The sequence below is a fragment of the Eptatretus burgeri genome, chromosome 21, assembly GCF_056783735.1.
Source record: "Eptatretus burgeri isolate ZD-2024b chromosome 21, Ebu_testis_v1, whole genome shotgun sequence".
Classification (NCBI taxonomy): Eukaryota; Metazoa; Chordata; class Myxini; order Myxiniformes; family Myxinidae; genus Eptatretus; species Eptatretus burgeri.
The window spans coordinates 1,192,922-1,263,392 of NC_140981.1; the positions used below are offsets into that span (position 1 = coordinate 1,192,922).

Below are 70,471 nucleotides of genomic sequence, written 5' to 3' on the forward strand. Positions count from 1 at the left end.
GTGGTTCACAATAACAACGTACTTTTCATCAGGAGTTCGTCAATGCGATTATTTACATTGCAAAACAATTAATATAGTTCCTTTTTCCGAAAATAAAGAGACGTCACCTTTGCGTTGTCGGCCTCAAGCATCGGGAACATCCGGTCCCATCCGAACACTACCATCGAGCAGCTTTCTTCGAGAATGGTGTGTGTAAAAATGATGGTGTAACTCGACGATAAAATAAAACGACGAAGGTCCCAAGTCTTTCGCACAACTAAACCGGAATTTAACACGTGGGACATTGAAACAGCAATTATTACATTTATACACGTCCTGAGGTATCGGCTTCGTGGTTAGGGGTGGCCGGCTTGAGATCCTCGGGTCCTGAGTTCGAGCCCCGTTGGCTGCTGAATGAACACCGGGTGGGGTTGACTTAGCCTGTTGTCCTCCTGAGGTCGGCGAAATGAGTACCGGTGGACTGGTAGAAGAAGAATAGGAAGAAGAGGAAGAAGAAGAGGAAGAAGAAGAAGAGGAAGAAGAGAAGAAGAAGAAGAGGCAGAAGAAGAAGAGGAAGAAGTAGAAGAGGAAGAAGAGGAAGAGGAAGAAGAAGAAGAGGAAGAAGAAGAAGAGGAAGAAGAAGAAGAGGAAGAAGAGGAAGAAGAAGAAGAGGAAGAAGAAGAAGAGGAAGAAGAAGAAGAGGAAGAAGAAGAAGAGGAAGAAGAAGAAGAGGAAGAAGAGAAGAAGAAGAAGAGGCAGAAGAAGAAGAGGAAGAAGTAGAAGAAGCTGACCGAACAACCAACCCCCTTACTCCAAATTACACTTTAAAGAAGTCAGGAGCACATCCTCTTCTTCTTGCCAAGAGATCGATCCATGGGTAGATCAGTCCACATTGTCCAATCATTCGCATCACACGGAACACGCTGCACCACGTGATCTTTGTGGATTCCTCTGTTTCCCATTGTTTTCTTTTTTTTTTTAAAAAAAACCTGCTTCACTGGAGTTGCAGGAACTCACGTTTTCCTTGACTGCGATCGGTGTCGCTCTGCGGAGGGCAGCGGCACAGGAGGTGCTCCCACGGAGTAGGACGCGGTTGGGCGCTCGACCTGGCTGGCCATCGTCTCACGTGGGTTAGGATGAGGGGCGTTAAGTCGAAACGGGGGAGGTATAGAAAAAGGGAGTCCAAAATCCGTGGGGGGGGGCAATGTCACGCTGACCTCCATCATCCGGTGATAACACCTGACGTCGCGTTCATCCACAAAGTACGTACGCAGCACCTGGCACATATGTTGTAACACAACTCAAATAAAAAAACAACACAAAGAGGAAAAGGAGAGTGATTTGTTTTGTTGTTGTTTTTTTTGGCCCGGCTTTCCCCTTCGAGTATAAAGTTTCCAGGTGAGGAAATCATTTTTAATTATCACACAAGATTCCTTACAAGGAACTTTTTGTACAGGAGGAGGTGTTTAGGCCCATCGAAGCTTGCACGATGATTGCTGACCGATGGTCATTCGTCCATTTTCTATCATTTTTAAATGCCGAGCGTCAGGTAAGGAGGCAGGACGTCCCATTTTCAGAGTGCTTGGTGTAATCTTGTCTCGGGTTTGAGAGCGGAAGCTCGAACCATGACTCCGCTGAATATTTGAGGTTCGATTTCATCGCTTGCAGGTGCTGAGCAGGAGCAAGGGTTTCGCCTTCAAACTGAACCTGCAATCAGCTGAGCTGGGCTGTTCAAGTCGAATGGGCAAACAAGCAGCACGAAACCACGACAAATACCCCGAGCAGCACACAAGGCCATGGGATCCCCCCAAGCAGCGGGGCAACACCCTCCGGTCTTCCAACTCCGACTCTTCAACAATTTTTTTCTGGATCCTCATCAATGTTGTTGAATATTACAACTCACTCTGGGTCCCTCGGTTCGATCTTCAGCCACCACCTTTTCAATTCCAGCTCCCATCTCCATTTTATCACAATTTTGAACACAAGACAAATGGGGTAAACCCAGCTTGGTGACCCACAATGGAGCAGCCACACTTCATCACACGTGACTTGAATCATTCCTACTCAAAGCCGCATCACCTTCGGGTCAAATATACTTGTCACCGTCCACCCACGTCATTCCACTCCAAGCTTACACATCCTCCACCCACGTCATTCCACTCCAAGCTTACACATCCTCCACCCACACCATTCCACTCCAAGCTTACACATCCTCCACCCACGTCATTCCACTCCAAGCTTACACATCCTCCACCGACACCATTCTAATTGAATCTTACACATCCTCCACTCACATAGTTCCGCGTCATGATCCTTCCAGGTGGTGACATAGGTAAACACTCTCAACACTCTCGGGGTCTTTGATGTGGAAATGAACGAAACTCGTCATCAATTTGTGTGAACATCAAACATCGATATATTAAAACCATTTTGTAAATTAATAAAATCTCCGCTTTGTACAAATGTAAACATAAATACACAACATTCCCCACGATCCACCATCACTATACTTCACCACCATCCCGCCCCACCGCCCCCCGGCTCGGAGCACAAGTTAGACAATTCGATCCTTGTCAGTGATAAACGCTGAAACACAAGCACAGTGTGATTTTCAGAGACGACATGACTAGGAGACTGGATATTATTGACTGCAGACCACGACGTGTACCTCGTAGACCCACAAGAGACCGTGAGGTCAACAAGACAACCTTTTCGTGCCTCCAGCTCAGCTCTGACCCGGCGAGCCACGACCCGCTCCTTTAGATCGCTGAAGTCCACGGAAATAGAGACGTTGACCTGGGTCTCCTCGGTCGGGATCTTCATATCATGACCGGTGGTGGCAGGATCCCTGGCGTCTGAAAAAAAACACCGGCTCCTTCACTTTGTTTATATCTTGATGTTGTTTGTTTGTCCGACGTTCTGTCCTTCCAATGCCGCCGTTTCTACTGAAGAAGGGTCAGAAGGGTCTCGTTTACACTTCTGGGAATGGACCTGAAATTTGGTGAATTGATTGTATCCGCATCATGGATTGATGCCATATAACTCAAGAAATGATTTTCTCTGGCGTTATTGCTCAAGAAGCTCCTTTGATAAGGGCCACAAAGGGTCTCAATTACACTTTGGAGAACAAAACTGAATTTCACATAATCAGATCCCCTATTGCCACTGATCAGAAGTGTGTAACTCAAGAAAAGATATTCCCTGGCATTTTTACTGAAGAATGGTCCACTCGAGGTTCAAAAGGGGTCTCAATTTTGGGATTGGACCATAAATTCACACTGGAAAATCCGGTATTGTCACTTATCATAACCAAAGAACAAAATTAATGTAAAACAGCAGCTGATATGAATTTTGAATAATGAAATTTATTACGTAATGAACACTAATTCGATAGGTGACAATCTGAGAAGTGACAATGTCAATCTGAACATACACAAAGTGAGACGAAATCATCAATACGATGCTATTACCTGTTTATCATTCATCTGGAGGATGAACATGTATCGAAAAATATACATGTCTGCGAATTGAAAATGTCCATTTAGACCCTATCTATCAAATTTCTATGTTTGTAAACATCGTTTTCCCATACTGGTCAGGGGTCATCAGCTTTTGAGAACAACGTCACTTTTACAATAAACGCACGAACGGTTTTACACTAGTATAAAGTGAAACCTTAATCTCCCAAACCAATAACAACTGAACTCTGAGATGCAGTGTGAATTATCCACCAGCACTATAAATTGACAGGTGAAATTACAGTTACAGGTAAACCTACATAGTATGAGAAATAAATCACATGCTAAAGCTACGGGAAGTCGGCCGAGATGTGTGATATGAAACAAAAAAAAGAAAACCTTCGCTTTTTGTGAATAAACTCGGCAAGGCTACCACAAAATGCTTTGTCTTGCTGGGCTCTCAGTCACTTTTTTGAAAAAAAAAAAAAAAAAAACGATGTCTCGACTGGCTTTCTCTATGAGCCTATACTTTCTCAGGATGCGCCCCATCACAGCCTTATGTGTGGCCGAGAGCCTTTTGTGTTTGTTTACGCGATTTCGCATTTGGTCGGGGCTCATATGAGAGCTAACACACAACTCACAGCAAGGAGGCATGAGACAAGAGGGGCGGGAGTGGAAGGGACAAAACAGTGGGGAACAGACACATTAGGTGAACTGTGGAAGGGAAAGGGATGGGGATGGGACGGGGAACATGGCGAAGAGAAAATGGACATTACAGGGACTTTCAGGAAGGAAAGCAGGGGAATTGAAGGAGGTGGGTTTGGGTGGATTATCGGGGGTAGAAAAGATCGAGGATTTGGATGGGGGAAGATAAGAGGTGGTGGCAATTTTTAGGCAATGAAGTATTATTCTTTCCTAATCGTCGGCGAAGTTTCCTAACCTCTGCATTCAACCTCATGATAGTGTCCTCCTGCTTCTTTATTTGGCGATACGCTCTCTTACTTTCTTTCCGCAGTTTTTTTTTACGCCCAGCAATATTCTGGTGGGATGGTTGCACATGGTTTGCAGCAGGGGTGGATGGAGGTGTCTGAACATCAACAATAGGCACGGCTTCTGCTACCATTGCATCGCGTTGCTTCGCCTTCCGGTTCCGCCACTTGCGCCGCATGGACCTCTGATCACGCGGTGGTAATCCGTGGATGGTGGTGATTTTTCCCGCCAATTTTCGACGTTGGTAGCGTTCTTTTTCGCGCTTTAGGTAAGCCTGATGCGCTACAGGATCTGCTTTCAACCTGGCTCGGGAAGCCCTCATTGCCTCCTTGTTCGACTTCCGAGGCATTGCTGACGTGTAAACAGCCTGGAAATAAAATACAGAATGTTAAAAACGATGATGTTAAATTGTGTTAAAACTACGTAATATGTTTTGAGGAAGAAAAGTAGGTCTGAAATGTCTCTACCATTAACTTGGTGTGTTTACCGTTGCTACGGTAAAGACGGTGAATTTGTGAGACGTTCTGAAATCATAAACTTACCCGGCACTTTGCCAAACAGTCTGTTTTCTTCAACGTCGTTTTGGCTTCAAAAATGGCTGCCGGAAGACCTCGTGGCCTTGGGGCAACAGCAGAGACTCCTGTTATCTGCACAGGGAATGAGAAAATGACTTCCATCCACAGTGGATAACTGTAAAGACATATGGTTCACCATACCTGGACCATGACTATTCTTACGACTGCAAATCACAGCAAGGCTTAAGGATGAGTTTACCATGAAGAGTCTTTCAGTTCAAGTGGCCCTATGCGGATCTGGATTGGTATTGGCTCTCAGAATACACAGGAACACCACGAAATTTATATTTCAAATTACACTTTGCAGTTTGGAAGGATAACGGAGCGGATATTTAAGACATTTTGAGTAGCTTAAGTATGTCATTATGCAGGAAGGCTTACCCATTCAAGAAAATGTTTGGTTAATTGAATATGTCAATAAACAGCTTGTCGTGGTACTGAAATAGGTAAATTCACCGTGGACATTCTTTACCGTTATTTGTGCCACCTATCATGAAAATGACTCATTTATATGGATTGGAAGTTATTCGACATCAAAAGGCAAGACGAATAAGAACAGGAAGGTTAAAAAGAAGAAGAAGAAGTATTTAAATAGGTAAATTCACCGCGGACATTCTTTACCGTTATTTGTGCCCCCTATCGTGAAAATGACCCATATGTGGATTGGAAGTTATTCGACATCAAAAGGCAAGAAGAAGAAGAAGAAGAAGAATAAGAAGAAGAGTAAGATTAAAAAGAAGAATAAGAAGAAGAAGAAGAGGAAGGTGAAAAAGAAGAAGAGTAAGCTTAAAAAGAAGAAGAAGAAGAGGAAGGTGAAAAAGAATAAGAAGAGTAAGCTTAAAAAGAAGAAGAAGAAGAGGAAGATTAAAAAGAAGAAGAAGAAGAAGAAGAGGAAGGTGAAAAAGAAGAAGAAGAAGAAGAAGAAGAAGAAGAAGAAGAAGAAGAAGAAGAAGAATGATGACAATATTTACGACGGCGGATCGGGAGGCGCGTTATCAAGTTTATCTTAATGGAAAAATAATATAAAAAGCAAAAGACGTTTCAGACGAGCTCGATCAGTTGTGTTTGTGAAAAAGGATAAACAGAATTACTGAAACACGTTTCCTGTGGCGATTTTCACGTCTCAGCAAAATGGCCACGGCAGGGAAGGCGAGGCGGGTGGTTCGTCGTTCACACGTCCTGGGAAGCTCGGACGGGACGCCATCTCCGGCACCCCGAGGTTGTGCTAACGTGCTGTTACGTGTGGACGGTGCGAGGCGAGGCAAGACGAGGATCACTGGCCTCGCCCAGGTTCGGATCTTTTACCTCGATCAACGGCGATGATTCCGGGACACCATCGGACAGGGTTTTACCTCAGACATCATCCTTCGGTATTGTGTGATTTTAATCTCTTGAAAGGATTCCACGAAACGGACGAAAAACCATATTCCTTTATTAAATAATAAATAGGGATCTGAGGGGTGGGCGGGGCTGTTTGACTGTCAATCAAGCTGATGGGGGCGGGGCTGTACGACTGTCAATCAGCCTGATGGGGGCGGGGCTGTACGACTGTCAATCAGCCTGATGGGGGCGGGACTGTACGACTGTCAATCAGCCTGATGGGGGCGGGGCCTCTACGCATTTCCCCCTCAATATCGTGCACGTTATGGACGTCAAATAATATCAGCAGAAATATAATTCCTCTTGAAATCCCTCGTTTTTCAGCGTTATGTTTATGAAAATAAAATCATAGTGAGGAACCAGTATTTCACACGGGACGCACGTGATCACGAGCTCTCCTGACAGTCACAGTGTTTTGGTGAAAAGCGAACCACGTGATCAAGAACCTTCTCGAGTCGCCGTTTCTCGGCGGCAGATTCGCTACATCGGCGAATCTGGCATCGGACGGAACAGCCTGAACGGGGGTGGGGGGATTAACCACTCAAACTGAATATTGAATAAATATTTGAACTGACATTCGGTGTTCCTTTTCGTTTTTGACATACTGCATCGAGTGGAGTGGTCATTGTTCAATTTATCAGAGGCTCGCGATGCAGGGTACATGGCAATGTGATACAGCGGTCACTCTTTTGAGGTCAACATCGGCCAATTTTCTAAAAATCTTCAATTTTCATCCGATTGACGAGCAATTTAAAAGGCGATTTGCATTATTAAGTCACTGAATTCAACAACCAACTATTTTTGAGGTCAACTTAGGCCAAAGGGTCAACAAAGGCTAAATTTCTGAAATCCTCAGTTTTCATCCCATTGACTTGAAATTGGAATCGAATTTTTTTTTATTAAAATGACCATCGTGCGTCACGTGGTCTGGCAACCGTATTGGAAAGAAGGGGAAAAGTCTTTGAAAATCTTCGTCGTAAGAGAAACCGCTTGAACCGATCAATGCGAAATTTAACGAATTGATCCAACTACCCCGTGGGGAATTTGGCTTGATGAAGATGACGTCATTGGTCACGTGGTCTGGCAGTCATATTGCATCAAAAATTCTTTAAAAAAATTAAGAAAAACAAAATAATTGGCTCCCATCAAGTACTTCTCAAGACTGTGTGGGGTATGTAGTCTATGAATACCATGGAGTTCTTTGAGAAATGAGCATCAAGACAGAGCTACAAGATACTGAGTCAGGGTTACTTAACGTAAGACGTCCAGTGTTTGACATTGCTGACGAAGATCTCTTGGCACTTTTGCTCCAACATTGGGTATCCTCTGAGCTTCATACCATTCTGTTATTAAACCTTATTAAAAAAAAATTACAGAAACAAGTGAATTAAAAAACTGATGCAAAATTAAAAAAAAAACCAATGTGGGGATGACAAACGACAGTTTAAAAAAGTTTTTAAACAAGATAGGGATGAGGTTGGTTTAGAGAGAAGCTTACAGTATTGCCATCACCGAACAATCCCTACATGTTTCTCCACCTGTGTCTGATTTCCTTGTATTATATACTTTAATTAGCCCATGAGAGTAGATCGTTCAAAATTGTATCATTTTATGCATGAAATCGCTGCAAGCTCCTAATTTGAAAGCTATAGTACTTACAAAAAGTGATGTACACAGCGATTCGTAGCTATGATGAACAGGCATTTGATAATATGAGTGAGGAAAGTGACAAAAAAAACTTATCGTTAACAAATCGTTGCGGCCTGTTCCAAGTCAAGCCATGGGGGTTCAGCAGGCCAAAAATCATGGCGGCTTCAGACCCCCCCCCCCCAGCAAGGTTACCAAGGAAACGGCTGAAGACCCCAGAAAGCGAGGCGGCTGAGGATCACCTGATGAAGGAGATCATTAAATAAGGCCGTTAATGATCTTCGAAAGGGGTGTTTTAATTAACCCAAACTTCAGTCTTGCACTTCCTTGGAGTTTTCTTGGTCTGCTTGCAAAGTTTCAGGCTGTTCGGTTTCATGGTTTTGGAGTTATGGTGGACGCACACACACACACACACACACACACACACACACACACACACACACACACACACACACACACACACACACACTGACATTTATTAGTATGGATGTAGAAGTCGATATCACACAGATGTTATGGTCTAAGAAAAAGAGATAATTTCTTGATTTGTTTCTACGTACTCATATATATATATATATATATATATATATATATATATATATATATATATATATATATATATATATATATATATATATATAAATATATATATAATCATATACTGCTATTTCCTCCAGTTTCCAGAAGGTGTGTGCTCACTGACGGACAGGAAAAGATGGCACAACATTCCGCAGCTGCTGCACCATTTGCACAAGAACAGCGAACCTTACAACTTCAATTACCGCGCATGCACGAACACCCTCAAAGTAATTAATCCTGTCTGACCGTTGTCATTCTGTGTTTTCATTCAGGGAGGGAATGGGGGTGCGATGAGGGGGAGGCGGTCATTTTGCTGGGAAATATTATTTGATTTGTAGTTCATGAAAATGCTCAACGCTCCTGCGGAATGTGAAATGCTTGCAAAAGAAGGCGTTGAGTGAGGTTTGCAATTCAAGTACAATGTGACGGGTTTATACTTCATTGATGTGTGACCCAACGACACAGATCTCTCCAAGTCAATCACTCGACACTTCAGTCTTCCCCATTCATTCAGTCACGTGACGGTCTCCAGAATTTGCCTCCATCTCACCACCACGGACGGTCAAACAGAAAGAGCAAAATGTAATCTTCTGATTTGGGATGACAGCTCCCCATGAGATTAATGAGCGCTTTTCATTTGTTTTTCTCACTTGACTTTTTCTTGTTTTATTTTGTCTTTTATCTCTCCTTTGTTTTCTCACCTCTTCTCTCTTTCTCTCCTTTTTAACATCTCTTTTTCTTCTCCCCTTTTTGTTTCTTGGTTGTCTCCTTGTTTTCCCACTTTTTTCCAAGTTCCATTGACTTCGACTTGTGACTCCTGTAATCCTCTCTGATGAGAAGTAAAACTGAGTCATTCTCACCCCACAATAATCCTTATCCCTGAAGCAGCTATGGTGCAGCCCCATCAACCTTCTCCCTTATGAGTTATCCCATCTCACCATTTTGCCCAAACAGGGGGTTAACGCCCAAAACATCAGCCGGTTACCATCGTTTGATCAAAGCTTTGTTGATCCCATCTGTTGTATAATTTCAGGGTTGACACTTCAGTTAATCCAGCGTGTTATCTTACCTGAATGATGATTTCAGTTTTAGTTAATTTTTAGTGACGTAGTGCTCAGCAAGGTGTGACCAGGTGGCCACTCACGCCGCTGCGACATTCCACAGGAACTGCACGACTTGCTCGATGCAAAAGGAATGGATGCGGCACCCGCAGATGGTGATCCTTCACAACATACCAAGTTGGTCAACTCTGATATCTTCGACATGTTTGGCGGTGTCGAGGTTGGGATCTCTCTCGGGCTCGATTTATTTGTTCTTTTTATTTATTTATTCGCGATTTAGATGTTGCTGTTTGCTAACTGTGGTTGTGCTTTCCAGCTCGTTGTGGAGATCATAATGAGGCCTTCACTGCTTCCGCACGTGAAACTCCACCAAGACAGTAAAGTAGCATTGCAGCTCATGTTGGGCATGCTGTTAATGATTGGTTGTTGATGACGTCATGTTCATTTACCTTTGAGAGTTCCTTGATTAAAGACAACTCGTTTAATGGAGTTCTTGCACCAAATGTCATATTTCATGGATATGACTGTTTTGGCAAATTATAAAACCCAGAGTGGAATTTTAATTTGATATTAATGAACAGTAAAATTTTGGATTTAAAATAAATAAATAATTAAAATCTTCTGAGTCACTGCAGAGGAATCAAGTGAACAAATAACCATTCCTTTCACACCATGAGGCACAGAGGGCGACCAAGGAAGTTACATTTGGCTGAGGATTACACTCCCAGGCAGGTTGCCACTCCGATGCAGGAAACTTGAACGGCTTATTACACCAGAAAGCTGGTGGCCATTTTGCTGACCTCAGCAGGATTGACAGGACAAGTCAACCCACCTGGTGTTATTTCAATGGGTTTGAACAGGGGCTCAAACTCAAGACGCGAAGACCTTAAGCCAGCCATCTTAACCATTAAGACAACACCAGGCCTCGAGGAATCAAGTGAACTCCCTATAATTATTGCTCGACCTCGCTTTATGTTTTGACTTTGCTCAATTTTATTTTCTAAACGTTTGGAACATTTTCGAAGACTTGCAAAAGAGACGACCTCGAACCTGAACCTCAAAATCCTTGTTCACCATTGAGATACAGTGTGTATGTCCAGGTTGTACCAGTGTGTATGTCCAGGTTTTTATCAATTGAGCTTTTGTCCTCAAATCTTCAACAAACCTTTATTATGAGATTGTGGAGAACATAAAATTAATAAAATGTACAATTTTTTTTTTTTAACTCTCGTTTTCGTCAAGTGTAGTTTGAGTACGAAGCTGGTTGCCGATGTGCTTTGCCTTTTGAGATGCTTTCTAGTTATTGTTGTGTTCATTTTTGCATTGAAATGCTTGCGTGGTCCTCACTTATAGTTATGTGGAGACACCTTCTTTCTCGCCACTGGGGGGATATCGAAATGCTGGAAGATGTGTGGGAAACCGTCCCATCTGGGAGTACTTACCTCGACAGCTCAAGGCCAACTGTGTTTACCCACGTGGTCAAGCCAAACACCCCCCCGAGACCCTCCCCCGGCGCAACAGTGTTTCTTGTTTTTTAAAATTATTATAACACGACTCCACTCGATAAAGAAATGCATTCTCTTCGTCATAAGTTGTCGTATTTGTTAGTTTTTCATTAATTTTGACATTGAAATTATTCAATTGTTTGAATTTTTAAATATCTGACAAGTTTTATTTGTTGATTTATTTGTTTTGTTTTTTCAGTGCAAGATTATTTGACGAAAACTGCCTTGGAGATGCTGCACTGTGCCTGCATCGATGTACGTTGTGTAAGCTCCACCACCGAAGGGCAACGGGGGGTCATGTTTTCACTCCTGTCTGTCGGTTACTTGGCGGAAGTATTTGACTAAGTATGTTGGTCTACATCATCTGTCTGTCCGTTTGTTTGTCTGTTTGTCACACAATTTTTGTCGACACTTTCGAAGCAATCGTTCTGAATTTTTTTGTTTGTTCGTGGGTGACCGGCCAAGGAGAGCAACACACTTTTTTTGGTCAGGATTCGGACGAGGATCCGGATGCTGGAGTTTTTTTTAATTAACCTTTGATGAAATTTTTAAATGATTCTTCACCATTGAGTGATGAGGCTAAAAATTTTTATTTATAACTCGATATCTCAAAAACTTTTGGACGGATTCAGACGAAACATAGTGGACAGGTTGGGTGTGGGACAAGGACAAATTAATTGATTTGATGTTGTTGAACATCCGAATCCGGATCTGGATTCAATAATTTTTTAATTTCCGAAGTGATTCTTCACCATTGAGAGATGGGGTCAACAACGATTTCCACCTACAGCAAGATAGTTCAAAAAAAGTTGTGGATGTTTTTTGTTTATTCTTGTATCCATTTCCAAGCTGGCCTCCAAATCCAGTTTCCGACAGGACATCCTCCGTCCTGCAAAGTCTTTCCTTGGCACACCTGAGCGACTAACCTCAAACAAAGCTTTCATCCACAGCGTCTGCCCCCCCCCATTAACCGTCCCCAAGACCCCATCTCTTTTCAAGTTTTCACTTCTTCCTTCTTGAGAATTTGTGGCCGTGTCCATCTTGTCTGCAAAGTCTTTCCTTGGCACACCTGAGCGACTAACCTCAAACAAAGCTTTCATCCACAGCGTCTGCCCCCCCCCCATTAACCGTCCCCAAGACCCCATCTCTTTTCAAGTTTTCACTTCTTCCTTCTTGAGAATTTGTGGCCGTGTCCATCTTGTCCACCCACAAGCCCTCATTCTTTCCCACATTACTAACTTGTCCAAGTCTCCCTCTATTTTGTCCCTCATTCCACTGTTACTTTGTTTCTGTTACGTCCTTATTTGTTCTATGTTCTAGCTCCTCCACGAGCCTCGACGTTGCTTACAAAAATAAATAAATGCTCAGAACGTTTTGTGACATTAAATAATCCGAAGGTTTCACCCTGGGTCACGTTGGGTTTCTGGGCGAACAGACGTGTTCAATACCTCGTTTAATTTACCTGGAACATGATTCATTTAAAAACACCTCGTTCGCACAATTTCCTGATTCATCTCGACATGCACAAACACGTTTTTTTTTCCATCGGATGAAAGCACGTAACCTTGCTTCGACCAATTGGGAACCCGTGAACTGTTCAAACACTGATTGCACTCTTCGTGTGGCTGCATCACCGGCCAAGCGGACTTTCGAATGGAAGGATTTCACAACACAAAGGATGTTGTTGATGAAACTCGAGTGAGAAAGGATGTAAAAAGACAATGGAATCAAATTTGTAAACAACATGACGACATTGGAGAGAACCGTAACAGCGTGGATTTACACCTGTAGCTTACTATTTTACGTGGATTTACACCTGTAGCTTACTATTTTACGTGGATTTACACCTGTAGCTTACTATTTTACGTGGATTTACACCTGGAGCTTACTATTTTACGTGGATTTACACCTGTAGCTTACTATTTTACGTGGATTTACACCTGTAGCTTACTATTTTACGTGGATTTACACCTGTAGCTTGCTGTTTTACGTGGATTTACACCTGTAGCGTGCTGTTTTACGTGGATTTACACCTGTAGCTTGCTGTTTTACGTGGATTTACACCTGTAGCTTACTATTTTACGTGGATTTACACCTGTAGCTTACTATTTTACGTGGATTTACACCTGTAGCTTGCTGTTTTACGTAGATTTACACCTGTAGCGTGCTGTTTTACGTGGATTTACACCTGTAGCTTGCTGTTTTACGTAGATGTACACCTGTAGCTTACTATTTTACGTGGATTTACACCTGTAGCTTACTATTTTACGGAGATTTACACCTGTAGCTTACTATTTTACGTAGATTTACACCTGCAGCTTGCTGTGTTATGTGGATTTACACCTGTCGCTTGCTGTTTTACATGGATTTACACCTGGAGCTTACTATTTTACGTGGATTTACACCTGGAGCTTACTATTTTACGTGGATTTACACCTGGAGCTTACTATTTTACGTGGATTTACACCTGTAGCTTACTATTTTACGTGGATTTACACCTGGAGCTTACTATTTTACGTGGATTTACACCTGGAGCTTACTATTTTACGTGGATTTACACCTGTAGCTTACTATTTTACGTAGATTTACACCTGTAGCTTACTATTTTACGTGGATTTACACCTGTAGCTTGCTGTTTTACGTAGATTTACACCTGTAGCTTGCTGTTTTACGTGGATTTACACCTGTAGCTTACTATTTTACGTAGATTTACACCTGTAGCGTGCTGTTTTACGTGGATTTACACCTGTAGCTTGCTGTTTTACGTAGATTTACACCTGTAGCTTACTATTTTACGTGGATTTACACCTGTAGCTTACTATTTTACGGAGATTTACACCTGTAGCTTACTATTTTACGTAGATTTACACCTGCAGCTTGCTGTGTTATGTGGATTTACACCTGTCGCTTGCTGTTTTACATGGATTTACACCTGTCGCTTGCTGTTTTACGTGGATTTACACCTGTAGCTTGCTGTTTTACGTGGATTTACACCTGTAGCTTGCTGTTTTACGTGGATTTACACCTGTAGCTTGCTGTTTTACGTGGATTTACACCTGTAGCTTGCTGTTTTACGTGGATTTACACCTGTAGCTTGCTGTTTTACGTGGATTTACACCTGTAGCTTGCTGTTTTACGTGGATTTACACCTGAAGCTTGCTGTTTTACGTGGATTTACACCTGTAGCTTGCTGTTTTACGTGGATTTACACCTGTAGCTTGCTGTTTTACGTGGATTTACACCTGCAGCTTGCTGTGTTATGTGGATTTACACCTGTAGCTTGCTGTTTTACGTGGATTTACACCTGTAGCTTACTATTTTACATGGATTTACACCTGAAGCTTGCTGTTTTACGTGGATTTACACCTGTAGCTTGCTGTTTTACGTTGATGTACACCTGTAGCTTGCTGTTTTACATTGTGAGGTGTCGATGAATTATGTTGGTCGGGCTGGCATCTCATGTTACATCGGTTCGTAAAGGTGTGAGATTTTGGAGCGAGCGTTCACCTGCGTGCCTGCAGACGGATGGTGTGGCACGGCGGCTCTCCGAGAGGTCCGACTTCGTCATGTTCCTGTTCTCTTTGCTCTCCGAGAAGCACGCTTACCTGCAAGCAACTGCCGTCATGGTGGTTGTTTTGTGTGCAAAGAGGGTGAGTTGTTTTGCTTGGTTTTCTGAAGACTATCAACCGGATTGGTTTGGTAAAGATTGACTTGATGCATTTTAATGCGTTGCTGAGTAACTTGAGTTCGGCCTTGTTGTATTTTCTCCTTATTACCATCAGTTTATATTTTCTCCCCTTTTTCCCTCCACCCTCCTTCTATCCCTCTCAACTATCTTCATGTTTCATGTCTTAAAATATAAATTAAAAAAAATACAACAAAAATCTGCTTAACAGAATCTGCTTGTGAACAGAACAGAAACAGAATCAGACATAATCTGCTTAACAGAAACCTTCCTCCTTCAAGATGTCTCTGACTCCCTAGTATCTCTCCCTGGTTACTCCCTCCTCCGGTATGACAGACCTGAGCCTCGTCCTGCTGGAGGAGTTGCTCTCTTCATCAAAGACTCCATTCCTCACTCTCCATGCACTGCCCTCTCTCCCCCACACCCCCAGGAATACCTCTGACTACGGCTTCCCCTCCACTCCCACCTCATGTTTATATGTGCACTGAACCGTCAACCAAACAGTGATGACTCCATTTACACCTCACCATCCGAAAACATGGACCAACTTCTCTCCTCTCATCCAAACTCTCTCTCTTCCTCATATGTGGTGACTTCATCTGTCATCATACCAGTTTGCCGAGGTGTGGGTACCTCTCTCACCTGACGTGGCACTTCAGCAAAAGATTTCTCGACTCATTGGGACTGACTCAATCGGTCAGCTTCCTGACCCGGATCCCAACCGCTTGTCGGATTGAGACGAAATCTTCACCATCGGTGCGACTACTCACGTATAATGTTTTCATCACAATTGTTATATAATTATGATGATATTTCAAAAAAAAAAAAACCTTCGAAAATCTTCTCCTCTGTAAGTGGCTGAACATATCGAGGCGGAACTTCACCCGTGTGACCGCCTATCCATGAGGGACAAAAGGTTCACACATATGATGTCATAGGTCACATGGTTTGGCAGCCATATTTGATTTACTCTTAAATCTTCTGAAAATCTTCTCCAGAACAGCTGGAGAGATCGAGGGGAAACTTGAGGCAGAATTATTTAATTTTTTGATGTTTTTTTATTTATTTTTAAACGCTCACTTGGCTGTGTTTGTATGGGTTTGAGGGTAGAGGAGCATCAGCTGAAATGAGAATCCTACCCAGGTTCCTCCTGATGACTTCATCTTTGTTTGTTTTTTTTGCTTGTTCGGGTTCCTTCTGATGACTCCAATGCAGGACTTCACCCATTTGGTCTTCCATTTGATTTGAATTCAACTTAATCCCATTCTAAATTAAATTTAATAATGAATAATAATTTTTAAAACCTCATGGGTCAGGGTGAAGGTCAAGGTGACCAATCAAAGCGGGACGTCTTGGTACCCGGTCATCACTGCCGTCGTTCTGGGCAACCGCACGTCTCGTGATAAACTTGGCCCAATCGATTTGCACCTGCTCCTGTCTTGCCGTTTCTGACTCCACTTCCGGGTGAGGTTGTCGTACGGGTTATCTGAGAGTTAGACGCGTCCCTCTGATTCGTCCCCATATTCCCATGCATTAATACTTTTCCCGACCCAGTTCGTTGATGCGAGGCCCTCATTTTCACAATCAGGAGATGGTGCTTCTCGAGGAGGTACCAGACTTGGTACGTCTTGTGTCCAAGTTGGACCAGCACCGGTTTGTGAACTTCTGTCGTGCTGTCTTCGTCATGGTCATGGAGGTGGAGTCCTCCGATGATGGCGATCGCACGTCCTTGGCTCAAAACGAGCAGCTGCACCGGTATGCGGGCCCAAGTCCTGTCGACCTCAACCAGTGTGAGTACACACCAATAAAAGACACACACCGTCTGCTTTCTCTCTCTCTCTCTCTCTCTTTTCAGACCCGAGATGCCGAGTTGGTCGGTTGTTGACATGCGTGCCGTCACCATTGGCCTGTTTTATCCCTTTTAATGCCGGGCAGAATACCTGTTTTTAATGTGGCCCGACAATTCCAAGGGTCGAAGTCGGCCAAAAAATCATGTTGATGGTGTTGTCTTTCAGCTGACGTTCGCTCGGTGTTTCCTGTGCCGCGGTGTGCAGCTGCACTCCTGAACATCCCTGGTTTTGTGAAACGCCTTTGCGAGTTGGCCACACAGAAATCATCAAACCCATTGACGGTCCTGCAGGCCGATGAAATGCCATCCCTGGAAACGCTCGTGGCATTGGGCGTCACGCCGAATGGCAAGGCCGAGTCGTGACAATGGCACAGAACAATGAGCTAAACAATTCTGATTGTTCAGTGTGCGTTGACTTGATTGAATGTTGGGCGGATATGCATTTGTTAAAAAGAGCTGAGCTGGAAATTATTATTTTTTTTAATATTTAATTATTTTTTTTCCCCCCCCTTTTGAAAGGTGTGCTTGTGAGTGTGTTGCCAGGATCGGTGTTGATGTTCCTCTCATAACTCGCGTAATGTTAACCAAGTTGTTCAGCACCGACAACGTTGTCATCACAAATTGTTTCCCCAAGTAAATCGCTTTTTCATCCTCCGTACGGTGGAGACGACAGAATCTCGCGGAGATTGTGAATTAAATTATTTGTCGTTATTTAATTTTTTAGCGATCAATTTGTGCATCGAGAAGAAGATAATTAATATATAACAACAAGGAAATCCAACATAGGCGGAGGCCATTCAGCCCATCGTGCCTGCACGAACACCACACTCATCCACCCACGCAAGATGCAAGGAAGAAAATGCGAAAAAAAACTTTTAATTCATGAAAAAAAAAGTTTTTTGTTTGTTTGTTTGTTTTTTTTTGTACTTTTTTTTTTCTTCCCCTCAGGGGAGGGGGCATGGGCTTGGTTAAAAACACACATCAACCACACAACCCCCCTTAACAAGACCCCACCAACAGCACTCCATGCACAATCACCCATCAATACTCAAACTACCTTAAAGTCTTATCAACATCCCCAACTCCCTCTATCTCCATCCCTTCCAGGTACCTATCTAATTCTAATTTAAACTTATATACTTTTTCTGCTGCCACTGCTTTTCCAGGGAGGCCATTCCATGCTTTAACTACTCTCTGAGTGAAAGACCCCTACCTTACTACCGTCTTAACTCCCCTCTTCTTTACTCTCAAACTATGGCCCCTGGTCCTATTACAATCTACTCTGTTCAATGATTCATCTGTTGTTATTTTATCTCTACCTTTCATATCTCCTCATAACCGCCTCCTTTCCAGTGTGTAAAGCCCTGTCTCCTTCAGCCGCTCCTCGTCGCTGAGTCTATCTCGGCCCGAAATCAATCTAGTAGCCCTGTGCTGAACCCTCTCTATGGCATCTCTGTCCTTCCTGAATTGTGGTGACCAGAACTGCACACGATATTCTAGATGTGGCCCTCACTAAATTCCTGTACAATGTTAACACCACCTCTCTTGATTTATATAATTGATCCCCCTCCTTATACAGCCGAACACCCGATTTGCTTTACCTATAGCTCCCTGGCACTGTGCTACCCGCTGACCTCCTGTATCTATGACCACCACCAGATCCCTCTCCTGTGTGACACGCTCCAAAATTACCCCTTACATCCTGTAATCTCTATTTTCATTGTTCTTTCCCATCCCCAACACCTTTCACTTGCTCAGGTTAAATTCCATCTGCCAATCTTTTACCCAATCTATGCAAGTATCATTACTTTCCTGAATCTGATCACCACCCCCTCTGATATCCAACCTCACCTCCAAGCTTTGTTTCATCTGCAAATTTGGAAAGCTTACTCTTTACCCCATTATCCATTTCATTGATGTAAATAACGAATGGTAATGCTCCAAGTACTGATCCCTGAGGTACCCCACGACTTACATCCTCCCACTCACAGCCACTCTTTGCTTCCTGACCACTGACCAGTCACTCCACAAACCCTCACTTTGGTTAACAACCTCCGATGTGGTACCTTATTAAATGCCTTATTAAAGTCTAGATATACTATATCCACGGCCTTTCCCTCATACACTCAGACACTGCTTCAGAGAACTCGACAAGATTTGTGAAACAAGAACTTCCATTGGTAAACCCATGCTGACTACCATTAATTAGTTTGTATTAGTTTAAATGGTTCCTCATGTGGTCTTTAATTAATATCTCCAACACCTTCCCCACAACTGAAGTCAAACTAGCAGGTCTATGGTTTCCCAATTCTTCTCTGGATCCTTTCTTAAATAATGGTGTTACATTTGCTACTCTTCAATCCTCCGGTACCTGTCAATGTATCACACGTAAAGACAACAACATCTGCAGATGTCAGTGTACTTTTTCCAAGACCCTGGTGAGCTGTTGAAAATATCCGTTAACATCTCGCTTACCTGCTCAGCCACCTCCATCGACATTCTCAGGTGCATATTATCTGGACCCGGAGTCTTATCTCCTCTTAGATTACCTTTACTTCCTCCACTCCAACCTGGATCTTCTGTAAAATCCCTTCCTCACCTCCTTGATAAATACTCTCAGCTATTGGCAATTCTCCTGACTGTTCTTGTGTAAAAGTTGAAGAAAAATACCTGTTTAATAAGCCTGCCATCTCACGTTCATCACGAACCACCCTCCTGGTGCTATTCCTCAATGGGCCCACACTGGTCCTGACCTGTTCTTTTCCCCTGATATACTCAAAGAGAGCCTTGTTATTATGTTTAATATTCTTAGCCCATTTCCTTCTCATGCTCTCTTTTGGCTTATCGAGTTATTTTCTTAACTTGCCCCTGTTTACTCCGATAGTGAAATAAATCTAACTCCATTCCTGATATTTTAAACCTAATAAATGCCTTCTGCTTCTCCTGAATAGTATTCCTGATCTCGCTGATCAACCACCCTGGTCTCTTTATGTTTCTAGTTTTACACCTCATTGGAATGTACTTACTCTGCACTCCACACATTTGGTCCTTTCAGGTTTCCCATTTCTCTGATGCTGATTGTCCTGTTGTTGGAGTCTCCCAATCTACATTACTCAACTCTCTCCTCATACCCTCAAAGTTTGCCTTCCTGAAATCTAATAGCCTTACCCTACTATCCTGAACTCTAACCCTCAACAGAATCTTTGCACAAACCCAACCTCCACCTCCTCCACCATATTGGGATCTTTACTTAAAAGGAGGTCTAACACTGTACTCCCCCCTCGTGGGCTTATCCACAAACTGGGTTAAAAAGCAATCCTGGAATAAAACAAGGAAATCCTCATCTGCTCTTCCCTTTCCCTGTTCCTGGACCCAATCTATCCCTGGCAAGTTAAAATCCCCCAAAAGAAATACTCTTCCCTTACCACGTGCCCTTTTGAATTCTTCATGTCCTCCTCCTTCCTCCTCTTCCTTCACACCCGGAGCCCTATAAAAGCATCCTACCAGTATCTTACTGTTTTTACAATCTCTAATCTCAACCCGTACAGATTTAGGATCAGTTATCACAATTGGGCTTCTCGCAATCACTCGAGGATGTCACGTCCCACGGGATTTCCGTGGGACGCGTCTCACCAGATCGTGAATCGAACGTCGGTATAACTCCGAATCCATCCATCATCGTTTGGGATATCGTGCGACATATCGTGTTGGTCATACTCACCTGATTTTGTGATCTGATCAAAGATGGCGGACTGGTAGACTGGCGGCTATTATAGTTGTAACCGTACGTGGGCTCGCCCTTTAAGTCCATTTTACGTCTTCTTTCGTAATTCCTTGTTCAACCTTGAAAGGCAGTTTGATGATCAGCATCACTTTGAGAAACAGGAAATGCTGGGATTTCGGTGAATTCTGGGAATTAGTGAAGCAATGTCACTCCGTAACGTTACGGAGTGACCAGTTTTATTCGAACTAATGTCGTCACGCCAACCGCCGTCAACTATTTACCTTCGCATCATTAACTAGTAACCAGGGGCTGTTGAAGTCACATTTTACTTGTTGTGGAATTTACGCAGGCACCTATTAGTTATTAATCATCCACCAAATGATGCCGAATGGGGGGGGGGCACTGTTGACCTCGTGCCTCAATGTGTTTGCAGGTTTAAACGATTATAATTTGCTTGAAATATTATTATTATTATTATTATTATTATCTCCACGTTTAACCTCCATTATTGCGGTGAGCACGTCTCATTGAAAGCCGAGAGGTTGTGGGTTCAAATCCAGGAGAAAGAAGCACAATTAAAGATTTGGATCCGCAGCTTCCGGGAAGCAAGCTGGTTGCAGGACAATCAACATGATCGCTGCTGTATCGTTGGGAAAAAAAAAAAATCAAAAGACGTTTGGTGGGTAATGTGCCTGGTTAAGGTTACAAAGTGAGCCATTCCACACTTTGTGGTTTGCTCTTTAATGCCCTCAGGGTTGAGGTGACCTCTAATGTTCCACTCCAGAAAGTGCTGCCCTTCACATCATCGAAGCACAATGGACTGGTTCCTCTGCTGAGTATTCATGACTTTTGTTTTTAATCGTTGGACAGTTATCGAGGTCTCACGTCTGAACTTGTACATGCATCACACTTAAAGACAAGAACATCTGCAGATGTCAGTGTACTTTTTCCAAGAATGACAAGGATATTTGTAGACATTGGACAACAGCGTGTGGTGTTTGAGTCTGTAGGGGTTCCAGGGTTCCTGGCATGAAGAAGCATCGATACAGATGGGGATGTAAAGCATACCAACCGAGGTCATCGGTCTGTTTATTTATCTGTGCGGTGTCGGGTTTGTTTTTTTCACTTCCCTGTGACATTGCTTTCTCTCTCTCTCTCTCTCTCTCTCTCTCTCTCTCTCTCTCTCTCTCTCTCTCTCTCTCTCTCTCTCTCTCTCTCTCTCTCTCTCTCTCTCTCTCTCTCTCTCTCTCTCTCTCTCTCTCTCTCTCTCTCTCTCTCTCTCTCTCTCTCTCTCTCTCTCTCTCTCTCTCTCTCTCTCTCTCTCTCTCTCTCTCTCTCTCTCTCTCTCTCTCTCTCTCTCTCTCTCTCTCTCTCTCTCTCTCTCTCTCTCTCTCTCTCTCTCTCGACAGAGCTGGTGTATCCGTTTGAGGGACATGTGCGTTACACGTTGCCGCGGTCCATGCGAACAATGTACGAGTTGATTTGCAAGAAGGAGATGTTGTCCATGCTCATCGTGCTCCTCACCGGCAAGCATCAGGACCGGGTACTTCCAGAAGAGCACGGTCGTGCCGTGTCGCCGTGACTCTCCGTGTTCGCCCTGCACGTCGTGCACGCACGTTTCCGACGTCCTTCCTCAATGGTCGTGTACATTGTGTCGCGCGTGACAGGTTCACAAGCTGCTTTCACAATTCCAACTCATCCCGGGACTGAGCGACCTGTTTGATGAGCTTCCGTGGAGGAAATCTGCACTACCGCCACCATTCCCCAACTGTAGGTTAAACCGGGTGAGCTGCAGGCCTCGTGTTTGTGTTTTTAAAGATGGCCGCCCTCCATCCATCCCTCATCGTTCGGTTGTCCTTTCAATTCGCACTCAACTTCCCCTTTTGTCCGCTTCGCTGCATTTACTCCGTGTGCTTCCTGTCGAGTTGCGTTCACCCCGCCAGCTTGTTCCTCTTCTTCCTCATTGTGTTTTACATCTGTCTTCACCTTTTGCTCTATTGTTCGTGAGTTTGCCCTTAACCTCCTGTCGTCTCGCCCTTCCAGGAGCACTGATCTCCGGACACGTGACTTGCTACCTCGTTTTTTTTTTTATAACCGAAGGATGACGTGTACGTCACATGTTTTTTGTAATGTTTGTTCACCAGGAGGTGGCGCTGAAAATCCAGTTTCTACGTCTGCTGCACGTCCTCATTGACCGTCACGAGTAAGGACGGGCATCCGGGGTCGCGGGTCCGGGCGAACCGGTGGCAAATTTTGGGCCGGTTGGGCTGTGGATACCCTCCTCCTTCCATGTAACAATATTATTGCACCGAGGGAGTCGGCTGTTTTTACTGATTCCAGGCTCTCGCATTCTGTGTTTGTGTGTCAGGAACAAGTACTTGCTGTTAAACAAGGACGAACTTTCCGAGATCAGCACGATCGCTGCTCGTGCCAACATCCGTGAACCCAAGGCTCTCAAAGACGTTGACAGGTAAAGCATTCACCATGGCGACTCAACATCATTATAACGGCAGCAAGCCACAGCAAGCGCTTATCTACCGTTAGGGCTTTCCTAATCGGAGTATCGCAGGTTCGTTGGATGTCATACGCAGATATAAACACAAGGAGTAGTGTTCATACAGAAGCTTGCGGCCATTTATCCGTTCCCCAAAAAGCTCAGCGAAAGCTCCGAAGAGCTCCCAAAAGCTCCGAAGAGCTCCCAAAGGCTCTTCGTGAGGGAATGATGTTGTTGTGCTTGTCGATATACTGACCACTCTAATCCTCCTTGACGAGTAGTGATTGTCGACAAACTGACCACTTTAATGGTCAGGACTGACATGACAATGACGTTGAGAGTGTTTTATCATGTTATTGTTGCTGGCCTTTGTTGCGTTGTGATGTTTATTTTCAGGACGCTCGTTTGTCGAGGGGACAAAGGCCTCCTGAAGAAAGTGATCGAGGTGATGAAGAACGAGTCACCGGGTTTTCTTTTCAGGTGAGCTCAGGATTCGAGTGCGGATGTCAGGTCGACTTGATCAGCAGACGATGTCTCCGATTGTTGCGAAGGTGAACACTTTGTGTTCGCACTGTTGTTGGAAGTGAGCGAACTTGTCGGCCATGTTGGAAGAAAGGAAAACCTTTGGACCGCTGTTATCTCTGAAAGCGCTCCGTGGGAAAAAATTAAAACTTGGCACAAGTGATGGATTCCCCAGATGGGAAGTGTGATTTTTTTTTTTTGATGAGGTCATAGGTGGCTTCGTTATGACGTCACAATTACATACGTCGAACGCTTTGTCCTATCAGTATGAGAATTTTTGAGGTTTATCTCGGGCAAAATTGTATGGTGGGGGGGGGGGTAATGACGTCATCGGTCACGTGGTTTGGCAGCCTTTTTTTGTTGTTTTTTTTAAACATAAAAGCCTTCAATAATAATAATAATAATGCAGGTGGAGGCAGATCTGTCGACATCGCGACTTCGATGAGTGTCCTATTTATTTTTTAATATTTGGAGTGATTAAATCAAATTTAAGTGATTTAAATTTGACACTGTGGAGGCAGACATCATTCAGTGATCCTGTAGTTTTAGTCTGTGGTTGAAGCTTATTAAGGACGGATGAGCGGCCAGGGTCCAGCTTGTCTGTCTTGGGAGCGTTCATGGACAACCGATTTTTGATTTCTGAGTGACAAGATTTTTAAGTTGTGGAAGTGAGTAAGTACTTCATCAGGTTAAATGGACAGTCGTTCTGGATATCATCAGTATGACAATGAAAGCTGGTGTTGAAATCCCATAAAACTGTACACCAAGTGGATGTCGAGCAAGAATGGATTAACATTGGATCCTACTGGAGCACTGACTGGTACGTGAAGTGGGTCTTTTGGACAATTGGTAGCTGGCATTGTTTGCAGTGGATCTGCTGTACAATCTAATAAAATATTTAAAGAATTGAATAACGGGACCGGTGATTGTCAATTCTTGATAGGGTTCGCCACCATCTGCTTGAGCACCAGCGTCCAGAGCAGTCAGGCTTTACACCAAAGAGGTCAACGATTGACCGTATCCTTGCTCTTCGTGTCCTCACCGAACGCAGACGAGAGTTTCGGCAGGGGCTGCTTGCAGCCGATGTTGATCTCTGTAAAGCGTTCGATTCAGTGAATCGGGATGTCCTCTGGAGGATTCTTGGTCTTCGTGGGGTGCCACCAAAACTGATTGATATGATGTTTGAACTCCACTCTGGTACTGAGAGTGCTGTGAAGTGTGGTGGTACCATCTCTGACTTATTTACAGTTATTACTGGAGTTCGCCAGGGGTGTGCACTGGCCCCCACACTTTTCAGCACTTGTATGGACTGGATTTTAGGGAGGATGTTGGAAAGATCAAGCTGCGGTGCATCGTTTGGGAATGGCAAGATCTCGGACCTTGATTTCGCAGATGATGCAGTCATCCTTGCGGAGACTTTAGACATCCTCTTGGGGGCCCTCGAGGTGCTGAATGAGGAGTCGGAGCCGCTGGGATTACGGGTTTCTTGGGTCAAAACTAAGATCCAGGCTTTCAATGACATCTTGGATGCTGCTGTCCTGTCTGTGTCTGTTTGTGGTGAGGATGTTGAGGTCGTGGAGAGATTGACTTACCTTGGCAGTGATATTCATGTCTCTGCTGGCTGCGAGTCAGAGGTCAATAGACGTCTGGGTCGGGCCTGGGGAGTCATGGATTCACTGGATCATGGGGTGTGGCGCTGCCGGTACCTGTGCGGGAGGACGAAAGTCCAAGTCTTCAGATCCTTGGTACTTCCAGTCTTGCTCTATGGATGCGAGACTTGGACTCTGACCAAGGATCTGAGACGGAGACTTAATTCCTTTGGTACCGGGTCTCTTCGGAGAATCCTTGGCTATCGCTGGTCTGATTTTGTGTCCAACGAGCGGTTGCTAAGAGAGACTCGGATGAGATTTGTTACCTGTATGGTCCGTGAGCGTCAGTTGCGGCTGTATGTTTTTTTCGTTTTCGTTTTCGTGGCTCGTTTTCCTGACGCTGATCCTGCTCACCAGATTCTCTCAGCGAGGGAGTCTCGTGAGTGGAGGAGGCCAATGGGCCGACCACGTGCCTCGTGGTTGCAGCAGGTTGACCATCATCTCAAGGAGATGGGGATGGGCCTGGCATCTGCCTGGGGGAAGGCCAGACGAAGGCCCCTGGAGTATCGGCGGAAAGTGGACGCAGCGAAGCGCTGTTCTGGCACATGCTCCCATACCTGACCTGACCTGATTGTCAAGTGTCGTCGTCTGTGTCAAAAACAACTTCTCGGGCCAGAAGCATGAAGGAGTCTAACGATACTTGGTCCTCTGAGACCTTCAGATGGGCAGTCTCAGTGCTACGTAACTCAGACTGAAAGGATTCTAAAAGGGAATCCGGGTGTACGTACTCCAGAAGCTAATTGGCAAGAGCACGTTCTCAAATCTTGGAAATTAAAGGTAAAAGAGAAACAGGTCTAAGTTGGAAGATCCTTTTCATTTGTGTCCAATGGGGGTTTCTTTGAAAAAGGAATTTTTTGTTTTTTATAAATGAGGATGGAATGTAGGGACATGATGGGGGAAGTGAGGAATGGTGAGAACCGAGTGAGGGTGGGTTTGGGGAAGACAGACAAGAAGAGAAGTGGCGGATGATGTGGAGGAGGTTGGGGTTGAAGATGAGTTTGGTTGAGTCGGAGGATGTGGAGAAGGTTGGGGTTGAAGGTGAGTTTGGTTGAGTCGGAGGATGTGGAGGGGGTTGGGGTTGAAGGTGAGTTCGGTTGAGTCTGAGGATGTGGTGGAGGTTGGGGTTGAAGGTGAGTTCGGTTGAGTCGGAGGATGTTGGGGTTGAAGGTGAGTTCGGTTGAGTCGGAGGATGTGGTGGAGGTTGGGGTTGAAGGTGAGTTCGGTTGAGTCGGAGGATGTTGGGGTTGAAGGTGAGTTCGGTTGAGTCGGAGGATGTGGAGGAGGTTGGGGTTGAAGGTGAGTCTGCTGGAGTCATGTCAGGAAAATAAATAAATAAATAAGGCTGCACATTCTCCACCAGTACTTTCCCCTGCTCCCTCTCTCATCTTGCTCCCCCTCTCCCCATCCCTCCACCAATCTGCCCTCATGAGAGATTTTCCAGCAGAAGTGTTGCCTATCAGGTGAAAGCTTCAGGTTTGTCACGCACCCAACTTACACTTCACGGTACAGTGCTGTTACACCCCTGACAGGTCTTGGTTGACTCAAGCTGTGGAGAGCTTCCTCGGGGAAGAAACCTCTTTTGTGGACCAGATATTTCTGCTGAATGTGGGATTGCTGGAGGTACGCGCGACGTCCACGGAACTGCCATTTTGGTAGCTTTCAGGCGGTGTGATTTTACCATTCTTCAGTTTGTCCTTTGCTCTCACTTGGAGTCAGTGTTTGATCATAAAGACGAGAACGTCAAAGCGGACGAGTGTTTCAATTCAGTAGCTCGTTAAAAAACATCGACACACTCGTTCATCGTGCCACGTTTTGTGATGAAGTAGTTTCTCTGTACTTCCTCCCTCTCCCTTTTCCCGTGCACACTCAGCACATCGTCTCTTGCATCGTCAACAACGAATCCTACACGAGGCACATCAACTTCAACCTGCTCGGCAAGCTCATGAAGTTCAACGTGGAAGCCTTCCGGAAGTTCGACACGTGCGTAGCCACGGAAGAGAGGGTGAGGCGTGCGTTCACTGTCAATCTGCTTTTATACCTGCACACCAGTTGTAGTTGACCATTTCAATCATGACCGTGTCCTCCTTTATTATCGGAAGAGAACATTTGCATGCATCCATTAATCGGAACGTCAGATCGAAAACCGATATCTTTTCATTCCCCGTTAACCCGCTCTCACCCCCAAGCCCACCTCCTTCCAAATTTACAGTTGTTCCTTCCTGAGAGTTTGCTTCTGTATCCACCTTGTCCACCTCGTACATCCTGCCCCACCATTTTTTTTTCTCCCCACCTCCCTCATTTGTCCACGTCTCCCTCGAGTTTGTCCTTCAACCCTGCTGTTGGTGTTTCTCCTCTCTGTCTCTCTCTGTCTCTCCATCGCGAGTGCTGATCCTTTTGTTCTATTGCATCCTGATCTGTTAAGTGTTCTAACTCTTCCACGAGCATTGACTTTGGAGACAAATCATAATAATAAGTAAAAAAGACATAAAACGTCACAGCCCTTGTTGTTTTCGTAATCTCTCTGTACGAAGTTAAACGGCTGGCCCATGTTTATGGACAGCTAAAATGGCCGCCAGTCGGCCATCTTTGATCAGATTGCAAAATAAAGTGAGACGCACGTGTACGCCATCATGCACTGTGCTTGTACCAAGCTTGAACAAAATCGGACCATGCTTGTCGAACAAATGGTTGAGGACGTTCTCAACATCTGGTTTTTTTACATCAAAAATGACCACCGGTTGGCTATCTTGGATCTGATCGCGAAAAAACAATGACGTGATGGTTGCCAGTTGCCTATATTGGATCTAATCTCGAAAAAACAATGACGTGATTTCCACCAGTTGGCCATATTGGATCTAATCTCGAAAAAAAACAATGACGTGATGCCCGCCGGTCCACCATCTTGGATCTAATCTCGAAAAAACAATGACGTGATGGCTGCAGGTCCGCCATCTTGGATCTGATCTCAAAAAAACAATGACGTGATTTCCACCAGTTGGCCATATTGGATCTAATCTCGAAAAAAAACAATGACGTGATGCCCGCCGGTCCGCCATCTTGGATCTAATCTCGAAAAAACAATGACGTGATGGCCGCCAGTCGGCCATATTGGATCTAATCTCGAAAAAACAATGACATGATAGTCACCAGTCGGCCATCTTGGATCTAATCTCGAAAAAACAATGACGTGATGGCCGCCAGTCGGCCATATTGGATCTAATCTCGAAAAAACAATGACGTGATGGCTGCAGGTCCGCCATCTTGGATCTGATCTCAAAAAAACAATGACGTGATAGTCACCAGTCGGCCATATTGGATCTAATCTCGAAAAAACAATGACGTGATGGCCGCCAGTCGGCCATATTGGATCTAATCTCGAAAAAACAATGACGTGATGGCTGCAGGTCCGCCATCTTGGATCTGATCTCAAAAAAACAATGACGTGATTTCCACCAGTCGGCCATATTGGATCTAATCTCGAAAAAAAACAATGACGTGATGCCCGCCGGTCCGCCATCTTGGATCTGATCTTGAAAAAACAATGACGTGATGCCCGCCGGTCCGCCATCTTGGATCTGATCTTGAAAAAACAATGAAGTGATGGCCCCCAGTCGGCCATCTTGGATCTGATGTCGAAAACAAATCACTTGTGTATGTATACCATCATGTGTTGTCTTTGTGCCAAGTACAAACAACCTCGGTCCACACATATCCGAGATACGGTTGCGGACGCACACACAGACACGAAAATCGAGATCAAATCCATAAGTTTCGGTCTAAGTCCAACAGGGGCGAATGATGCCACGGTGGTGATGTGTTGCTTTATTCATCCGTGACCTTGATCTTCTGAATTCTTACTCATTCGCGTCGTTCGTATTGTTTTGGTTGGTTAATTGCTGATGGGCTTGGGATCCTCGGATCCTGCGTTCAAATCCCACTCAGCTGTTGAATTAATACCAGGTGGGGTTGACTCTGCCCGTCATCCTTCCGAGGTCGGCAAAAATGAGTGCCAGCTTGCTGGTATCGTGTGTCGGAGTGGCGACCCGTCCAGGATTGAGTCCACCAGCCAAGGAGACTCCTCAGGCAGCACCAACGCTCCGCCAGAGTGTGGTCCCGATGGAGGATGGATGGATTGCTGGTGTATTTGTTTGTACCCGTTGATCGAAGGAACGGTTGAGAGTTTACTTGCCCTCCTCGTACATGCACGGTGGTGTATTTTAAACACTGCTACACATACAAACGGTACTTTTCACTCGTGCTTGCAGTTTGGCGTGTTCATGCAACAGGTGAACAGTTCCTTGGTGGAGTCCAACATGTTCGTCCACTGCGTGGCACTCTCTCTTGAACGCTTCCTGGGCAAGACGGACGATTTTAAAGGTGAAGTGCACAACTTCGGTTTTGAAGACGATTTAAAGGATTTTGGATTGCCACTTCCCAACAACGTAGTCGAATGTTGATGCAAATTGGGCAATCGTGTCGTCTTGTCCCCATCGTCGGATGTGCCGCTTGTGTGCAGTGCTCGATGTGATGACCTCCTGCCGACTGCTCACGTTCATGGCGAGCATCGACAACCAACTGTCCTTCCTCACCAGGCTCATTGAAATTGTCCGAGTGGAGGTTCTCACAAAGGTTAGCTCTCCTGGAGGAGACTCTCGGTCGCTCGTCTTCGTCGCCATCGGGGTAACCTTCATTCAGAGTTGAGCCGTGATCTGTACTACGGCCCGATTGGTTCCCCTGGTTGTGACCGACACGATAGAGTGATTTTATCCCTCCCCAGCCCTCCCCAAACTCCCGTTTTCACAGCATTTGCAATTGTTGTTGCGTGCGGTGAACAGGAGGACGTGAGTTATCTCAACACCGGCCTCACATTCCTCATGCTGGCGTCGCGTAAAGGTGAGCTTCCGGTATACCTGAACGCCCTGCGAGAAAAGGAATATGCACAGAACAAGCCGGGATCTATACTCGGGAAGTTCCAGAGCTCACTGCGATTTTGGAAATCTCACTACCTCGGCAAAGACAAGGACAGAATGTCTTTGGAGAACGTAAGGCCTTGCGGAATCTGTTGACTTGCCTTTTCTTTGTTTATAAATGCTTGGCCAACCTAATCTGTGTGCTCGGACGTCTTTGTGGCCTTTTTGTTTATTTATATATTGTTTCGGATACGTCGCTGGGTCACGGGTGGTCTCTCTCAGACCCCTTCCCGACCTTTGACCCGGAAGCTGAAGAGCCACGGATGACTCCGTGATCCAAGAGGTTGCTCACACGCCATCTGAGAAGGCTAAGTGTGGCAGGGTCCCTAATCCCCTCCCCCTCCCCCCAGATGGGGAACCACACTCTCTGAATGGCTGCAGAGACTGTTGTCCTTCCGGCAGGTTCTCCCATCTCAGCCGAGGAACTCTAGTTCTGTCAGAGTGGTCATTGGGTTCTTGATCCGCTTCTTGCGCAGTTGCTCAGTTTGATCAGATGGCCAGCTCTCGGAAGGGTCTGGGAAGTTCCGTATTCTTTCCATTTCCGAATGATGGAGGTCATTGTGCTCTTGGGAACTCTTTTTAACCTTCCCCAGATCTATACCTCCTCACTATTCTGTCTCGGAGTTCTACGGACAGTTCTTTGGACTTCATGGTAGAGTTTCTGCTCTGGCATGCACTGTCAACTGTGGGACCTCATCTAGAAAGGTGTGCTTCTCTCTAAATCGTGTCCAATCAATTTAATTGGCCACAGGTGGACTCCAATCAAGGTGTAGAGACATCTCAAGGATGATCAAAGGATATTGGATGCACCTGAGCTCCATTTGGAGCGTCGTAACAAAGGGGTTGAATACTTTCTGACTCAAGACATTTGAGCTTACGTCCCCAGACCTAATTACGTCCTGGCACGTTCACCGCAAGGAATTGTGGGATATGTTTGGGGGTCATTTTATTTCGATACGAAAGACGATGGAGTTGTTTCAACGGGTGGGGATATCGTCAGTGTTAGTTTGGTGTCTGATGATCACACACAACCAGACAGATGATCTGCGAAGCGATTTGACCTCCTCACTTCCCGAGCTCACGCATGTTGTCGCTGTTAAAGTGTGCTTGCATGTTCTTGGAGCACAGCTATCGGAAGTAGTCATGACATGACGATACCAGGTGACTTGATGACACATTATGTGACGACACCAGGTGACTTGTATCCTTGTCGATGTAAAATGTTGAGAGAATATTGGTTGTTTTTACATTTGTTTGTTTGTGGTTGTTTTTTTTTAACCAGGAATTTTGAGTCAGTATTGTAGTTTTAGCTTTACATTAACACTTCATGACGTCATTGAAGGGGGTTTAAGCCTCGTGATTACCTTGCTTTTGACCTCTCCTATCAATACCCACCCCTCCCCCCCCGTTTCAACCTCCTCCCCACAGAGTTCCTCCATTTGCTTTGAGGAGTGGAAAAAAACCGTCGAGTTGCTCCTCTCGCCGGATCGACAGGCCTCTCATTCCCTTTCGGGGTACATCGATGAAGCGCACGTCGAGACGGACGACACGGACTTGCCCTTTCACCTGACCCATGACCGGACGCGCGTTGCCCACAACACACATGCTGTTTGTGAGGACGAGCGACTTTAAAATGGACCAATGAAGCTTTTGTATCGGAATCGTTGAGATACGAGTGCCTGGTGCAAGAGAGACTGCAGGAGCTTTGCGGTTGTTTTGATCTATAACTCTGGTATACATATATATATATATATATATATATATATATATGTATATATATATATATATATATATATATATATACATATAATCATCTGGGGTGCCATATCAGGAGTATGTACAAAGAGAAGAATGATTGTCTGACACCCACGTGTGCACCCGGCGGAATGCTCTTCGACACGTCACGTGTTATGGTTTGAGGTTTTGAACTTTCGCCGATGTACATTTGAGCTTTTTGAAGTGAACTGTACGTTACAGTGAGCTTCCTTTGTTTTCTTGTCAGGATTACAATCGGAATTAAATAACAATGATAAAATGTTTCAGTGTCTTCAACTTTCATGCTCCACAATCTATGATGTCAACACAGCAGCACGCTGCTTCCAATGTGAACTTATGTTGTATTAATAAATTATGTTAAATGAATAATTTTAGGAGTATTTGTTTCTTTTGAAAATTTTGGAATAGTCGGCTGACGATGTCCGGGAGCTCATGCTGGAAAAAGTGGGGCAACAACTGGACACCAGGCAAGCAAAAGAGGGAGGAAACAAAGTAACCAGCCAAAAAGGGGGGTAGAAAAGATCATGGCTACGATGGGGGATGATGTGAGATGGTGATGCACTTCCTGCTTGAAACACTGGAGGGAAGAATGGTGTTGAACGGCCTGAGGAAGGCGGTTGCACGTACAGCAGAAAAGAGATGAGGTTTTTTTTTTTTTTGGATACCTTGTCAAGGCTCGTATGAGAGCTAACACACAATGCACAGCAAGGGGGGCATGAGACAAGAGGGGTGGGAGTGGGAAGGACAAAACAGTGGGGAACAGAGACATTAGGAGATCTGTGGAAGGGAGAGGGATGGGGCCGGGAACATGGGGGATATAAGATGGACATTACAGGGACTTTCAGGAAGGAAGGCAGGGAATTTGAAAGAGGTGGGCTTGGCGTGGATTAACGGGGGTCGAAAAGATCAAGGTGGTGGTGATCAATCAATGATAAGAGGTGGTGGTGAACAGCTGTTTTGAAGGCCTGGAGGGAAGAATGGGATTGAACAGAGTGTGAGAGTTTGTTCCAAAGGTGGGGAAAAAAGAGGAGTGAAGGTGAGCAGTGATTCGTGATTTTGGTAGTTTTACCAGAAGGGGGTTGCTGGCGGACCTTGAGCGCCCTCTGGAAATATAGGGGGGGCATATCTCAGACAGAGCATGGGGGGGGCAAGACCTGAGAGGAGACGGTAGAAGACAGAAAGACCACCGACGTGCCTGCAGTGAGAGAGAGACCCAAAGACTCAGCCTCATCGCGGGAGATGGCAATGATCCGAAATGCCTTGGTTTCCACAGCGTGAAGCCGAGATAGGTGGGAGGCAGGAGCACCAGCCCAGAGGGGAGAGCAGTACTCCATCAGGCTGCGGACAAAAGCTTTGTAAGTGGTCAGGAGCTCAGGTGGGCCGAGGAAGGACTTTGCACGACGGAGGATTCCCAGTCGGGGACTGGCTTTTGAGGCCAGGTTTGAAATGTGGCTTTCCCAGGAAAGGTCATGGCAGATCGTGAGACCCAGATGCTTGAAAGAAAGGACTTCTTCCAGAGGATTGTTGAGAAAGTGGATGGGGGTTTTTTCTAAACGGTCCTTTCGGAGAGACAGAGTGAGAGTGTGAGGTTTGTCCGGATTGAAAGACATGTTCCACATGTTGGACCAGTTTGTGATTTTCCCCATATCTGCAGTGAGCGAAGAAGCTGCTGCATGCCAATCTGAGGGATGACAGATGGTACGGCAGAGGGTGGAGTCATCAGCAAAGAGATAAAGAGGATTTTCCAGAGAGTCGGAGAGATCATTGATGAAAACCAGAAAAAGAACAGGGCCCAGAACGCTACCGTGAGGAACTCCAGCCTGGACAGGAAGAGGGGATGAAAGAACTCCATTTAGGGCCACACATTGACTGTGACAGGAGAGGAAGTCTGTGAGCCATGAGTGGAGATGGCTTTGGATACCATCGGAAGAGAGTGTGGTGAGCAGGGCAGGATGCCAGACCGTGTCAAAAGCACGCGATATGTCGAGGGATATGGCTCTCATCTCATGTCTGGCATTGAGGACCTCCATCCATTGTTGGGAGAGCTGAAGCAGCCTATCCAGGGTGGAGTGACCTGGTCTGAAACCAAATTGATGACCAGAAATCAGGCCATTGGAGAAGAGGAAGGATTTAATGTCTGAAGCGATGATGGATTTCATAACCTTGCTGATGATTGGGAGAAGGCTGATTGGTCTGGAGTTGCAGGCATCTGTTTTTGCACCTTTTTTGTGCAGGGCAGTAATGTTTGCTGATTTCCAAGCAGATGACAGATGACCTTGAACAAATGAGAGGGCGAATAGAACAGAGAGAGGGTGAGCAAGAGCAGAGGAGCAGGTTTTTAGGACACGTGGGCTGGTGCCGTCTGTACCGGTTGCAGTATCTGAGTCGAGGTTTGACAACAAGCTGTCCACCTTGTCAGGAGAAAAGGACACAGAGTCCAGGGACAGTTGGGTGCGACTGGGTAAGGTGGATACAGAAAGCGATAGGTGTGGGAAACAAGATTTAGATGCAAACATGGAGTTTCGGCATTCAGCCTTTCAAGTGCGGTATCAGCAGTGCAGACATTTGAGGTAAGGGAGGGGATGGAGGGGGAGCATACACCACAAACAGATTTGATTAGATGCCACCAGGATTTGGAAGAGTGAGAGGTTTGAAAGTTCAGACTTGAGCTTAGAAAGGTGCTGTTTTCTTGCTCTCCTGAGGGTAGATACACACTTGTTTCGAGCTTTATGGAAGGAACTGAGATTCCCCTAAGTTGGGTTTGCTTCCCTTGAGGCAAAGGTAAGTTGCTTCAGGACAACTGCCTCACCACAAGCTTCATTGAACCATGGGAGGGAGGAAGGGCAGGACAACTGAAGACGAGAGGGGATAAATCTGTGCATGAGGGAGAGCAAGTTTCTTTGAAAGAATTCCCAGGATGAGTTGATGTTGGAGAAAGTAGCGATAGGAGACCAGCCTATAAGTTTGATGGCTGCTTGGAGACCCTGCCAGTTCTCTTGAGTGGAATGCCAGATCGACGGCGGTGAGGTGGTTCTCTAATAATAGCCAGAGAGATGTCCACTTTGACAAGGACGTGGTCAGAAGAAGCCATTGGAGCGAAGGAAGAACAGCAGATATTTTCAGGGAAATTTGCAAAATCAGATCCAGAAGAGAGAGAGTACCATTTATTGAGATCCGGATCGGGAAATTGACCGATTGAGTCAGTCCCAATGAGTCGCAGAAAGCTTTTGCTGAAGTGCCATGACAGGTGAGAGAGGTAGCCACACCGAGCCAACTGGCGTGATGACAAATTAAGTCACTACATATGAGGAAGAGAGAGTTTGGATGAGAAGATAGAAGTTGGTCCATGTTTTCGGATAGTGAGGTGTAGATTGAGTCATCACTGTTTAGTGGACGGTACAGTACACATATAAACACGTGGAGGGGGAGTGGAGGGGAAGCCGGAGCCAGAGGTATTCCTGGGGGTGTGGGGGGGTGAGGGCAGTGTATGGAGAGTGAGGAATGGAGTCTTTGATGAAGAGAGCAACTCCTCCACCAGGACGAGGCTCAGGTCTGTCATACCGGAGGAGGGATTAACCAGGGAGAGATACTTGGGAGTCAGAGACGTCTTGATGGAGGAAAGTTTCTGTTTGGCAGATTATGTCTGGTTTGTCAGTGGCAACCTGTATGGAAAGATCTGAAAGGTTTGAGCGAAGGCCCCACAGGGAATTGCATCACTCCCAACTCTACTGGAGATAAAGGCCTTGTACACTTTGAATTGTTTGATTTGAATTGTTGACTGAGGGTACTGATGCAGTCAGTGCCCTCTGCTGATTTGGGCAGGAATTTGTAATTTGTTCATGGTGCCGGCGATAGCTCTCCCACTCTTCACGAAGGACGGGCTGATTATCGCACCCTGAATTCGTTCATGGGCCAGCTTGGTTTTTACTGACAACGCAATAATGACGTGGCAGTTTCTGTTGACACGAACTCGATTTGCTGAAACCTTGAATCCAAATCCACAACTCTGGTGTCTTCTGCAGGATTTGAACCCACAACCTCATGGATACCAGTGCAGTCTTCTCCTGCAGAGAACATTGGGACAAGCATGTGTTTGTTAGTGACTGTGTGTGTGTGTGTGTGTGTGTGTGTGTGTGTGTGTGTGTGTGTGTGTGTGTGTGTGTGTGTGTGTGTGTGTGTGTGTGTGTGTGTGTGTGTGTGTTCACTCAAATTCTTTGCGATCCTCATTCCCTCCCTAACTCATTCATCCCTCCAACATTCCAGTCTCTCCTTTCACACCACGTACACACACCATTTGTTCGCACATTTTCATGTCCATGAAAGATCATCAATGATCGATGTTTGCAGGTGCAGGGTGGTTCAAAAGTCTTGGCACTGTTTCGATTGTGTCTCAATTGAACATTGTTAAACGTTATTATTATTTAATTTTCAGGCTGTGTTCTCGAAAGTCGGGAAATTGTCTCCACCAAGCTTCATGAGTCTGGAACACAATGTGTCGTACGAAGCACGACGACGAAGCGAACTGGAGGAATGGTACCCTGAGATAAAGTGTGTGATCAACACTCGGTGGATTTCAAAGTGAGAGACCCAACCAGCAAGAACTGTCTTCTTCCCAACGTCAATAAGTTCCAGAAAGTTCCGGAAGGAAGGCACTGTTCGCAATCTCGAGAAATCCGAGAGAACGAACACCGGGTGTGTCGAGGCGGTGACACGACACGTAACTAATGCTTCAGTCACATTTGGCTCGGCGACCGTAGGGTCCAAAAATCTACGGCCACTAGCAATTATAGGGCGGCCGCAGTATTTCCACGGTCACACAATGTAGCAGTCACATATGTTTTTATTTTTCGTGTAGCCACACGGGGTATTTAGATATTGTGGAGACCGAAAACGTGGGGATGCCGAACGGTCTTTGATTTGATGTCGCACGGTGACCTTAGGGCGTCCCTGCGGCTGCCATAGAATTTTCAAGGCAGACTCAAGGTAGCCTCAAGGTGCCCGCAAGGCGACCGCAGGGGGGCCCTAAGGCAAACGTATTTTTTTTTTAAATATTTTTTTGTAATTTTTTGGGGGTTGGCAAAATTCATTTTTCATTGATAAGAGCCTACGGCAGCCGCACGAATAACGCAAGCCCACTGTACGCCCTACGTACGGTTGACGTGGAACATTACGTCATGGCTACGGCTTGTCGAATTGCTACGGCCAACCAAGAAATGAAAAAAGTTATAACTCCGTGCTTTAATTCCACGGAGACCCCTACGGCCTGTAAAAGATAGCCATATGGCGTAGGGCCACCCTGAGGCCACCTCAGAAAGTCTGTGGCCGTCGCACGTTTCTGTCAATTCAGGGGGGGGGGTACGGCCGCCGTATCCTAGCCGTAGAGCAAATGTGACTCATGCTTGACAGTCCGAGGACATCCTCTCGTTGGCGCTCACAAGAGCTCAGTCGTTTGCACACTCCTGTCTTTGGGATCCTGAGGCAGCACATGAAACGTTCTCAAACACACTCTCACACACACCAACGACTAGACGTAGAAGTTTGGCGACAGGGGGTCATGTCCTTCAAGGCAGAGCACGTCTGGTCACACCATTCCCCCATTCCCCAGACGTCACTCAATCCGCTGGACTTGTTTCGGTTTGGCTACGCGGAGGACAACGTTTACAAACACAGCTCTTGTAACATCCGGCATCTCAAGACGGCTGTTGAGGAGTGTGTGAGGAGGTGACACAGAACTTCTCCGTCGCTTGCCCGGAATGCCGTGCTCGCACCAAACAGGTCATTCATGCCGCCCCACCATTGTTAATCAAAGAGCCAAACAAGAATCCCCAAGTCTCTCCTTCCTGATGGGCGATTGTTCATTTTGAATCTTGTGTACCTTTTCCAAAATAAAACGGTACCTATATGCAACATGGTAACGATAACAAACACGAACATGTTACCCTCCTTTAAACACAAATCGGGACTTGGTGAATGGCCCATCCACAACGGATGGGGGAAAGGTGTTCACCTGAAATTAAGGTGCACGGTTTCAGGTCGTCTCGTTCACCTGAAAGAGTGACGGAGGTGCTGCGGCGCCTCGTTTGCATCGGGACAGGGAAACCGTGCTCCGATCGTTCCTCGGGTACTCCGACCGTGCCTCCGTCGATTGGACGAGCACGTATAACAAACAATGCCAACGTCACAATTGGAAAACAAATAATTATTTCCACCAACGCCTTTCATTTCTCTATTTATTTATTTATTTATTTATTTTATTTTTGCTGATTTATTTATTTATTTATTTATTTTAACACTTTATTTCTTTTAATTATTTATTTATTTATTTTAACACCCAAGGGTCCGAACAATTGAAGGTTGTTTGTAACAGCAGTGGAACAGCAGTTCATTAACCAACTGTGAAAACTTTCACACTTTGCTATGAATTCCAATTTTAAGGCCTTCTTGGCATCAGGAAAAAAAAATCGATGAAGAAGACAGAAGAAGAAAAACAAGAAGAGGAATAAGAAAGGCTCAAAGACTTTTTAAAATGTTAAACATGACGTCAAAACAGATGTTCGTAAAATAAGTTCAAACTATTAACAGAGTCATGTGATCAGCAATGGAGAAACTTTCTTAACTTCACAGTTAACTGAACTCCAAACTGGCACAAAAAAAGTGGGCACAGTACTTTCATTCGTCCCGAATCACTGACCTGGCAAGGGGATGCCACAGGAGTCGGTGACTACCCCTTCCCGCAAGTTTTTCCTTGAGCTTCGCCAGCACACGCTTTGAGGTCATGTCGCCTTTCAAGAGCGTAGTAAAAGTGTTGTCCATCAGCTGTTCCGGTAGACATTGTCGCAATGCCTGTCGGGCCCTATGGGAGAAGACAGGTGTGTGAGAGACGAACTACGGCCACAGGTTATGCACGGTGAACCCTTTTCAAACAAACTGAGCGTCAAGTGCGTTCCCCAACAGAGCCATGTTGCACTGGTAGTGAATTGTGCTGCCCTCGTGACAGCAAATACAGTCGTGGCCAAAAATGATTGTCACCCACACACTTTATTCAAATAACTCACAATTTTCTCCATAAATAAGTTAAAATTAACAAAAGTATTTTGTTTCCACAATTCTACATTTCACTGTTCATATTACAGAACCTTTGTTTTTGATTCAGAACTTAATAAATCCTTTTAAATCAGAAAATACAATGAAATGGCATTGATAAAATAATACCATCGCAACTGTCTCCGTGCATTATACAACAAAATCAGACCAGCCGCACTCAAGGACGAGGATGCGGATCGTCTGCATGGCATAGCCTTTGTTGAGCTGGTGGTATTCATGGAGGACGAGGAGGCAGACACTCGCCTGCTTCTACATGTGGCAGATGCTGTGCAGAAGGGTGTCAGTAAGGTGGCCATACGCACTGTGGATACTGATGTTGTGGTACTGGCTGTGGCTTCATTCAACAACATCAATCCTGACGAGCTGTGGATAGCTTTTGGTACTGGATCCAGCTTCCGGTACATAGCTGTTCACCAACTGGCTGCCGCCATGAACCCAAGACAATGTGCGACTCTCCCCCATCTTCCATGCCCTCACATAAGGTGCAACACTGTGTCTTCTTTCGCTGGCAGAGGGAAGAAGACTGCCTGGGAGATTGGGAAAGTGTTCCCACAGGTGACTGATGCCTTTGAAGAACTCTTCGGCATGCCAAGTGATGTCAGTGAGGAGTCAGTGTCACTGCTGGAGCGCTTCGTTGTGCTGATGTATGACCGCACCAGTGACACCATGGAAGTGAACGATGCTAGGAAACAGCTCTTCGCACACAAGTCTAGGGCTCTAGAAAACATTCCCCCAACGCAGGCAGCACTCCAGCAGCACATCAAGCGTCCATCTCTCCAGGGCAACTGCTGGAACCAAACTCTGGTCCTGAATCCAGAGTTACCAATCCCATCTGACTGGGGCTGGACAAAGGAGGCCTCTGGGTGGCAGCCTCTTTGGACGACACTGCCAGAGGCATCAAAATCTTGCCACGAACTGATCCACTGCGGCTGCGGGAAGGGATGTACCGGCCGCTGCAAGTGCACCAAGGCTGCACTCAAGTGCACCGCATTATGCGCATGTTCGGGAGACTGTTCGGTGCAATCAGACACCTTTATATTTATGCGTCTATGTGGATAATGTGTGTGTATTACATGTACCGGTATGTACTATACGTGTGTCTGAGGTAACTGGCCTCACTGTACTTTAAGCTTATAGACTATGTTCAGTGCACATTGAAAATTAAGGTTGCACAGATGATCTTACAACACGATTTCATGCAAGCTGTTCTGGACACCACAATAACCGAAATGTGTATTTCAATAAATTTGTTTTCTGACGTCACTAACCTCATTTAAAGGCTCTCCAGAAGATAAAGGGACCAACACATGGCAACATACCTTTTTAATGATTTCCCAAAACAGACAAACTGCACCAGAATCGTGAAAAAATGACAATTTCAATGTAATTGAGGTCATTGACCTCTCACTATCCTCAGAGGTCAAATCTGACTTAACTCCCGATCTGAAAATGAAGCTTATGGTATTGTACTAACACTGGTAAAAATTTCATGCTTTAGTCATAATTTGCACAATTGTTATGATTATCTGCTGCACTGGAGCAAAGAAAGCGCCAAGAAAAGTATCGGCTGATTGTGAGACCCAGGAGCTTCCTCAAAAGGATTGTTTAAAAAGAAGATTTTTGTGAGGGAGGAGGAGGAGGAGGAGGAGGAGGAGGAGGAGGAGGAGGATGGCTGTCAGACGGTTCTCTCAGGAGAGAAGAGTCAAGAGGACATTTGTCAGGGTTGAAAAACAGATTCCAAGGACAGTATTACACAAAGAGCTCCTGATTCGATCAAGATCCACACAGAGGGAAGACGTTGCTGCCTATCTGTCTGTAGGATGAGAAATTATCTGACGGAGAGAGGAATCATCAGTAAAGAGATGATGGAGGATTTTCTACGGAATCATGAAGACTACCGATGAACACGAGGAACAACACGGGGCCCACAATACCGCCATGGGGGCACGACCTCCTTCACAGCACGTTCATCGTCCTCCGATCGAGGTTATCATCCGGGTTGTGACGTTTCCCTTTGAGCCGAACACCACAGAGTTCACGTCAGACACGTTTGGAAAGAACCGCCATCCGGACACGTCCAGACAGAGAGAGACAGGGAGGTAATCTGAGATTTCTCTGAGGTTCGTTTTCCTGTCAGACTCGAGCTGCAAGGCCTCGCGAACTCTTTAAAGAACACCTCAGATGATTTCACAAAGGGGGAGAGAACATTAAAAAAAAAAACTCCATCGAACTGACAATCCCACGGGATTTAAATAATTCATCGATAAACTCCATTGAACTGAATTTAAATGATTTATTTATAAACCCCGATGAACTACACAAGGTCCTGTACGTGTATTAATACATCGTGTGGAGAGTAATCCGTTATAAATGTGTTTTTAATCCGAATAAACATCGTCCCTGTAATTCACGGAGCCTCGAGCCTTCTCCCTCGATATTAAAGTGACATTTCCATAGCAACCACGTTCCTGTAACTCGTCTCCAAGGAGTGTCACGTGACCCGCAGGGCGGGCGAGCGAGCTCGGGGGTTCCCGCTCCGCCCACTGCAAGCTCCGCCCACCGCTTATCGGCTCCAAATCATTCCATTGAAGGATTTAAGTGGATACCGTAACGTACGGGACATTGTGTGATTCATCTTTTCAAATATTCCCTTCATATGTTTGAACAATTGTTCGTCGAACTTCTTGTAATTGTCTTTGTCTTTAAAAGCCGGCTCAGCGAAGAGTTCCAAACATTTCTTCACAATGTTCATGCCTGTGGTGAATCACCTTGGCCTACCTGTGGTGATTTCACCTGGAAAGCAGGTTTTGTTTGAGTGATTGAGAAATTCTGCCTTTCTGTTTGACACAGTACAAAGGTGGAAGGTTTGAATCAGCATGCACATCATGAACCGTTCAGTGTACGAGTACTAGCTCTCTTCCATGAGCCTCGACTATGTACAGGAAAAAACAACAAACTGTCACCCCGGTGTTTCCAAAGCCAGGTGAATCATCAATGTGTGTCCCATCCCTCGGACGGACGTTAAACGGAATCCCCCCATCAGCTGGTGGATGTTAAAGATGCCAGCGAGCTATCGCCGGCACCCTGAACAAATTACCGCCCTGACTTCCCGACCCGGATTGTGTCGTCTCTTCGTAACTGCCGCAGCAGCACCGACGCTCTCTGTACGTGACGATCGACGATGATGCTTTAGTCGTCACATCTTAAAGGAGATTTTGGCGGGAACTGCATTCCAAGGTCGTTCGTTGCACTCGTCCATCACTGTCCAGCCGTCATGACGTCATCCAGACGAGCGCGTGGACATTTCTTTCATCAATCGCACATTTTTTATTCGTTCGTTCCGAGAATTATCTGCTAATTTTATCGTTTAAAAAAAAAAAATTACATTTATTTTGAATATTTAATTACTTCACACGGCCCTGTGCTGCAGCCGGAAGTAAGCGGTGTATGGCGGCAGCACTGTTCAGTCGGGCTGGAATTTATGCTTTCACGTTCGGTTCGAACTGCAGTACATTTTGAATGATGTAAAATTGAAATGTAAAAACATTTTAAATATGAGGTACATTTATTTATTTATTTATTGATGACGTTGTCGTGCTTCAGAGAATCAGGATTCGAGTCAAAAACCGCGAAGGCTGACGTCATCGTCTCCTGAAACACGTGAGGTCCCAATTCCCGCCTTTTCTGCGCTACCTCATCGCGTGAGAAAGTGAAAAGCGATTTATCGAACGGCTCCAAGAAGCACTGGCGGTCAGGACTCGCTGTGTGAGGGAAGTGAATGATGAAGTAAATGAGGGGAGCTGAGGAAGAGGAGGAACTTCGCGCGGGAAAGTGTGAAAGGAGAGTTCGGTTCGGGGACGACGATCCTACTCGTTTTTTTTTAATGTCCTTTTAAAGAAATTAAACAAAACCATTGAAGAATGATTGTTTGCTGAATGTGATTTATTTTTTAATGAGGTATTAATTTTTCCAACTTGCACCTCCTTTACCTTTTTTTACCTCAGGATTGCGTCGGATCCAGTCCTTGGTACCGAGGTGAGGAGACCTGAGGTGGAACTACTCGTGGAATCTTCTTCAGTGCGTCCACCCCACGATCTCCATCTCCTGTTTTCCCATTTATTATTTACTTCCTCCTTCTCTCCTTCCATTCCTCCTCTCCCTCTCCAGAGAGGATCCGATGAACTATTTTGTGATTCTTCTTCTTCTCCAAACCTCTCTGCAATGACGGCAGTGGAAGCTTCCGGTAGGATTCTTCTTCTTCTTCTTCCATTCTGCTTTCCCACTCTCTCTCTCTCGCTTCACCTCTTCTCCCAAAAATCAGAAACTATCTCTTCAAACATCACCTCTATACCCCCTCCGACTCTGTTCTTTCTTCCAGATTGTGAGAGCGTGAGTAAAACACCCAAGACCTGTGGTCAAGCGGCGGATCTTCGTCCTTCGAGAGTCCTTCACCTGCACAAGTTACCTTGGAAAGTCAAAAAGGAAGATGTTATCGCGCTGGCCTCTCCTTTTGGGAAGGTGACGAATCTACTGCTGCTGGAGAGTAGACGGCAGGTGTGGTGATGGTCTTTCATGGCTGGTGAACTCGCTCTGAATGGTCATTGGTGTGTAATTACACTTAAACAGCGATTTCTGATAACTTTACATTCCATGGGTAACCTCCACTTTTATCACTTGTTTGCCTGTCCTGGAATGTCACTCGTTTGACCTGACCCTGAGCTCCTTGGACTTTTGGCTCCGCACCCTGGGCTCGCTGGAGAAAAATCCGGCCGCTCTGCTCGATACTCCGCCTTTAAAATCCACCTTTAACCCGGAAGGGTGTGATGTAAAATAAGAGTAAACGCACCTCGCCGGAGGATCTCCGCTATCATGGAGGGCATTTCCGTTCCCATGAGACAAGAGTTGGTAAAGTTTTGGTGAAAAATGTTAAAATGTCTATAATTATGTCATGACCTTAAAACGAGGTCAAGGTCCAAAAAAAGTCAACCCTGCACATTTTCTGTTCACATTGTTGATGCAAAATGTAACGAGAAGGGCACTCGGTAGAGAGCATACCTCCGCCACGCAATGCCTGATCCATGAGAACATATCTGGCCCAAAATATTGTTACGAATTTCGGTCCGCCCGGCGTGCGATCGGCCACGTAACTCAAATCGCGACCGCGTCGCCCACCGGAACGGACAATTCAGTCGTGACCCTCCGTGGAACTACCGCCAGGAGCTAGTCACGGGTGGGTCTTTCGACCACACCACAATCGTGCCAATCGGCCACCAGCGCAGGATAGGGTTGTTCACCAAACTCGACCTACCTAAGTACCTGCGCGGGTAGTTAACCGGGAGATCGTACCTCGCCGCTGGACGGCCGAGGACACAAACCGCTTAAGTGGTCCGTTCCGTGCTTCAGTGATAACCGAGCGGTGTTATCGCCGGCCCCGACGGACGTGGTTATTTACCGGGTGCTTACACCCCTCTACCAATTCCTTCCGTGATGCAAGATGGAACTTTCAAACAAAGGAAAGGACGCAACGAAACGGCGAACCGATCGACAAGCACATTTATTGCACACTCATACATTTATTATACAAGCACATATGCAGTCAGGAATGCAAAACACGAACATGCACGGATACAGAACAAAAGCAAAACAAAAGGTGCTACGACCGTCTATAAGCAATTATGTACAGTCACTTATACGGTTTTACTTACGGGACTCGGCGCCACAACACGCATTCAAAGAAAAAGCAAGAAAAGACCCCCTCATAGACAAGGGAGTCAGACTGGGCCCGTGGGCCTAATGCGCGTGGAACCTGGATGAGCGGCCAGGTCCACGAGACCGAAGGGTCTTACCCGCGCCCTCGTGGCGCGATGGCGGGCAAGCCGCAATGTCAGCGTAGCTGCGCCTGGCTTCGTGCCCCTGGCGTGGTCGGTGAGCTCTCTCCGGCGCTCCCCGCCTGTCTTTCCCATCGGCTTCGAGCTCTGTCTCCCGACTTGACTGCCCCGCCGACACTACACTCGACTTGACTGCCCCGCCGACACTACACTCGACTTGACTGCCCCGCCGACACTACACTCGACTTGAGTGCCCCGCCGACACTACACTCGACTTGACTGCCCCGCCGACACTGCTGCTGCCACTCCACTGCTCCCACTTTTCCGCGCTTTCCAGACCCTCCAGACTGCCACTTTTCTGCCGCGAGCTGCGCCATGCTCGCGCCTGTATAGCCCGGGGGAGGGGCGTATATGCAGATTTGTGGATCACAGCGGGTTCGGGGGCGGGGCTATGCCACCCGATGCTCAGTCATTGGGCGGATGAAAAGGGGGCGTGAAGCATTCCTGATCTGCTTTTTGAGGCGAAAGGAACGCATTCACAGCCCATGGCACGACGTGTGGTAGAAAGGCGGAGGTGGTGGGAGTTTGGTTGTTGGCGGGCGTCGTTTGAGAATGGCGGTGAAGCGATGTTTGCGGGATGGAGTTGTGGGGGTAAAGAGGCGAAGGTGGTGGTGTTTCGGTGTCGTTGTTTGGGGGAGTTGTTGGTGGTGGCGATTTGGTTGTTGGGGTATGATTGGTCCAAAATAATGATAGAGAAAAGAAAAACGGCTAACTCAAAGGATCGCAGCCCTGTGAACACGGAAATTCCCTTTAAACAACGGTGGGGAAATCTCACCACACAGATACTTATCATCATAACTGATCGAAGGTCCTTTATGGTGTATTGCGAATTTCCACAGCCGTAACAATATTTTTGAGATATCGTGCTTTATATTGTTTTTGGGCCGATCTCTCAATGGTGAAGAATCAGTTAATAAATTAAATAATTCTTGTGTCATCCGGATCCGTCCACAAATTTTTGAGATATCCTGTACAGACAGACAAACAAACAGACAGGTGTGAAAACAACCTCCTTCACCTACGGTGGTGGAGGTAATTACGAAAATTGATCTGGCTTAGAAATTGATCCAGCTCGGAAATTGATCCGGTTTAGAAATTGATCTGGCTTAGAAATTGATCCAGCTCGGAAATTGATCCGGTTTAGAAATTGATCCTGCTCGGGAATTGAACCGGCTCGGAAAATGATATGGCTCGGAAATTGGAACGGCTCGGAAATTGATCCGGCTCGGAAATTGATCCGGCGCGGAAATTGACGCGCCTTGGAAATTGATACGGCTCAGAAATTGATTCGGCTCGGAAATTGACACGGCTCGGAAATTGACAGGGCTCGGAAATTGACACGGCTCGGAAATTGGTTCGGCTCGGAAATTGACACGGCTCGGAAATTGACAGGGCTCGGAAATTGACACGGCTCGGAAATTGATCCGGCTCGGAAATTGGAACGGCTCGAAAATTGATCCGGCTCCTTAATTGATCCGGTTCGGAAATTGACACAGCTCGGAAATTGATCCGGCTCAGAAATTGGAACGGCTCGGAAATTGATACCGCTCGGAAACTGACAAGGCTCGGAAATTCATCCGGCTCGGAAATTGACACGGCTCGGAAATTGATCCGACTCGGAAATTGATCCGGCTCGGAAATTGACATGCCTTGGAAATTGATACGGCTCGGAAATTGATATGGCTCAGAAATTGATATGGCTCGGAAATTGATATGGCTCGGAAATTGATCTGGCTCGGAAATTGATACGGCTCAGAAATTGATCCAGCTCGGAAATTGACACGGCTCGGAAATTGATCCCGCTCGGAAATTGATCCTGCTCGGAAATTGATCCGGCTCGGAAATTGATATGGCTCAGAAATTAATCCGGCTGGGAAATTGATCTGGCTCAGAAATTGATCTGGCTCAGAAATTGATGTCTCGGAAATTGATATGACTCGGAAATTGATCCGGCTTGGAAATTGATCCTGCTCAGAAATTGATCTGGCTTCGAAATTAGGAGCGCAGGAAGAATAAATAAATTTATAAGTAAAGGTTATATTCCTTCCCGGTATCCATCAGGTTTTATCCAAAAATAGCCGGAGGTACTGCTTTCAGCAGGTATACGGATACCACCCGCCGTTATGGAGAGCCGACGGTTTAGATGGATGTTGGGATGTGAGGGGAAATACCTGTGGATAGTTTCTGGTTGTGTTGTTGATTTGTACTTTAAGATGACTTGCGATCTTGCAGGCGTTCCTCGAGATGTGTTCGGAAGAAGTTGCCACGGAAATGGTGCGTTCTCATTCGTTAGTTTCTTTCCACATCCGGGGTAACCGCATTCACCTGCAGTACTCCATCCGTAAGGAGGTGAAGATTTATAATCCAAGTCAACAAGCTGTAAGTTTGATTTCCTTGAGTTGATGTGAGCTCGTGTTTATTTCTTCCTCCCCCACCTTGCCCCCAATATTTCGATCTTAGTCTCTGACCGTGTTTATGTTCCTTGTGTTTTCCATTAGAGAGCAAACGCTGCACTCCAGACTGTGAGTGGCGAAGTCACTTTGGAAGGTGCATTTGGAGATGCAGCACCAGCTGTTCATGCCAGTCCTGTTCTGCATGTCTTTGTAGATAATTTGTTCTTCCCTATCAGTCTGGATGTTTTGCACCAGGTACTCCAAGGGAGGATGAAGGACTGGGGTGGGTGGGGGTTGGGGTTTCTTGTAACATGTCTCGTCACTGAACAAATCTTTTCTTGATGAATTTTCATTTCGACAAAGTCGCCGGAGGCATTATGTTTTTGGTTGTCCGTCCAGCTGTCCGTGTGTCCGTCCGTGATCGGTTTTCTTTGTCATGATAACTTAAGAACGGCTGAAGGGATCGAAGTGAAACTTGGTACAACTATGTATAACGATGTAAAGATGTACTGATTCGATTATGGGGGGCAAGAGGTCAAAGGTCAGAGGTTATGTTCTGTAAAAATTACTCTGAACATTTAACCTGGTGTTGGCTTAGCGGTTCGGGTGGTGGCTTGGAATCCTAGCGTCCTTAGTTCAATCCCCGTTGGCTGCTGAATTAACACCAGGGGGTTGACTAAGCCTGTCATCCTTCCGAGGTCAGCGAAATGAGTACCAGTGCAGCAGCCAAAAGGCTGCACACGAAGGGAAGGGGGTATTGACGGTTTTATTAAATCTGGTATCGGCGTGGCGCAGGCATGATGGGCCGAATGGCCTCCTCCCGCGCAAAATTTCCTTGTAAAATCCTGTTACCACGATAACTTGTGAACCGGTGATGGGATTTTGACCAAACTTCATATAAGTATATCTTATGATGCAAAATAGGGAGGCCCATGTGCGCTTATTAGCTTATCTGGAATTTACATTCCAGATAAGGTGTTGCCATCGGACACTGTACGTCCGTCCTTCTCCTTTTTCGACTTCTCCGGTCAAACCGCCAGGCCTATCCGGCTGAAACTTTGCAGCAACGTTCCTCTCCTGACTGGGAACGGGAATTGCAAAGCTCGTTCCGGTCACATGACTTTTAAGTCGGTCAAATTGGCCGACTTAGTAAATGTCTTCAAAAATCTTCTCCAGACCCACCCGTCAGAATGATACCGAATTTGGGTTCCAACTTTAGGCCAGGATAGGGACGTTAAATTGCCGGTCATTCCGATCACGTGACCAGAAGTTTATCAAAATGGCCGACTTCGTCAATATTTGGGAAAAATCGCGTAAACTCCTTCAAAAATCTTCTTCTCCATACCCACGAGTGAGAATGCTACCAAATTTGGGTGACAACATTAGGATAGGGTCTTCATGTTAAATTGCGGAGGTCATGCCAATCACATGACCGGAAGTGTGTCAAAATGGCGGGATTAGTCAAATTTTTGGAAAATCACGTAAATTCCTTCAAAAATCTTCCTCACCAGACCCACCAGTCAGAATGCTACCAAATTTGGGTTACAACATGAGGCCAGGGCCCAGAGAAGCTTCCGGTCCAGTGTTCCTATTTTTTTTCATACGTGCTTGTATTCACACATACGCTTATTATCGAGATTCTACTGTATGTCAGGATTTCATTCCGGTGTGGCCCATCATGAGTTCCCTTCCAAACATCCTTATTGCCTTGAGTGAGTCACTAAATCATTACGACAGGGACTTTCTGAATCAGGGAGGTCGGTGGTTCGAATCCTGACCGAGGCATACCAAAAACTTTAAAATTGTTCAGAGTGGTAAATATACCCTTTCTTGATGCTCAACATTTAAAAAGTACAGCACGGACATGCAACCATCGCACAGGCTTGAAATGTCCAACGGCTTTTACTTCTGGGTTGAAGTTACTTCTCAGGGAACTTGTAATATTCGGGTTTACTGGGGGTGTCCAGAGCAAGGAATAATGGAGGGAAGGAATGTTGGATGTAATGTCACCGACCTTTCAAACCGATTGATGAGGTTGTTAGCTCGATTAAATGATCGGTGATGTGGAAGAATTTTAAAGATTGAGTACTTTGAATTTGCTTTGCAGATTTTCTCCACGGTTGGAACAGTCCTGAAAGTCATCACTTTCACGAGAAATTACCAGTTTCAGGTACTCCTGCAGTACGCCGATGCTCAGCATGCTCAGCAAGCGAAATTTGTGAGTTAATCCAAATAAATATACACCGCCTCTCTACCATTCCCGTGTCCGCCCGATGAATCCTTGCATTTTGAACTTGTCTCTCCGTTCCACACAGTCATTGAACGGCCGGAACATCGACAACACCTGTTGCACACTCCGCATTGAATCTTCCAACGTTTACGGTTTGAACGTGAAATTCAACAATGATACGTCCCGTGACTTCACCCGCCCTGAGCTTCCTCAACGTGGAGGAGTTGGGGCCGTTGCTGCATTTCAACCTGCAACGGTAGTTGCTGCTTTCGGTGAGAGTGACCTGATTTGAAGCTGTTGGAACTTCATTTTTCGAACTTCAGCATTTAATTTCAGATGTAAAATGGCAAGTACCTCTTGTTCTTCGCTGTGAGTTTCTTATTATTTTTACTGTTTCACAGGACAATATGGAAGTCGTTTTCCAGCAGCGACTGGCTTCCCTCAATCTGGTGGGTAACTGTTTGTTGGCCGTGTTAACCTTCACTCACCTGGCCATACTGTCCTGCATTTCCTGCACTAAACAGCACTCTTCAGCGATTATTTATATCTGCTTCCAGGGCTCAATGGTCCCGGAATACGTTTGGGGCCCCCCGCTGCAGCTGCTGAAGTTGGAGTTATCGCCCCTTCTGCTCTTGTGGCTCCTCTCTCAACCGACAACTCTGTCCTCTTGGCTTTAAATCTGAACGATGAGGTGGGAGATTGAGGGATCATCGGTCATCGGATAGTTTGTACTTTATTTAAATAAAAGGTGAACATATTTGTACATGTGCATATGCATCACGTGATTTATACCTGGAAAACTTGGTGAAAAAAAACTTATTATTCTTCACTGGCTTGGTTAAGTGCGACGTGAGATAAACAACATTATAATCTTCACATGTGGTTACTGTTGACTTAACTATGAACACAAATTGGCTTCTGACTGCGGTTGTGTGAAACCAGCTGAAATTTAAATAAATAAACATGGACAAAAAAGTGTTTAAAAGAAAGAACACCACGAAGATGAAGAGAACATCTGCTTGTGGATTGATACGAGGTGTTGGATAAGCGCGGCCGTGGCTGGCGGTTGCGCGAGTGGTGGCCGCAAAGACTGGACATTTATTCCACTTCAAAATTCCCTTTCATTATTTTTCTTGTCCAAAAATGTTGCTTCCTTGATTGTTATGTTTTTATCTTTGTTCTTATTGTTGTCTTTTTGAAAATTTATTTGATTGTTCCATATGCTGACTGTTTCCATTTTCTCTCTTTTCCATCCCCATCCTTTTCTTCCACCTCATCCTTTCCCACACTCCCCGTGTCATTTATTCCTGAAACCTTCTCTCGACTTCACTCTGTCCCATTTCACCACCATGTTGCCTCTCTGTGACCCCGTCCTCAATTTTTTTTTTTGTTTTTTTAACCTTTTTATTCCATTTTTCAAGGTGGTCACACTTCAAAGTTTATTTATCCTCTTTGGTATGTTGCCCAATTTCCATACTTTTACGATCTTGATGCAGCTATGTATGCCTTGAACCATTTTTTGCTATTTTTACACTTGCACAACTGTTTTTTAACTGCTGTTGTGTGATGGAAAACTCGAAACCTTACTCAAGTCGCTCCAGTCACGATACAGGTTGAATCATTTATTTAATACCAGTCATAGTTAAAACACCCCTTTTGAAGATAATTAATGGCCTTATTAAATTATATCGTTTATCAAGGTGTATCCTCGGACACCTTGCTCCCCCCCCCCCCGCTGGGGTCTGAAGGCGAATCCTCGGAAACCTCGCTCTCCCCCGCTGGGGTCTTAAGGCACATCCTCAGACGTCTCACTCTCCCCCGCTAGGGTCTTAAGGCACATCCTCGGACGCCTCGCTATCCCCCGCTGGGGTCTGAAGGCGAATCCTCGGACACCTCGCTCTCCCCCGCTGGGGTCTGAAGGCGAATCCTCGGACACCTCGCTCTCCCCCGCTGGAGTCTTAAGGCACATCCTCGGACACCTCGCTCTCCCCCGCTGGGGTCTTAAGGCACATCCTCAGACACCTTGCTCTCCCCCCTGGGGTCTGAAGGCGAATCCTCAGACACCTCGCTCTCCCCCGCTGGGGTCTGAAGGCGAATCCTCGGACACCTCACTCCCCCCACCCGCTAGGGTCTGAAGGCGAATCCTCGGACACCTCGCTCCCCCCACCCGCGAGGGTCTGAAGGCGAATCCTCGGACACCTCGCTCCCCCCACCCGCTAGGGTCTGAAGGCGAATCCTCGAACACCTCTCTCTCCCCCGCTGGGGTCTGAAGGCGAATCCTCAGACACATCGCTCTCCCCCGCTGGGGTCTGAAGGTGAATCCTCAGACACCTCGCTCTCCCCCGCTGGGGTCTTAAGGCGCTTCCTCAGACACTTCGCTCTCCCCCGCTGGGGTCTAAAGGTGAATCCTCGGTCACCTCGCTCTCCCCCGCTGGGGTCTTAAGGCACATCCTCGGACACCTCGCTCTCCCCCGCTGGGGTCTTAAGGCACATCCTCAGACACCTTGCTCTCCCCCCTGGGGTCTGAAGGCGAATCCTCAGACACCTCGCTCTCCCCCGCTGGGGTCTGAAGGCGAATCCTCGGACACCTCACTCCCCCCACCCGCTAGGGTCTGAAGGCGAATCCTCGGACACCTCGCTCCCCCCACCCGCGAGGGTCTGAAGGCGAATCCTCGGACACCTCGCTCCCCCCACCCGCTCGGGTCTGAAGGCGAATCCTCGAACACCTCTCTCTCCCCCGCTGGGGTCTGAAGGCGAATCCTCAGACACCTCGCTCTCCCCCGCTGGGGTCTGAAGGCGAATCCTCAGACACCTCCCTCTCCCCCGCTGGGGTCTTAAGGCGCTTCCTCAGACACTTCGCTCTCCCCCGCTGGGGTCTAAAGGTGAATCCTCGGTCACCTCGCTCTCCCCCGCTGGGGTCTTAAGGCGAATCCTCGGACACCTCGCTCCCCCCACCCGCTAGGGTCTGAAGGCGAATCCTCGGACACCTCTCTCTCCCCCGCTGGGGTCTGAAGGCGAATCCTCGGACACATCGCTCTGCCCCGCTGGGGTCTGAAGGCGAATCCTCAGACACCTCGCTCTCCCCCGCTGGGGTCTTAAGGCGCTTCCTCAGACACTTCGCTCTCCCCCGCTGGGGTCTGAAGGCGAATCCTCGGTCACATCGCTCTCCCTCGCCATTTTGTCTTAATTCGCCATTTTGTTCGGCAAGTGTTATCGTTTTCATATGAGGAGCTTGGAGCGATTTCATGCATTATATGTTGCGATTTTGCACGATCTACTCTCACGGACTGATTAAAGCACATAATCGAAATGTAATGTGAGTTTGTAGGATCGGATCACGTGGACTAAATAACTCGAAATCTGGAGTGAAACATGAAAATGTTACGAAATTGGCGGTTTCGTGTTTTTTTTTGTGGGTCTGTGTCATTTCCAATCAGCTTTCTATCGCTTGCCAAGCCAACCGTTCCTGATGAACCATTTAATTGGAGTGCCTGCATGAGTGCTTAAGCCATTTGCCCTGCGCCTGACAATTGATTGCAGTACAGTTTTGTGTCCCGTTCGGGACGTACAGTCGGCAGTTGCTACAAGGTAGAGGTACGTAGACAGCACACACGTACGTGGTACATATGGGTATATTTGGATCTGTAAAGGGACTCTCCACAGGTGTGTGTACACGTCTTCATACTTGGTTACGGGCACCGTGGTGGCAAAGTTTCATTCCATATCTTATGATGATGGTGGGTGGTGGAGGTTTTAACTTTTAACCTCAGCAGTCACCGTACGAGCGATCACGTTTTCCTTTGTCGTCGTGACCGTTTCTAAAGCAATTGGTTATTTTATATGAATCGGGTGTGCTTTGGAAAGGTTACGTGATTTCTCTTTGTGAGTTTCAAAGCAAAATATATTTGACAGCCCTCGATTTCCAAGCCGTTTACCGTGTTGACGTGTTTTCGAAATTAGAGCCAATTTTTTTCCACCCGTCACATGATGATTGGCAGCTGTTCATTCAGATTAATGTTTATGCAAATCTCCTTGAAACATCTATAAAGGAACGTTGTTTTTTAATTTGTGTTTTGAAATTCTCCCAAAAAAATGTGAAAGCAACTCAAGGTTTTTGGGTTGGAAACAGTCCATACTGTACTCGGTAATCACACTGACTCCAAACAGCTGATGACAAAAAATTGCAGATGTCGGTCGAGCAATAATATATCGTGTGTGTGTGTGTGTGTGTGTGTGTGTGTGTGTGTGTGTGTGTGTGTGTGTGTGTGTGTGTGTGTGTGTGTGTGTGTATGTGTGTTTTGCTGATAAAGCATACCATATTCTCTCTGCTAACTCCCCAACCCCACCCCTCTCCCTCTTTGTCCCATCCTTGCTCCACCCCCTACAAGTACAGTGCAGCACCCTCCTCCACCTCTCTGTCTCTCTCTCCCTCTCTCTCTATCTCCAGACATATCCAGACGGTGGCTATCTCCAGATGTCTCCAGATAGACCCTCCTCTCACACTGCCTTACCTTGCCCTCCCCTCACGTTGCCTTCCCTTCCTCTTATATTCCTTCCCCTCCCTTCATGCTGCCTTCCCTTCTCCCACCCTTCCTCACTCCCCCACCCCTCCTCGTTTCCCCCTTCTTCCTCACACGCACACATCCTCACTCCCCCTCCTCCCTTTGTATTCACATCAGTGAAATGGCGGGTGCTATTTGCTCGTTTCAAATAAAGCCCTCGACAAGCTTTCTAACTCCAACGTCATTCGGCAGCCTTCCTGCTTCTGTCTCTTACGCTCTAATAATCCCATTATCCATGTGGATTCCCAACGGAAAATCCAGCAGCCGTGGCCTCCATGCCCATGGCTCATGCTGCGAGACCCTCACAGAGCCCAGAGAAAACCTGCTGATATTCTGCAGTCACCATGCCCACCTCGGCCATGTTCCTCCCACAAGCTGTGCACTCGGTACAGCACATCAGTACTGTGGTGTGTTTTGAAATCCCCACCGCGCCAGTGTTCCACGCAGAGTGCTCGCGACATCGTTTCACCACGTGACCCCTCCATACACGTCTTCGTGCCCCTGCCTCTCCACCAATTTCTCAACTCAATCAGAAAAGTAAAATATTTAAAAAATATCATGTGACCGTTTAACCCTTTATTTACATGTAATGTTCTTTAATTCTACCTACAATCCCACACAGGAGTCTATGGAGATGTGCTTCGAGTGAAATTCCTACGACACAGGAAAGACAGAGCTCTGATTCAGATGTCTGATTCAGTTCAGGCTCAGCTTGGTAGGTTTGTATTTATTCATTCTATCTTCACGATAAGGCAGAAGTGACATGCAGTTTTGATATACAGCAGACCCTTCCCATTGGCGGGGGTTATGTTCTCGAAAACCCCCGCGTCGGGCAAAACTGCGATGTGCAAAGTTTAGACCTTATGGGGAAAAAATGGTTCGGGGAACAAACTCTCAAATGTGTCGACTTTTTAAACCCAAACTGCAGTGGTAACGAGAAGGGCACCCGGTAGAGCGCATACCACTGCAAGGCTGAATAGTTTATGTTTTGTATCCCACTGACTGGCCGGATCTGGATTCGGACCTGAACGAAAATTTCGTACCGATGTAAAGTGGTCGCAGTGACGCGCTGCTCCGGCGCATGCTCCCATACCTGACCCAACCTGGTCATGCATTTCACAGCAAAGACTCAACCATGGCACCGAGGAGCTTTAAAAACACCTTTGGGTTAAAGTTGTGGAAAGGCAGAGATCAGGGGATGGATATAAAAAATATTTCAAAGGCCTTGATCCCTTGGAGCACAGTCAAGACAATCATTAAGTGGAAGGTGAATGGGATGATCAAGACACTGCCTACATCAAGCCGTCCCTCCAAAGTGGATTACCAAGCAATGAGGAGACTGATCAGAGAGGCCACCAAGAGGCTAACAGTCACTTTGAAAGAGCTACAGGCCTTTATGGCAAAGACTGATCACTGTGTGTACGTGACAACAATATCCCAAGCACTCCACAAGTCTGGCCTGTGCGGTAGGATGGCAAGAAGGAAGCCATTACTCAAAAAAGCCTACCTTGAGTCCTGTTTAAGGTGTACAAAAAAACCACTCCGGAGATTCTGAAGCCATGTGGAAAAAAGTTTTGTTATTTGATGAAGCCAAGATGGAAACTTTTGGCCAAAATGAAAAACGTTACGTTTGACGCATACTCAACAAAGCACATCAGCCAAAGAACACCATCCCAACTGTGAAGCATGGTGGTGGCAGCATCACGTTATGGGGATGTTTCTTATCAGCAGGGACTGGGGCACTTGTCAGGATAGAAGGGAAAATGGATGGAGAAAAACCTGCTGCCTTCTGTCCTTGAGTGGCCCAGTCAGAGCCCCGACGTAAATCCATTCGAAAATCCGTGGCTTGACTTCAAGATTTGAAGATTGCTGTCCATCAACGCTCCCCACACAGCCGAACTGAGCTTGAACAGGTTTGTGCATAAGAAATGGGCAAATATGTCCCAATCAAGGTGTGCAAAGTTGGTAGAGACCTCGACCAACAGACTCACACCTGTAATTGCTATCAAAGATGCTTCCACTAAGTATTAAGTCAGGGGGGTGGGGGGGGTGGACATTTATCCAACCAAGATATTCTCGTTTTGTATTTTTAATTAATTTTTTGAAATTTGTTTGATATGTTTTTCACATGGAAGTTGTGGATTACGATGTGAAAATAAAGGTGTAAAAAGTCTCATTTAATGTAATTTAATTCCAGGCTAAAGGCAACAAAAGGTGAACATTTTTGAAAGGGGGTGTAGACTTTCTACAGCCACTGTAAATACAGTATATTATTTAATATACGTGATATTGTTGTGGGCCGGGGGTCGGTGGCGAGGACGACCACAAGACGGAGCAGTTGGGCCGTCTCCCACCGAACACCGCAATTGGAAGGTCGTCACCCCGGAGTCGACGGATCGCTTAAAGGACCGCGGTCGCCAATATTTTGACGGCGTGAGGTAGGGCCCACTTGTCTAATTCCAATTTACCTAAGTACCCACGCCGTCTAACTACCGGGGAAGCCACACCCTCGGCCGACTTTGTCCGAACCGAGTCGCTGTTACCGACTGGGATCCGGCGTAACCGAGCGGAAGTTACCAAAGCCGCGCCGGTCCAAATGAACAATTTACGGCACAGACGGCCTCACGATTTCTCAAGCCCGCACCGTGCTGGGCCAATGGCAGAAACGACAGGCAATGAGCTGGAACATTTAACAGGGGATTTATTTTACAATAGGGAGGGAGACGCAGAGCAGAGTTATCACGAATATGCAGGCAATGTACAGTGAGCAAAAACACTCAACAATTTCCACTTAACAGACTGGCGCACAACGCACAGACACACCCAAAAAGAAATGGACCCCACCGGGTCTTTATTCGGCCCTTCAGCTTGGGAGGGAAGGCGAGCTGAGGGTCAGAGTCTGGCCGGGTACCTGTCCGCCTCGTGCGGTTTCTTCGAGAAGAGCGAACCAGGATGGGACCAGCCGCGTCGAGTGAACCAGCAAGCACAGGACCACGGGACCACCGAAAAGAACCCCCGAACCAGATACTTCACCAACGAAGCGAGGACCCCCGGAAAAGACCGCAGACGACGACGACTGCAGACCAAAGAGCAAAAAGCCCAGATGACTACTGACGCACACCAAGGACAATGGCGACCCCTGATTGGAAAGAGTTTTGTGGGGTGATGTGCTGGCCATCCTCCTTTCCTGGGCGGAGTCGGTGTTCTGAGGTCAGGAAACCTCCGCCAACGTCCGTGGTCGAACGCACGGGGGCAATGGAGCGAAGAAGTGAAGGATTGATTTGTTGTCGTTGGGTATTGCAAAAATCCAACGAGAAAGAAACTCGCAGCGCACGGACACTTATCAACCCATTAAACATAGGGGAGGGTTCTAACTATAAACACATACTTATCGAAATAACTTAGCTTAGGGACTGCTGTCTGTTTGTGTGCAAATGGCTTCCAGGTTCGTAACAATATTACACACACCTGTGCATGTACAGCATCACATCAAGAGAGAGACAGAGATCCCACTTGAAGAAGCATTCTGTCGAATCCACCTTTTCCGACCAATCTTACTTTCACATGACTCCTCACCCTTCTCTCTCTTGTTTCCACGAACATTCATTCATTCATTCCTTTCCTTCCTTCCTCTGCCACTGAAGGTGGATGGCGGTTATGTTTTCATCCCTGTTTGTCTTTGATCCGGATATCTCAAAAAGTTGTGCATGGATTGGGATGAATTTTGGAGGACGGGTTGGGTGTGTGATAAGGAAGAAATGTTTCGATTTTGGTGAAGATCCACATTCGTAGAGTGGACTGGATTCTTCACCGTTGAGAGATTGGGCCAAAAACGATACATAACACGATATTTCCAAAGGATGTGGATGAGTTGGCGATGAGTCGGTATGCCCTCCACCGAGTGCCATTCTCGTTGTTTGTGTCTTCACTGCCCTACTCAATCTTGTAACACTGATTCATTTGTCCCTCTGTGACGCCAGTCTTGTATCATTTGAACGGAGTTCGTCTGTACAGCAACGATCTTCGTGTCATACTTTCTCGCCATCAAACGGTGCATATCCCGCAGGGACGCGATAATCAGGTAACGATTGTAGTCTTTGATTGTGCGAGGGTCCGGGTTCGTTTGAAGGCACGCGATGATCACCGAAGGCCGTTTCATTCCTTTCCCGCTTTGCCGTGACTAGGATGTGGCGAAGGATTTCACCGGCTCTCAACTTCATCGCTTCAAGAAACCTGGATCGAGGAACTTCCGAAATATCTGCCCACCGTCTTCAACTCTTCATCTCTCGAACATCCTGTACGCTTGGTTCCTTTCCATTCGGTCTTCGTCCAACTTCCTCGGGTTCTGTTCGTGAGGTCACAAGTTATTGAAAAGTGCATGCATATGAAGCTGGAGATTTAAGACGTGGTCAACCACACTGTGGTTAACTAGTTGAAAACATTTTGATTTTCTTTTTGCCATTTCATTGTGCTCACCTTCATGCTTCGTTTCACAGTTTTAGTTCTTCATTTAAGTAACTTCCGGTTCCGGGTGCCATCACGTGCGATGCTGTTTAGAGCAGGTTCTCCCTCCAGCTCATCAGGTCCGTTGTTACCCTCGCCGAAGGACAGGGTACTCACTGCATTTGGGTCTGTTTGACTTGTCGGATTGACGACATTTTCACCATAGGAGCGACTCCTCATGTGGAATATATTTGATTGATAATTCTGACGTCAGAAGTTACGTAGTGTGGCAGCCATGTTGGAAAAAAAAATTTGGACCTCTATCTCTGAAACCGCAAGGAAAAAATTTAAACTTGGCACATGGCAAGTACGTACTCCTCATGGGGAATAAGTGTGGTTTTTTTAATGACGTCATAATTGCATATGTGGAACGCTAGATCTGATCAGCATGGAAATTTTTGAGGGTCATCGAGGGACAAAATGATCGACAGAAAAAAAGATTGATGACGTCATCGGTCACGTGATTTGGCAGCCACATTTGTTTTTTTAAACCTTCGAAAATCTCTGAAGGGGCTGAACAGATTGAGATGAAACTTTACATGTACGACTGTATATTCATGAGGGAAAAATGGGTCACACATATGACGTCATCGGCACGTGATTTGGTAGCCATATTTGATTTACCCTCAAACCTATAAAAAAACAAGGACAAATGTGTCCAAGAGCCACGTCCTAAAGGTTTTGTCTTCACCAGAAGAAGAAGAACAACAACGCAGAGCTCTCTTAGAGCCAGTGTTCGCAACGCGACGCGGCTCAAAATCTTCTCCAGAATGGCAGGACAGATCGAGCGGAAACTTCACATAAATGTTCCCCAAGCCTTGGGGATACCATTGTATTCACGAATCATTGATAAGTTACATGGTCTGGCAGCCAGATTGGATTGAGCGAAGATCTTTTTAAAAATCATCTTGAACCGCTCAATCAATCGACATGAAACTTCACAGTTATGATCCGGTCCGGTCGTGCTGGGGAATATATGTTTTAAATTTCAACCTGATTGGACGTATGGTCTGGTGGCGCTAATTATTTTATTTTTTGATCTGGGTTATTTTTGATTATTTATTTATTTTTTGAATATGGCTCACTTGGCTGTGCCTGGATGTGTTTGAGGGTAGAGGAGTATCAGCTGAAATGTGAATCCTATCCAGGTTCCACCTGATGACTTCATCTTTGTTTTCACCTTGTTCGGGTTCCTTCTGATGACGACAATGCAGGACTCGTACCCATTTAGTCTTCCATTTGATTTTAATTGAATTAATTTTACTCCCATTCCAAATTAATTTGAACAAAAATAACGTCATGGGTCAGGGTTGAGTGTCCGATCAAAGCTGGACGTCTTGGTACCCGGTCATCACTGCGCGCAGTTGTAAAGTGGCAGTTCTAGTTACGTCTCTTATTAATTACGTCACACACCAGTACAGAAACATCACACAAAACTAAAAATGTTGTATCCATCCTGACCTCCCATCCGACATGTGTCATTCAGGCCGACGGTTGACGAAGAGAAGCTGCGGAAGCTGTTTTCGGACGCCGCCGGTGGAAACGTCCAAGCATTCAAGTTTTTTAAGTAAGGGAACGTTGTGAATGATTTGTGTAAATACCTGGGAGAGGGAGTTTGTGCAGGTGATGTGGATATTTTTTGAGCCTTTTAAATGATTGAGAAACAGCATTGGGATGATGGGGGCACGGTCGAGGCTGGGGTGCGTGGCGAGGCTGAGACGGGTGTGTGCGTTGAGCAAGGTGTGGGCGAGGTAAAGCACCAAAATTACTTACCTTGCTCGTTGTCCTTCACTTTTGGAGTCGTAGCTACCACGTGAACGCGAAGCGAAAAGTTGGGTTCACAGATTGGTTCCCTTCTGTCTTCCCGTCTGTCTATATACGCCAGTTTATGATCGAGGAATAACTTGAATTTCAATCGAACCTTGTATTTTGAACACAATTTTGGAACATTAATCGAAAAACAAACCTGCAGTTTAGCATTACCTTGGCTCTGAATTGGACCCGGTCGCACACGCGCAAAGATTAGTGAAATTATATTTTTTACCTTGTCTTACTCGACTTAACCTCCACCACTGAAGGTGGACGGAGGTTCCGTTTTCACCTGTGTTTGTCGATCTGTCTGTGAGCATGACATCTGAAAATGTTATGTACAGATTCGGACGAAACTTGGTGGACGGGTTTGGTACGTGACAAGGACGAATTGATTAGATTTTGGTGAAGATCCGAATCCGGAACCGAGTCTTTTTGGGGAGGTCTCCACCAGCTTTGCTCAGTGAGATGGTGAAATCATTGCCCATCCTTCACGTGAAAATTGCTCGAGCTCCGCCAAGTTTGATGGGGGATCGTCGATGGACTGCAATCTTCAAGTCTCGCCACAAATGTTAAATTTTGTTCAAGTCAGGACTTTGACCGGGCCCACTCAAGAACGTTCATTTTCTTCTTATTCAGCCACTCCAGTGTGATTTTTATCTTTGTGCTTCGGATCATCGTCCCACCTAGTTTCAGATTAATGACCGACTCGAGCAGGTTTTCATCAAGGATTCTCCTGGACTTTGCACCGTCCATTGTCCCTTCCATCTGACAAGCTTCCCTGTCCCTGCTGATGAAAAGCAACCCCATAACATGACGCTGCCACCACCGTGCTTGACAGCAGGGATGGTGTTATCTGGGTGATGTGCGGTGTTCGGCTTACACCAGACATAACGCTATGAATTTAGACCAAAAAGTTCAATTTTGTCTCCTCTCACCACAAAACGATTCTCCACTTGCCTACGGTGTCATTCAGATGCTTTTTCACAAACTCCGTACGAGTAATGGTTTCTTTATTGCCACCTGTCCAAAGAGGCCAGCTTTGTGAATGGAACGGGATATTGTTGATGGATAAACACTGACGCCCGTCTTGGACATACAGTGGAGCCTTGCAAATCTTTCAAAGTCGTTGTTGGATTTACAGTGACATCCTGAACCAGTTTCCTGCTTGCCCGGATGCTGAGTTTGGATGGGCGACCTGATCTGGGTGGACTCTCGGTGGTATGTTACGTCTTCCCACTTCTTAACGATGGATTCACCGTACTCGAAGGGATAATGAGTGATTTTGAAATCTTCTTATAACCCTCTCCTGAATGGTGCTTCTCCACCACTTTATGTTTGACTTCTTTGGAAAGATTCTTGGTCTTCATATTTGCCTTGCTGGTCGGCCAAGTGTGTTGCACCTTAAAACTCCTTAGATAATCGGAGGAGATTAATTTTTTTTCAAGTTAAACCACTGATTACATTCAGGTGAAACATAGTACACTTATTTTGTAACTTTTCGAACAATTAATTTACTCCTGAAGTGACTTAGGGTTAATTGGGCAAAGGGTTTGAATACTTATTCAACTGAGAATCATCTGATTTTCTCTGTTAATCGGACTTTTTCACATTTTAGACAAAATTATATGGTTTGTCATCTTGGTTTTCTGCTAGGCCTGACACATTAGGCCAGTCGCCCTCTGATTATAATAATTATAATAATAATTATACACTGTCCGACTTTGTTGTTAAGGTTAAGGAGACCGACGCAAGGTTAAGGAGACAGGTAAGAGAATGTAATCTCAGCCATGGGGTAATGATTTTTAGCTGATCTGTAATTGGAATTTCAGACGAGGTGTTGTCATCGTGTCCGTCCGTCCATCTGTCATTTCGACTTCTCCTGCCAAACCGCCAGGCCGATCCGGCTGAAAGTTGGCAGCAGGATTCCGCTCCTGACTGTTAACGGGAATCGCAAAGATTGTTCCAGTCACGTGACTTTAAGTCGGTCAGACTTCGTAAATTCCTTCAAAAAAATCTTCTTCTCCAGACCAACCATTCAGAATGCGACCAAATTTGGGGAACAACATGAGGTCAAGCTCCAGGTTCAGTTGTCTTCTTTATTTATTTATTTTTAATTGTTGCAGTAACTGCCATCTTCGAGATCTTCATGCAATCCCACGTGCCCTGTTTCACTTGAACGGATGTCGGTCTCCTTTCCAGGGAGACCCGTACGATGGCCTTGTTGCAGCTGGGCACTGTGGAGGAAGCCACCATTGCACTGATTAAACTGCACAACCATAATCTTGGTGACAAGGACTATCTGAGGGTGTCCTTTTCAAAGTATTCATGTCAATCAGAGATCAACTCTTGATTTTGCAACACACCACCCTTCTCCACCCTGTCAACCACACCTCATTTTCACACGAACGTTCAAACATTCCAGTTAATACCAGTTAGTGTCATTTCTCACTTTCGTGAGCCATTTAAAATTAAATGTGGAAAAAGGGACTCGAACTTGAGCACGTCCACTTGCTTCTCATAAATCTTGTAAATCTATTTCATGGAACACTTTGGCTGTCTTTGCATTCCAACCGTTTTCTATGGTTATTGGAGAATTATCTTTTGCAGCTTATTTTGTTCGGATTGCAAAAGATGAGGGTAGAGTGGCAGGACAAAGAGAGCAAAGTTAAAATGTTTCATCCAATTAATGTTAAAGTTTTCCATTAAGTTTATATAAAAATGCTTTTCCACTTTGTGTTGGCTGTAATCATTAAACCATTTTAATTCCTGATCCATTTTGCTGTCATTTTTTTGCTCACCTGGAACATGATTGAGGTGAGCTTATGGGACGGCTCGTCGTCCGTCCGTCATCGCATCCATCCGTCCGTAAACACTTGCAACTTCTTCTCTGAAACTGCTGATGGGATTCTGACCAAATATGGCGAAAATGATCTTTGGTGTGGGGTCAACTCAAGTTTGTTCATGCCATGCCTCCTTCACATATCAGTGCATCATCATGAGGTTGAAGGATCCCAAAAAGTACTTGGATTTTGATCGAGTTTGGCCACCGTTTTGGATAACAGGAAAACCTTTAACAATCCTCTCTCAAACCGCTGAACTGATCGAATGCAAAGCTTTCTATTTGTGATCGATTACTCACGGAAAACATTATTTGTTAACAATGCCATACCACATGACTAATGTCATGTGGTATGGCAGCCAAAAACACCTTTAAAAATACCTATTTCTGAAACCACTGAACTGATCAATGTGAAACATAAAATATATGATCGACTCCCTCTGGGAACATTTCATTGAAAGAAGCTGATCCGAATCACAATATGGCCGCCAGGTGAGGTATGGGAGCATGCGTCGGAGCAGTGTGTCACTGCGTCCACTACTATGTGTGAACATCTTTATAGCTGTGGAGGAACTCTGGGAAGGGTTTGAAACAGCAAGGTGCTTACCTTGGGTAGGCCTTCCTGGGTTGCTTTATGCAGCTTCTTGGGGTGGAGTGTTGGAGGTGTCAATTATTGGCCACCCCTCCCATCCTGGGCGGAGTATTGAGCTGAGGTGATGCGAATCCTCGCCCATGTTCGTGGTTGAACGCACGAAGAACAATGGCGCCGGTCAGAGCGAGGGGAAGGTGTAAAAATAAAAGAAAAACCCGATCAAAGTAACTCACAGCACATTTACATTTAATCACCCATTAGACAAGGGAAAGGAAACTATCTATAAAACATATACTTACCAATATAACTGAGCTATAGGACCTGAATGTTGTGTGTGATAGGTTTCCAAATTCGTAACAATACATATTGTTACGGTTCTCGGAACCGTATGCATACAACAGATAGTTGTCCTGAGTCAGTTATTCCATGAATATACGTGGTTAGTGTGGTGTAGTCAGGCCCACGGGGAGGGGCATGATGATGATGCATGATGGGCGTGATGGTGGAGGAGTGGCCGTGGGGTTCGGCGAGGGATATGAGGTGTGCACGCCGTCTGAGGTGTCGTAGTAATACTGGAGTCGGCCGGCTCGTGAGTGTACCGCGTACGGAATAAAGGAGAGCCGCGGGCACAGTACGCCCTGGCTCGCACTCGTGCAACACAGCCCGGCTCGACTGTTCCTCCGCTTCGTGTCTGCCTGCTAAGCATCTCCCATCCCAGTACAGTACAGTGGCGACGAGGATCGGCGGATCGGCGTGTGTAAGGGCGGTTCCAAGCTACGGAACCAAGTGTCTCACGGAACATGGCGGAAGGTCGCGGCACGGCACACGGACGTGTACCCGTGTTCGGGGGAGATGAGTTCGAGTTGTTTTCTGAACAGTTGGGTTGCTACTTTCAGGCAAATGATGTAGAGGATGAAGAGAAACGCAAGGCGATCTTGCTCGCCTCGCTATCAACGGAGCACTACCGCCTGCTGAGTGATTTGGTGGCTCCAAATAGACCCAGTGATGATATGCTATCCTTTCAGGACATCGTGACGAAAATGAAGACCCACTTGGCGCCGGAGAAGTCGTTACATCTCGCGCGGTTCCAGGATTCGATCATCTCGCTAAGGGTGGCGAGGAGCGCGTTGCGGACTTCGTGGCACGAGTGAAGCATTCGGCTGTGCCTTGCAAATTCACGGCAGAGGAGCGTCCAACAAGGCTCAGAGATCGTTTTATTTCTGGTCTGCGAGACGCAAAGATGGTAGCGGCTATCCTGCGATTGACCGACATCACATTCGACTCGGCGGTCGTGACTGCTTCGTCTGTCGAACAGACGCTCACGGATGTCCGTGCCATTGCTGGCCAGGACGCAATGAGTAGCTCCAGCTGGAGTATGGCAGCTAATCCCGAAGTCAATGCGGTAATCGCACAAGTGCCGCGAGTCACGCAGCCCGGAGTCCGAGCGGTGGCTCAAGTGCCGCAGGTCGCACGCGCGCCTGGCGGTGCGGGACGAGGGGCACCGCAGCACGATCGCACCGGGAGCGAAGGGGCACCGCAGCACAGTCGCACCGGGAGCGAGGGGGCACCGCAGCACGGTCGGGCCTGGAGCGAGGGGGCACCGCAGCACGGTCGCGCCTGGAGCGAAGGGACTTTCCGCGGCTGCTGGGGGTGTGGGGGTCCGCACCTGCGACAAATGTGCCCGTATAAGAACACCGTGTGTTTGCATTGTCACAAGGTGGGACATTTGAAGCGTGTGTGTCGGATGGCGGGAGCCTCCGTTGGGGTCATGGGTGACGAGGTGCGAGAGGACCCCAGTGACCTGGAGATCGGCCTGCAACCGGGGCCTGACAATGCCGGCGAACCAGAGCGGGAGATGCAACCACGGTTGAGTCTGTTTTCCGTTGGTTCGGAGATAACGACGCCTTTCACGGTTGAAGTCGAAGTGAATGGCCAGCCTGCTGTGTTTTGCGTGGATGCCGGGGCTGCGGTGTCGGTCATGGGTGAGCGGGCGGCTCGTGGTCATCGCGGTATTCGCCTGGTCAAGACGGCCTTGTCGTTATACACGTACACCGGTGAAGCGGTGCACCGCTTGCGAGGGCCGACGTCTCAGTGCGCTACCGAGATCGACGCGCCCGGCTCTCGGTGTTCGTTGTACGAGGGAGGGGCCCCCCTGTTGGGTCGAGACTGGCTTGCGCACCTCGGACTGGGTCTCCGGTTCGTACCTCCAGATGTGCCGGTACTCTCTTCGAGGCCTTCATCGAGTACCGAGGGCGAGGCTCTGGCGGGCGGTGAGAGCCGTATCAGCTCTCGCGATGAGTTCCCGCGCTGTGGCAAGGTTCGAGAGGCAATGCGCATCGGTGTGGTTCAGGCAGCTTCAACAGGTGGCGGTGGGCCCGTGGCGTTAAAGGGAGTCGCGAGTCGCAGCATCGAGTCGACAACCAAGGAGCGGACTCGTGATGCGGGTTGTGGGTTGTTGTTCATGGCATATGTGTTTTTCCTTGCTCTAGTGATGCAGTTTAACGTTGTTGAAATAAATGCCAGCAGTTCTCATGTAAAAGTGGATGTGGCGGAGATCAGTCAATGGGAGTTGGATTATGGTCAATGTGATGTGGGGGCGAATAAAGAAGGTTTGTTAGCCTCCAGTTGCTCCAGACCGCAGGTAATTACTTTGTCATGTGCTGGGATTTTATCAAAAAGCGCGCTGTACGGAAAATGAATTTGCGATGCTTCGAATGTTATTCGTAATGATTTATAACGAGCCTATGATTGCAGTGTGGTTTAAGTGGAGTTGCTCCCGTCTAGCGGCCGTGTGGGTCTCGGAGATCGACTCGGCACCAAGACTGGTGCCCTGGTCTGCGTTACCTCCACCTCTGATTGCGAGCACAACTCGCTGTGTTCGCTCAAGGCCGTTGGGACGGGCGTTGGCGTCTCGACTGATTGTGGTGCGTGAGTTGTTTTGGCGCATTAAATGCATGCAGCCAGCAGCGCTGTTCAGCGCCCCCGGCCAAGGTCTAGGGCTGGCGCCACGGCTTCCAGATAGCGGGCTGCCGGCCTCGGGATGTTTATCTACGTCGGGTCTGCCTGGGGGGAGTGGGCCGGAGGCGTTTGATGGGGCCGGAGGAGGTTAGCTCGAGAGGTCATTACGACCTTGGCCAGGGTCATGTCAGCATGGGCCACCTGGGGGGGGGGCGTTTTTGCTGCATAATGCCGCTGTGCTTCTCATTTTGCTGCTTCATATCGGTAACGCGGTCAGACCTGACCTTTGCTGCTCCACTTGCTCGCATCGACACATTATATGATGTGGTGTGCTATTATACTTTGTTATTTTCATTTTATTTCCATGATTATTATACGAAATCCTTCGTGTTCTGCATGCTTCTTATAATACTGATCATTTAATAATCATACTTTTAGGAGGGAGGAGTGTGGTGTAGTCAGGCCCACGGGGAGGGGCATGATGATGATGCATGATGGGCGTGATGGTGGAGGAGTGGCCGTGGGGTTCGGCGAGGGATATGAGGTGTGCACGCCGTCTGAGGTGTGGTAGTAATACTGGAGTCGGCCGGCTCGTGAGTGTACCGCGTACGGAATAAAGGAGAGCCGCGGGCACAGTACGCCCTGGCTCGCACTCGTGCAACACAGCCCGGCTCGACTGTTCCTCCGCTTCGTGTCTGCCTGCTAAGCATCTCCCAACCCTACCTTTTGTCTGGTGGGAAGACGAGGGAGTGTGTTGCGATGGGATATTAGTTAGGTTATAAAATCATTTTCCTTTCCATTTCCCACTCTTCCTCTTTTCACTGCTTCGGTAAATTCATCTCGCTTGCTCCCCTCGTTTCGCTGGCCACAGTGTACCACCGTCAACCCGCTGTATCCGGAGTCTCGTTTTGAGGCAAAATCCCGACGTTCGCTATGGAAGCTGCGCCACCATCCACCTCCCCAAACCCAGACACGCGCGGCGTGGGTGGTTGTTGGTAGATTGAAAGGAAGAAGTCGTTTGTTGTGGATCGAAAGGAAGAAGTCGGTGGGAGTTGGTTGAAAGAAGGTCGAAGGCGTGAGAAGTCGGTTGGAAAGTGGAGAATTGAAGGAGGTGTTGTGAAAGTGTTCCTGCGGCTTGGCTCTGTCTGCGTCTCGCCTCGACGGCCCGCCTCCTGTACTGGTCCCCGCCGACACGACCTCGACCAAGCCTCTTACCTGGACTCCCACGGACCGTGCCGGGGCGCGGGTGGTCGACGATGATGTCATGAGCAGTACGAAGTGGGCTGTCGACGATGATGTCATGAGCAGTACGAAGTGGGCGGTCGATGATGATGTCATGAGCGGGGCGTTGGTGGTAGATGTTGATGTCACGGACCGTGCTGGAGTGCGGGCGGTCGATATGTCGTCTCTGTTCGATCTGCGGACGTCCATGCTTGATATCCATACGTCTCCATTTCCTAGTGTTTCCCTTCCCTTTGCTGGAGTTTGACTTCCTGGTTTCTTTGTTCAGCTCAGAGTAAAACTTGATCGTGTTTTCGTTGGTTTCACTGTCTATGGTGGTGATGTTCACTGTTGAGCTTGTGGGAGTATCTGTTCAGCCTGAGGATGTCTCCTCTCAATTTGTTTGTGTTTCTGTTCGTGTTGTTCACTCGTTCAGTCCGTAGTACAAATTGCTGGGGTTTCAGAACATGTTGGAAAACTGGGACTTGGTTTTGTTGAGATGTACTCGGGTTGTGGGGTACTCTTGGTTCGATTCCTGCTGACTCCATCACCGATCCTGAAGGACCAAGCATTGAAAAGTGTCATGTGAGTAAACAGTAAAACATCAAAAACAAACTTCTCATCTTGATAAGAAGTTTTCTGTTTCCTTTTGTTAAAAAAAACAAAGTATTTATAGTTATTCGCACTTCCTCCACACCTCACCCACTCTCCCCATTGTTATATATATTTGTTATATATAACAACACATTGTTATATATTTTGATTTTCCGCTTCTTATTGTTTTCATCCTCTTCTCCTCTTTATATTATTTCTTTATTTTTTACGAACTGGAAAGATACTGGTGGTGGTTTCGGTGACGGTGATTATTTCGGTGGTGAACTTGGAGAGGGTGATCCTTTTACATCTGGTTGAGAGGGAAGAGAGCATTTGGGGTTTACACCCAATGAGACACCGCGTCCTGATTCAAAGGTGACTCGGCCCACGGATCCTCCCTTGAAGAACAAGACCTCTCTGTAGTCCCAGCGCCTCCTTCGATGACTTCATATTTTGTTTGCAACACGCAGATGTGTTGGATTACTTGTTCAATTTGCCGGCGTATTTCATCGGACCTCTGTCGTCTCTGTTCGGTTTTCTTGCTTTTCTCTTCCATTCTGCATTGAAATTCCAGTTGTTTCTCTTCACCTCGAAATTTGGATTTCTGGTCATTCAGAGCAGAGGCATCAGGTAGATAAAGAGTTGTTGCAAAGTCTGAGGCTTTTTGAGAGATTGCCTGTTCAACTTGCAGGTGTTTTTGTCCGTTTCCCTGATGTCTCTGTTCGATTTCTTTGTGTTTCTGTTCCCTTTGTTGGAGTTTGACTTCCTGGTTTCTTTGTTCAGATTGATCGTGTTTCCGTTCGATTTTCTGGCTGTTGAATTGAGATTGTGAGAGTGTCCGTTCAGCTTGCGGATGTTTCCCCTCAATTTGTTTGCGTTTCTGTTGGTGTTGTGCACATTTCGGTTCAGTCCGTAGTTCAGATTCCTGGGGTTTCAGGACATGTTGGATGACTGAGGCTTGATTTTGTTGAGATGTACTCGGGTTGCAGGGTAATCTTGGACCGATTCCTGTTGGCTCCATCACCTATCCTGAAGGACCAAGCAATGAAAGGAATCCAAGTGTCAGATGCAGAATAAAATCAAAAACAAATTTCTCATCCAGATAAGAACTGTTTTCTGGTTCCTCTTGTTTAAAAAAGGAAGTAAGAGAGTCATAAGGGGATAAACTGCCAACCCACGGAAAACCACGTAAAACAGAAAGGAAGGGAAATGATAAATTAGACAAAAATATTGTTGTGGCTTCTCGCCACGCCGGCGTGCGGACGACCGCATCAGCCCAATTGGCGGCCGCGCACCCACCGAACGTGGCAATCCAGTCGCAGCTTTCGGATCAACGCCGAAATCCAGCTACGGGGGTGTTTTAACCGCACCACAACCTTGTCAATGCTCTGCCCGCAAGCTACAGGGTCGATCGCCGAATTGTCGATTTACCTAATTATTCGCGTGGACAGACTACCGAGAGGTTGTACCTCAACGGGACCTGCTCGGAAACGAGCCGCTTAAGCAGCTCGCTCCGTTTGCGATTGCCGAGCGGTTTTTATATCGCCAGGCCCTGTCAGACTCGATTATCTTCTCGGTGTTAAAAACCGGCTAATATTCCGAACATCATTATGGCAGTTCAATGGAGGAAGGGACGCAACGAGCAGGTAAATATTCAAACAAAGGGGACATTTCTTTTCAATGCAGGCACGTATGCAATGAATGAGGGGGGGGGGGGATGGGTACAAGACACAAGCAAAAAGACCTACAGCCGATGTCTACTTATTATGTACAAGCACTTAACAACAATTCTACTTATCGGACAAGGCGCCACAGACTTCCATGCAAAACCCCAGAAAGAAAAGACCCGGGCTCATAAGCCTTTAATATTTGCTCGGAGCCAGGATGACCGAAGGGACTCCGGGAGACCGAGCAGGCTACCTGCCACCCTCT

General features: G+C 46.5%; 4 protein-coding genes and 1 long non-coding RNA gene across 15 annotated transcripts; 3 read left to right on the top strand and 2 right to left on the bottom strand.

Moving 5' to 3' along the window:
- Positions 1 to 3,324: 3,324 nt before the first annotated feature.
- LOC147008124 (uncharacterized) lies at positions 3,325 to 38,561 on the bottom strand. Its single transcript, XM_085865624.1, has 3 exons — positions 38,535 to 38,561; positions 4,970 to 5,074; positions 3,325 to 4,794 (listed from the first exon to the last, which is right to left on the bottom strand). Exon 3 carries the CDS (start codon positions 4,774 to 4,776, stop codon positions 4,267 to 4,269), a length of 510 nt encoding a protein of 169 aa, XP_085721750.1. The 5' UTR covers positions 4,777 to 4,794; positions 4,970 to 5,074; positions 38,535 to 38,561; the 3' UTR covers positions 3,325 to 4,266.
- LOC147008125 (short transient receptor potential channel 4-associated protein-like) lies at positions 5,948 to 32,102 on the top strand. 7 transcript variants are annotated; one of them, XM_085865609.1, is made up of 19 exons: positions 5,954 to 6,292; positions 8,707 to 8,835; positions 9,773 to 9,889; positions 9,986 to 10,046; positions 11,374 to 11,429; positions 14,696 to 14,824; positions 16,448 to 16,649; positions 16,875 to 17,054; positions 21,842 to 21,975; positions 22,100 to 22,216; positions 22,577 to 22,635; positions 22,801 to 22,902; positions 23,323 to 23,406; positions 26,627 to 26,717; positions 26,968 to 27,099; positions 29,363 to 29,474; positions 29,614 to 29,726; positions 29,933 to 30,139; positions 31,496 to 32,102. In XM_085865609.1, exons 1-19 carry the CDS (start codon positions 6,134 to 6,136, stop codon positions 31,697 to 31,699), a joined length of 2,388 nt encoding a protein of 795 aa, XP_085721735.1. In that variant the 5' UTR covers positions 5,954 to 6,133; the 3' UTR covers positions 31,700 to 32,102. The 7 variants fall into 7 exon arrangements, with proteins under 7 accessions (XP_085721740.1, XP_085721739.1, XP_085721741.1 ...); XM_085865611.1 differs by having other exon boundaries at positions 5,955 to 6,292; positions 16,914 to 17,054; XM_085865612.1 differs by having other exon boundaries at positions 6,151 to 6,372.
- On the top strand, positions 23,413 to 26,630 carry LOC147008126 (uncharacterized). Its single transcript, XM_085865623.1, has 2 exons — positions 23,413 to 26,310; positions 26,348 to 26,630. Exon 1 carries the CDS (start codon positions 24,624 to 24,626, stop codon positions 25,656 to 25,658), a length of 1,035 nt encoding a protein of 344 aa, XP_085721749.1. The 5' UTR covers positions 23,413 to 24,623; the 3' UTR covers positions 25,659 to 26,310; positions 26,348 to 26,630.
- Positions 38,562 to 42,542: 3,981 nt separating the features above from the next.
- On the top strand, positions 42,543 to 63,105 carry LOC147008127 (polypyrimidine tract-binding protein 2-like). 5 transcript variants are annotated; one of them, XM_085865619.1, is made up of 16 exons: positions 42,544 to 42,785; positions 42,950 to 42,982; positions 43,115 to 43,190; positions 43,326 to 43,501; positions 47,068 to 47,214; positions 47,334 to 47,483; positions 49,336 to 49,446; positions 49,544 to 49,730; positions 49,860 to 49,907; positions 50,016 to 50,149; positions 50,880 to 50,913; positions 54,643 to 54,735; positions 58,001 to 58,101; positions 58,205 to 58,317; positions 60,010 to 60,090; positions 62,535 to 63,105. In XM_085865619.1, exons 1-16 carry the CDS (start codon positions 42,738 to 42,740, stop codon positions 62,683 to 62,685), a joined length of 1,683 nt encoding a protein of 560 aa, XP_085721745.1. In that variant the 5' UTR covers positions 42,544 to 42,737; the 3' UTR covers positions 62,686 to 63,105. The 5 variants fall into 5 exon arrangements, with proteins under 5 accessions (XP_085721744.1, XP_085721747.1, XP_085721745.1 ...); XM_085865617.1 differs by having other exon boundaries at positions 42,545 to 42,785; positions 42,950 to 43,190; XM_085865618.1 differs by lacking the exon at positions 54,643 to 54,735 and having other exon boundaries at positions 42,543 to 42,785; positions 42,950 to 43,190.
- On the bottom strand, positions 58,229 to 64,649 carry LOC147008128 (uncharacterized). The gene is made up of 3 exons (XR_015053631.1): positions 63,782 to 64,649; positions 63,134 to 63,242; positions 58,229 to 58,365 (listed from the first exon to the last, which is right to left on the bottom strand). It is a non-coding gene; the product is annotated as an uncharacterized LOC147008128 (long non-coding RNA).
- Positions 64,650 to 70,471: the final 5,822 nt, after the last annotated feature.

Coding starts and splice junctions, on each gene's coding strand:
- LOC147008124 (XM_085865624.1), bottom strand. CDS start 4,776: ATGCCTCGGAAGTCGAACAAGGAGGCAATGAGGGCTTCCCGAGCCAGG.
- LOC147008125 (XM_085865609.1), top strand. CDS start 6,134: ATGGCCACGGCAGGGAAGGCGAGGCGGGTGGTTCGTCGTTCACACGTC. Junction 14,825..16,447: donor TTGTTTTGTGTGCAAAGAGG/GTGAGTTGTTTT, acceptor TTTCACAATCAG/GAGATGGTGCTTCTCGAGGA. Junction 17,055..21,841: donor ATTGGGCGTCACGCCGAATG/GCAAGGCCGAGT, acceptor CTCTCTCGACAG/AGCTGGTGTATCCGTTTGAG.
- LOC147008126 (XM_085865623.1), top strand. CDS start 24,624: ATGATGTTTGAACTCCACTCTGGTACTGAGAGTGCTGTGAAGTGTGGT.
- LOC147008127 (XM_085865617.1), top strand. CDS start 42,738: ATGAGGGGAGCTGAGGAAGAGGAGGAACTTCGCGCGGGAAAGTGTGAA. Junction 43,502..47,067: donor TGCTGGAGAGTAGACGGCAG/GTGTGGTGATGG, acceptor GCGATCTTGCAG/GCGTTCCTCGAGATGTGTTC. Junction 60,091..62,534: donor CAAGCATTCAAGTTTTTTAA/GTAAGGGAACGT, acceptor TCTCCTTTCCAG/GGAGACCCGTACGATGGCCT.